At 40.8% G+C, this 70181-nt stretch overlaps 7 protein-coding genes and 1 long non-coding RNA gene across 12 annotated transcripts in view; 5 read left to right on the top strand and 3 right to left on the bottom strand.

Annotated features, from left to right (window-relative positions):
- mylk5 (myosin, light chain kinase 5) overlaps positions 1-17421 on the top strand; it is a 23233-nt gene extending 5812 nt beyond the window's left edge. For both annotated transcript variants that reach the window (XM_083779424.1, XM_083779423.1), the window contains exons 3-17: positions 1-31; positions 973-1122; positions 2641-2676; positions 6638-6765; positions 8095-8248; positions 8662-8976; positions 9116-9218; positions 10930-11133; positions 11478-11695; positions 12108-12231; positions 12614-12766; positions 13851-13980; positions 15400-15487; positions 15604-15741; positions 17081-17421. The exon at positions 1-31 is cut by the window's left edge and continues 122 nt beyond it. In XM_083779424.1, coding sequence (XP_083635550.1) covers positions 1-31; positions 973-1122; positions 2641-2676; positions 6638-6765; positions 8095-8248; positions 8662-8976; positions 9116-9218; positions 10930-11133; positions 11478-11695; positions 12108-12231; positions 12614-12766; positions 13851-13980; positions 15400-15487; positions 15604-15741; positions 17081-17286 — 2178 coding nt within the window. In that variant the 3' untranslated portion in view covers positions 17287-17421. The remainder of the gene's footprint in view (positions 32-972; positions 1123-2640; positions 2677-6637; positions 6766-8094; positions 8249-8661; positions 8977-9115; positions 9219-10929; positions 11134-11477; positions 11696-12107; positions 12232-12613; positions 12767-13850; positions 13981-15399; positions 15488-15603; positions 15742-17080) is intronic.
- Positions 17422-20447: 3026 nt separating this feature from the next.
- On the bottom strand, positions 20448-25039 carry LOC310869132 (coenzyme Q-binding protein COQ10 homolog, mitochondrial). Its single transcript, XM_083779731.1, has 5 exons — positions 24862-25039; positions 23888-24076; positions 22059-22251; positions 21235-21336; positions 20448-20950 (listed from the first exon to the last, which is right to left on the bottom strand). Exons 1-5 carry the CDS (start codon positions 24951-24953, stop codon positions 20813-20815), a joined length of 714 nt encoding a protein of 237 aa, XP_083635857.1. The 5' UTR covers positions 24954-25039; the 3' UTR covers positions 20448-20812.
- A 3697-nt stretch (positions 25040-28736) lies between these two features.
- hsd17b1 (hydroxysteroid (17-beta) dehydrogenase 1) lies at positions 28737-32077 on the top strand. Of its 2 annotated transcripts, XM_083779464.1 has the most exons (7): positions 28737-28884; positions 29088-29221; positions 29521-29682; positions 29813-29992; positions 30354-30447; positions 31287-31470; positions 31862-32077. In XM_083779464.1, the coding sequence occupies exons 2-7, from the start codon at positions 29125-29127 to the stop codon at positions 32024-32026; spliced, it is 882 nt and encodes a 293-aa protein (XP_083635590.1). In that variant the 5' UTR covers positions 28737-28884; positions 29088-29124; the 3' UTR covers positions 32027-32077. The 2 variants fall into 2 exon arrangements, with proteins under 2 accessions (XP_083635590.1, XP_083635589.1); XM_083779463.1 differs by having other exon boundaries at positions 28737-29221.
- Positions 32078-36340: 4263 nt separating this feature from the next.
- Positions 36341-46770, top strand: dnaja3a (DnaJ heat shock protein family (Hsp40) member A3a). Of its 2 annotated transcripts, XM_083780860.1 has the most exons (12): positions 36341-36638; positions 37598-37740; positions 38234-38317; positions 40722-40934; positions 41070-41222; positions 42190-42337; positions 42508-42572; positions 43331-43459; positions 43880-43995; positions 44126-44223; positions 44766-44892; positions 45567-46770. In XM_083780860.1, exons 1-11 carry the CDS (start codon positions 36419-36421, stop codon positions 44876-44878), a joined length of 1482 nt encoding a protein of 493 aa, XP_083636986.1. In that variant the 5' UTR covers positions 36341-36418; the 3' UTR covers positions 44879-44892; positions 45567-46770. The 2 variants fall into 2 exon arrangements, with proteins under 2 accessions (XP_083636986.1, XP_083636987.1); XM_083780861.1 differs by lacking the exon at positions 44766-44892.
- A 302-nt stretch (positions 46771-47072) lies between these two features.
- On the top strand, positions 47073-48354 carry LOC310869830. Its single transcript, XR_014570191.1, has 2 exons — positions 47073-47252; positions 47319-48354. It is a non-coding gene; the product is annotated as an uncharacterized lncRNA (long non-coding RNA).
- Positions 48355-48475: 121 nt separating this feature from the next.
- Positions 48476-57225, bottom strand: hmox2b (heme oxygenase 2b). The gene is made up of 6 exons (XM_083780775.1): positions 57179-57225; positions 54713-54831; positions 54472-54589; positions 53327-53818; positions 50697-50820; positions 48476-50414 (listed from the first exon to the last, which is right to left on the bottom strand). Exons 2-6 carry the CDS (start codon positions 54793-54795, stop codon positions 50287-50289), a joined length of 945 nt encoding a protein of 314 aa, XP_083636901.1. The 5' UTR covers positions 54796-54831; positions 57179-57225; the 3' UTR covers positions 48476-50286.
- A 1054-nt stretch (positions 57226-58279) lies between these two features.
- Positions 58280-61464, bottom strand: LOC310869070 (tubulin alpha chain-like). Of its 2 annotated transcripts, XM_083779654.1 has the most exons (4): positions 61401-61464; positions 59832-60054; positions 59484-59632; positions 58280-59384 (listed from the first exon to the last, which is right to left on the bottom strand). In XM_083779654.1, exons 1-4 carry the CDS (start codon positions 61401-61403, stop codon positions 58407-58409), a joined length of 1353 nt encoding a protein of 450 aa, XP_083635780.1. In that variant the 5' UTR covers positions 61404-61464; the 3' UTR covers positions 58280-58406. The 2 variants fall into 2 exon arrangements, with proteins under 2 accessions (XP_083635780.1, XP_083635779.1); XM_083779653.1 differs by having other exon boundaries at positions 58280-59632.
- A 4264-nt stretch (positions 61465-65728) lies between these two features.
- Positions 65729-66929, top strand: LOC310868521 (testisin-like; the record flags this gene model as incomplete). The annotated part of the gene is made up of 4 exons (XM_083778976.1): positions 65729-65864; positions 66109-66248; positions 66336-66588; positions 66889-66929. The coding sequence occupies 4 exons, from the start codon at positions 65729-65731 to the stop codon at positions 66927-66929; spliced, it is 570 nt and encodes a 189-aa protein (XP_083635102.1).
- Positions 66930-70181: the final 3252 nt, after the last annotated feature.

Below are 70181 nucleotides of genomic sequence, written 5' to 3'. Positions count from 1 at the left end.
ACCTCCTGCTGTGCAGCTGTGTTTGTCAGAGGTGAGATAACGCAGTGTGCAGAGAGAGAACCCATTCAAAAATAAATTTTCCATGCATTGTTGGTTTGTGGGATAAGGTGATCGTGGCTCTATTTCATATGCAATTAAAGGTGTTTTCAACAATCTCTTATCAGGAGGAAATGATGAAACACAATCGACAGCTACTGTCAACTGCCTGGTCTTGTTCTGCACAGTGGGATAGATCAGATATAATGTTGAGTTGGGTTTCTGCACAACTAAGGGGCAGAAAGCAGCACTCTACAGCCTAGTAGTGGTTCCCAAACTTTACAGGTCGAGACCCAAAAGAGAGATTAGACGTTTGTCCGGGACGCACAACACTACTTCTTAATTATTATTTAAGGAATTCTTTAGAATTTATTAAATTATTATTTCATTTTTTTTAAATGTAGGAAAAGAAAATGGGATTTTAACCTGAGTCGTTGACCAACAAATGGGTCCCGACTCCCGACCCACTGTCTGAGACATTCTTGCACTTCAGGTCATGTGATCACGCACTGCAGTTTGATGCTCGTTGCTCTAGCTGGCTCTAATCACACAGCTGATTAGAGACTAATCAGCTGTGTGCACACCCAGTATTGGAGGATTGTTTGTAAACAAGAAACCTGTGTATATGTCAACATACAACTGTTAGTGTTGTCAACATATTGTCTTTCTTTGCTCTTATGTTATTTATATGTTTAATCTATCTTGCCATCATTGTAAATGACAAAATGTTGAGGGTTCTTCCTCAATGATCTCTCCAAGAGTGTTAAATAAAGGATGGTTGAATGAATGAACTTACATGCTCCAGTGATGTCATTACGATCACTTCTCTAAGGACTAACCACTTTGCATGCAGCTAGCGTTTCCGTTCTGACAAACCCTGTAACCATGTTTGTTGTTTCTTCTCCTTTCTCCTTCCTGTTGATAAAACCAATTCAGACTTTGAAACTATCTGTGGGGTGCTGCACAGCACATCAAAGACCAACACCATCATGGAAAACGGAGGGTCACCGCTGTTCCCCAGCATTGGAGGATCGAGTTCCCCTTTATTTTCTAATAACCAGAGCGCCGGGGTGACGCCAAGAAGAGGTAACGGGATTGTTATCAATGACAAATTACATATAACAAGTCTAATACATTACTTATGAACAGAATAATAGAGGGTATGCGTGTGACATCATCATCATCATACCCGGAAGTTACGCGGGAATGCCTACTGAGTGGCAAAAAAATACTTTCTAGCCTTAAGTTGTCAGCACATACATCCGAACCATCCGATCTGATTGCATTAAACGACATTAAACAACGTTAAACTCACTTTTCCACTCAGTTTGCCACTCAGTTTATGCATGTGCATACCCTCTATTATATTAAAGTTTCAGTCCTTGCCAAAAACAGGTCTGAACCTAGGAAACAGTTTGAATTTGAAGTCATTTACCGTTGAGAAAAAGAAAATTCTTCTCATAAGCATCGCAATTGCTCGTCATCCAAACAATGTCTTTCATAGATCGTATACAGTATATATATCATATAAATAATTAAATATACCTGTATACTGCATAATGATACAATTTGTATCCCCATAATTATTATAGCATCATATCAGCTGGACAATATGTATCAATATGTAAGTGTATAACCAGAAGTCAGGAAGTACAGGGCTACAGGAAGTTCCAGTAGGCTTGAGAAGTGAGTAGTGACATAACATATATCCTTGCACTTCCTGTACTTTTGGCCCTGTAGTCCCTTTCCAGTATTTATCTCCTTTACTTGTGAGATGGAGAGAAAACTGGGAACAATGTTAACACAACTAGATCAGAGAGAGTAATCTTGGCTGATGTTACACATCATCAATCGTTCCTGTCTTTAAGGAATGTGTAGAAAATGTATTACCTTAATTTGCTGTGTATGCAGTGACAGTCGGTGCAAAACACTGATGCATTTTAAATGAGCTGAGCATGAAAGATAATAAAGATGTCTGTCTCCAACTCTCCATACGATAGCGTGAAGTAGAGTGCAGCATGGATTATGCCTCTGATCTTCTATCTTCAGTGTCACGAGATCCAAAGGTTAAGCTTCACAACACGTGACATCATGCCGCATGATGCGTTGTTATACTGCATATGGATATGCTAATATAATACATCCTTAAGAGTATAACTGCGGGTCGTTTTGATAGTTACAAAATAAATGTCACTTCCTAAGTTCAGTCCTGTAGCTGTACTGTACTTGTTCCAGACAGTACCTCTCTGCCCTTGACCATTGTTCCCCATGTTGTTGATAGTGATGTTATCCCTTTCTTATTGTCTTTCTAAAGGAAGTACATTATTTCCAGTCTTGTAATGATTGGCTCTTAGACTTTACTTCGGCAAATGAGGGATTGTACCAACATTGTTTTGCCTCTTCCAAAACAATGCAGCTTTGATGTGCTTATACTGAAAGCATTCATTCACAATGACTGCCATGTAAGGAAAGGAACGGCGCAGCACAGTGAGCCGCATGGGTAAAGCTAGACTATTTGCAAGCTGATAGCCCATAGAAAGAACACGGCTCCGCCTTAATCTACCTGCCGCTCAGTGCTCACCTGCGTTCCATCTCTCTCCATAGAAGCCATTCCAAAGAGGAGAGCAAACGCAGCGACAGGTAAGAAGAGGTCAACTCTCTGTTTTCTCCTGCGTCACTCTATTTTTCTGCCAACTACCAAACCCTTGTTGTTTCTTTCATTTTCGCTCTCTTTCTTATTGTTCTATTATTACATAGTTGCTGGTCTGCGTCTTATGTTTTGTCCATAACGGTCAGACATATCAAGTCAACATTAGGCACAGATAGCACCAGAGCAACACTTTCATTGTTCTTCTTCAGCCCTTGCTTTTTCTGTAAAAAGAGAAAGGAAAGAAAACCCTAGTGTGTTTAACTCTTAAGTGTAAACAGGACTTTACGGTTCACTTAATGGTCACTCTCAGAATAGTCTCTCGAGACAGACTGTTGACTCTGGTCAATAAAGAGGGCGCCATTTTTCCTTTGTTCTGCCAATGGGCTCCCAGATTGCTCTCAGAGTTAACCGTCTGGATTTTACTTTGCAAAAGTGTTGGCCTGTAAACTATTGTGCTCCCACAGTGAGGGACTTTGTTCTGGATATTCTAGACCACAAGAGTTGCTGAACTGGGTCAGTGAGGGTGTTACATGACAGCAATAACAATACATGGAGTCCACATAATTGCTTCGCTGTCTGTCTTTTATTTGCAGAAGTGCAATAGAAGCAGAAGTAGATGCTCTATACATCTCCTTACAACAGTGGTTTACCAGATTTTGCCGCTAAATAACGCCATAAAATCGCCATTAGCCTTTTCATGTCACGCACCCCCTAGAGGGCGTTCGTGCACCACAAGGGGTGCACGCACCACAGTTTGGGAACCACTGGAAGTCATCAAATGAAAGGCTATTTGAGAACAGACCAGGCCCTGTGCAGGTGATAAAGACATAATCGTCTGTTATCACTTTGCCTCCAGTCAAATAGCCCTTGTATTTGAATACTGGTCTGTCATTATGTTCATAAATGGACGTATTCTTTGTAATGCAATGAGATTATTTGACTTCAGCATGAAGTGTTTCTGTGTCTTATCTGCCAGTGCATGCTTGTGTGTGTACACGTGCTCTCTGTTTGTTTCCTCCTTCTAGACATTTTTAGTTTGTGCTGTGTTTGCATTCTTGCTCAAACTTATTTACTTTATGTACTTTAATGTACTTATAAACATAATTACATTTTTCATTATTTATCAGTAGGAATAAAGTTACTCTTCTTCTACGAGTTTTTGTTATCCTTTGAGACCGCTGGGTCAACCATGAACGGTCACTGTTCCCCTTCAGGGAATAGCACATTTACGAAGAGCATCCAGTACAGCCTGAAACCTCATAACACAAACATTACAAATATTACAGCTGAATAACCTGTCCAACCTATCCAAAGTGGTTAGACCTATATATCCAAGGCCAGTGAGTCGATGTGTTTCCTCCAACTGCACCTTGGTCTGCCCCGGGGACGTGCCTCGAGGACCTCCCTAGTGAGACGTCTGAAAAGCATCCTAACCAGATGCCTGAACCACCTAAGCTTTCCAAGCGAAGAAGCAGCGACTCTACTTCGAGTCTCTCTCGTGTGAATGAACTCACCCTATCTCTAAGGGAGATGCCAGCTACCCGTCGAAGAAAACTAATTTCGGCCACTTGTATTCGCGACCTTATTCTTTCAGTCATGACCCACACTTCATGACCATAAGTGAGAGTAGGAATGAAGATTGCTCGGTAAGCCTCAGCCTAATTAATTATAATTAATTACTACTCAAGTTCATAGTAGAGTTCATGGATTAATTAGTCCAAGGGCCCAGACCACAATTTTCACTAGTGAGGGACATTCAAGGTGGCAAATGCTATCATGTTTTTTTTAAAGGTCTATATCCCTAGATAATATTTCAACATGATAGCACTTCCCAAGTGGTAGTTTAGTTGCAGTTATCAGCCTTCAAAGACACTAACCATAGATTCACAGAATGAAAAATCCATTCATTCATCCAAAAAATGTCATACAGAGGGAAAAATTAAGAATTATCTGTCTTTCACTAACTTTAATCAATGAACATCAACATAAAAATCACTGTCATATCAATATCAATTCTTCAGTATTCATCATGTTCATCATTATCATCACATAATCAATCAGTTTCACTTCATCTTCCTCCTCTAGCTTGCACATTTCTGTACACTTTAATTTGTTGGCAAGGCAGGAGCAATCTGAAAGATTGCAGGTCTGTAAACACTTGCAGGCCAATGAGGCCATAAGTTCCAGCACGGCCATTTGTGCTGGTGGCCGGTGGCCCCTGCATCCAGTCTAAAATCAGCATACCTAAGAATAAGAGATTCGAGTCGTATCAGTTAGGAGCCCAAATGACTATGAATTTCAGATTGCTGGGCATGGGGGGTGAGATCAACATATGGAATACATTCTGTACTGGCCATATATGGAGCGTGTCTTGAGTGTACAGGGTTTGATGAGCTCAGATCAACATATGGAATGTCAGAACAAGTCAGCTCCATATGTGACAGAGATCTAATGGTGGCAGCGGGGGCAATGTCTTGAGTGTACAGTTTTCGCCGGCTGCTGGGCGCGGCTGCACTAATAACTTTGCGGCAGGCCTGTCTAGAGTTTGAATGGACATGTATCAGTCAAAAGGGAGACATCGAAGAGGAATGACGGGTGGGGAGGATAAACATATGGAATGTCAGAACAGGTCAGCTCCAGTTTTGAAGCTCCATATATGCAGATCTAGGTCATGATCCAGTCTTCTCCATATGGCTATCCAGGGTTTGATGAGGTCAGTGTCGTGATCTTCATATATGGTGACGGCCATATATGGATTATGTCACAAGGCATGATGGACTGATGGCCATATATGGTTGCGTGATGTGTCACGAGGTGTGAGGGACTGACGGCCATATATGATGGTGTGATGTGTCATGAGGCGTGAGGGACTGACGGCCATATATGATGGTGTGATGTCATGAGGCGTGATGGATCATATGGAGGCGTGGATATCTTGCCTTGCTGTTACCATAAACACCTGGGTTTCCCCCTGAAATGGTTGGAGGGTTTGCTGATAAACTTGTTTATGGTGTCCTGTCCTGTCTTCCACATGATAAGTGAGGAAGATGGATCATGGTGGTCAAAACACTACATTCCACTATAATCTTTGGCCTTTGTTGGCAGGCGAAAACATTCAGTGGTAGCATTCTGGTTGCTCAACATAACCAAAGTCATATAGTCTGGTTGGACAGCATTTTGAGTATGACCTTGCTCTCTCCTCCGAATAATGTCCACAAGGCCTCCAGTGACTGCTGTTTCCTCAGATCTTTCAGAGGTCATTTCAATAAGTAGTGACTGCTAAGCCCTCAGGGACATCTTGCTAGGACAGGTCATCTGTTTGTCATGGCAAGATACGAATTTCAGTGTATATACTCAGAGTCTAAGAGAGACTAAGATAATCCTTGACTAAATGTGAAAAATTTCCTTATTTTGACCTAATTTCTTTTACCACTTATGCAAATTAAAAAGGTGGAATGATTGCACCATGGTAACAGATGAATTTGTAAACATCACAAACATAGACTTACACTCTTAGATCACCTTTCTAAGTTAAGTAAAGCAAAGTTATAGTAATTTCTTGATTTGGGGAATAAGTAGATAATTATGCTCATTTATTACTATTATAGGCCTACATGTTTATATACTTTTATATCATACTTTTATATGTCATAGACTCATAGCATTTGTCTGTGTGTACTGTAATTAGTGTGGCAACCACACCCTATAAGTGTGATTGTAACATATACCATCTACAGTAAACTGAACAAAATCCTACTAATTTGAAAATGCTATCATGTCTCAAAGTACTTATATGGACCCAACAAACAAAATGGTAGCAAAGAGATTTTGCCACCAAAGATGTCCTTCAATTCTGGTCTTGCCCATGGACTAAATAAATCACGCAGAACCCCAGAACATTATCATGATATACCCCAGTTCAGTTAGTTTTGTATGTTGTGTGCTCCACAGGCCCAGCAGTACAGTTTAAGAACCCAGCTCAACATATTGAGGTGAGGGCAGGACAGACTGCTCGCCTGACGTGTTCGTTCACGGGAAGCGCCCCTGTAGTGTCCTGTTGGATCACAAACAAAGAGCAGGTAGGCTACAGTGCTGCTTGTATTTACACCAAATCATACCTGTTAGGAGCTGTCTCCCTGTTGTGTTCTTTTATTTTGTAGTGTCATTTTAATGTGTTTTCTGCCCAGTTTCGTTGCTGAAGTTATTTATTTTTCATTTTTTCATGTTTTCCTTTATTTTGTAGTGATGTATAGTGTTTCCTGTTTTCATAATACCTGTCTTGACTCTTGTAGCCAATCATGTGTTGATTTTCAAAATGTTTTCATGCTGTGTCCTGTATCTGTGTTCAGTTTGCCTCTGCCAGTTTGTAACTTTACTGTGTGTTTTGGCTTTTGCCTTGGGTGTTCTGAGCTTTCCTCATAATTCTACCCTGCCAATTTCATAATGTTAGTTCCTCTCTTTGGTACATTCTCTCCCCTTTTTGGACTGTTGCTGGTGTAATTTACCGTTTTGTTTTTGAACTACTTTGCCCTCAATCTGCTTGGCTCTTAGCCCCTTTCGGGACCCTACGTAAAACTTTTTTGATATTTTGTTGAGTTTTACGTTGGGTCCCTGCTCGCTACTGTATTTTCGTATGGAAATTCCTAAATGCGGATGTGGAGATTCTCTCTAAAATAGGCCCCGCGGCATGTGACGCCATTATTTTCCTTGAGTTATTCTGAATTCGGTAACTTTAAGTAGCTATACATCCCGGTGCGAATATCTCCTGTGGCGCGGAAGCCGTTAAGTATTTTTAATCTTTGTTTGACCGATTTGGTCGCTTTATTTCTTCTTGTTTGTTTACCGTTTATTGTACCGCCTCCCGGTGTGCGGTTGGCTTGTGAGGCTACGTCCCTGCCTCTGATCTGCTGTGTCATAGCTATAGCGCCACTAGCTAGCCAGATAGGCGGTACAATGAGGTGTCAATAAACAAGAAGAATCCAAGCTTCCAAATCGGGCAAACATATATTAAAAATACTTAACGGCTTCCGCGCCACAGGAGATATTCGCAAAGGTATGTATGTGTACTTATACTTTACATATTCAGAAAGCCTCATACTGAAGAATATCGTCAAAGAGCGCGGGGAGGCGTTTTAACATGTAAACATGAGCCAGTAAATGTTTTAATCAGGTGGCATGGACGACGAGGAACAGGACCCAATGCACTGGGTCGAACAAATGTCAGAAACTTCAGTAGCATTTGGGTTCTGCTTGGAGGGCTACTTGGCTCTAAACTTGGGTCCTACTCTCCACTCACAGTGACAATACTGTGTATAGTATACATAACTCTGTCCCACCGTATAACCACTTTCTGTGTTGAAAATGCAAACATAAAGCCACTCATTCTGTTTGTGTCTCTCACAATGCAGATAGTGGATTGTGCAGCTGTGTGGACAGAAAGCAGTGATCAAAGCAGTACGCTTGTCATATCGGAGGCCCAACCACGGCACACTGGGCGCTACACCGTCGTCGTGAAGGATCGCAAGAGCTCCGCACACCACACTGTCACGCTTTCTGTTATCGGTAAGACCATGCTTCTTCTACCACTGTTGTGGCCACTGACCACTTAACCAGTATAACAGAAAATACATTTTCAGGTAGGCGAGAGTAGACATTTATCAGCTTAATATTTTGTTCCAGTTCATTCTTTTCAGCATTTATCACCTTCATTATTTGTTCCAGTTCCAATTTAGTTTGCTCATTTATTTGTGTCATCACTTACAATATCACTTGTCTAATCTGTATCCTGACTGCGTTCTCTATCCTGATTGGATAAGTTTAATGATAAAAGGCTGGAGAGACATGGAGACTCCTGTTACTGAACAAACATTAACCAATATGTACATAACAAAATAGAGCTTATTAATACTTATTTTAACCAAAGACAATCACTTGCACTACGTTTGAAGTTTTACGATCGTCATCTTTCCCACCAGAACAGCCACAGCCTCCTGCCTCCTGCCCTGTAGTGTCCATCATCTCCGCCAGCAGCCTGGTCCTGTCTTGGTCCGGTCCCAGTTACGACGGGGGCAGCGTTGTCCTGGGCTACGTGGTCCAGGTGAAGAGCCAAGGCCCCACAGACTCTGAGGGGGACTGGAGGGAGCTGACAAGCCAGTGTAAAAGCACCTCGTACAGTGTTTCTTCAGGGCTGAGGCCTCGGGTGGACTACTGGTTCAGAGTAAGGGCCTACAACGCTGCGGGGGTGAGCGAACCCAGCCAAGTGTCACCGCTGGTTAGGATGGAGCACAAAGGTGAGATATGTGGGATTGATTTACAACTAGTTCCATATTCTGCTCGCTGAGTGGGATTTTCACTCCCAGGATTAGTTAGATATTGACTACAGTATTTTTTACTCCCTCTGATATCAGCTATGTCCATATTTTCTTTCAGAGAAACCACAAGGAGAGGAGTCCTTTCAAACGTATACAGAGGTCACGGTAGATTCTATCCACAAAGTCACAGACCACTACAATGTCCTGGAGAAACTGGGAGTGTGAGTATCTGTCATGGCTAATTGCATAATGCTGTAAAAACACACAGCTTACATCTGTCTTCTATGATAACATGATACTATTATCAAGCCAAACAAGCCAATTTCTGGTTAACAAACTAATTTCTTCCAGGAAGCACGAAATGGCTCATTCCTGAGATACAGTACCACATTTGGCACATATTATATATAGTATTGGGTTCATTTCTGAGGAAATAATTAGCTTGTTTTTGTCTGATGGGTCAGTACAAAGATGGAAACTGTAGTTTATTATATAATGTCAAAACATGCAGAATCCGCTACTTCCACAAGATTTGTTTCAAGAGTGTTTTAGGTGACTACAGTTTACTGTCCGTCTTGATGTTTAATAATGTTGACACATTTTGGTTTTTAATCAGATTTGCATTTACAGTTTAGACATTTAGCAGATGCTCTTTTCCATAGTGACTTGCAAAGTGCAATATCTAAGTAAGCAAGTGAAAACTTGTCACCAAATAACTTGGTGTATTGCCAAGGAAATAGAGCGCACAGAAAAAAAGATAAGTGCATACATTACCAGGATAAACATAAAACCTAGCATCTGTTTAAACATCATGCATTCTAATCTAAATAACAAGTGACCAACATCCATCTACACAAAAGGGAATCATGACTACTAGGGGGTGAGGTAGAGTCCACAGCTCTAATTGAAATATATGTATCGTTTGATGTTGTCTTTCAGAGTCATGTTTCAGAGTTATATGCCTACTGTAAGGCCTTTTCCAGTCGTACAGCGCATGTGTACTTGCCTGTAGAGCTAGAGCCTGACTAACCTCCTTATTTGTATTCATTCAATGTATAGATGGTAACGTTATAACCTAAACCTGTTGTGTTGGTTTTAGCACTGTACTGGTTTTAAATACAGCTGACAGTAATATGATGAATTTTCTAACATGTTCAAAAGTTCAAATCAGGGGGGCGGGAGCGCAACATTGGCTCACTCTGGCACTGTTGGACTTGGAGAAAAGTAGATGTCAGAGACATGAAGGGAAGTTAACTGAGGAGAAGCAGGCTTTATCTAGCGAACACCAGGTCCAAGAAAATGACCAGCTCTATGAGTAGGAGATAGGGGAGGTTGAATGAGGTACAGAAGAGAAGTAAAGCTGATGAGTGTCAGCCTGGTGGATGATGGATGAGGTGTGAAATTGAGACGGAAAATGAAAGTGAAAGATAAAACAAGATTATAGGAACACTTGGGAAAACCTGTACCACCACCACAACCTTGGCCTGAAAGCCTGGGAATGTGGCTTTTCCTTTTGATTTCTTCCTTTCTTTATTCAGGGAAGCCCATTGAGAGCAAGCTCTCTATTTCAAGGACCCCCTGATCACAGCATATAAAACACAATGCATATAATGAAAAACAATAACAAACAGGTGAACCACATTTCAACATCACAGATGCAAATAAATGTAGTGTTACATGAAACGGGTGCAGTTACTATGTAGTGCATCCTCAAGAAGCACCCTGAATGTCTCTATGGAGACCAATCGCTCTACTGAAAACGAGTGCTTCCAAACTCTGATGGCAACATGGCCGCGGTCTGCAAAAGGTCAATAAGGATGTAGTGATCAGGTTACGTCGTAGATGAATTTGACAAATGTGTGATCTCACTGATCTGTCTAAATTTTATTTTCTTGGACAAACTGAAAAAGTATTTTCTTTTCTTTTCCTTAGGGGAAAGTTTGGCCAGGTGTTCAAGCTGACCCACAAAGTGACAGGTCATGTGTGTGCCGGGAAGTTCTACAAAGGCCGCCGTGCCAAGGAGAGGGAAGCAGCTCGTAAGGAAATGGAGCTGATGAACCACCTCCACCACGACAAACTGGTTCAGTGTCTGGCAGCATATGACCACAAGCCTGAGATGGTCATGGTCATGGAGTTGTGAGTAGTAATATAATAATAATAATAATAATAATAATGTAGCAGTACTGTATGTCAAGCCAAATTCATACTTCATAGCACAAAGTGTCCTCACTGAAAATAACAGATTTTCAATTGACACATTTGATGTGATGTGTGACATTTTTTAATTATTAGACATTTGTCTAAACTATTCAATCAATTTATACTTGAGCAACGCAAGTATAAATTAGTCTTCCGTCATGAAGCAGTGAAATACAGTATAGCATTGTACTCGTTTCACAAGGTTGTTACAGTATATTATATTAGACTATCTTAAATATAATCCTATAGTCATTCTGTCACTCTGTGTGCTATCTCTTTAGCATTGCAGGGGGGGAGCTGTTTGAACGTATCGTGGATGATAACTTTGAGCACACAGAGCCGGCCTGTATGCATTACATGCAGCAGATGCTTGAAGGAATCGGGTACATGCATCAGAAGAACATTGTCCACCTGGACCTCAAACCCGAGAACGTTGTGTGTGTCGACCACACCGGCACCTCCATTAAGATCATTGACTTTGGATTTGCCAGCACACTGGGTGAGTAAAAGAAGAAGAACAAACACATAATGGATATCAAGTTGTCCAGTGCAACCGATCCAACCAATATACAGGGTATGGGCATGTACTAATGAGATCAGGGATTTCCATATATGGGCATAAAAGGGAATCAAGCAGACAGACAAATACAGAGATGTCCATATATGGGCATAAAAGACGGGTACAATGGGTACTCTGACAAAGCCTCGACACCACGGCTCAGACATATCGGTCGGATCAGGGGTTGTTACAAAATGAGAGAGACACAAACACAGAGACAGACAGCTTGACATAACGGTGTCAGTAATTATTACAGTCATGAGTGGAACTTTTTAGATTTAGGCTTGGATTGGCGAAATAGTTAAATGACCACAAATGCATTTGAATGTAATAATTATGAAATTGTTTGCAGACCCCAACACTCCTCTACAGGTGATGCATGGAACCCCAGAGTTTGTGGCCCCAGAAGTCATCAGCTATGATCCTGTGTGCTTGGCCACTGACATGTGGAGCATCGGAGTAATCTGCTACATATTGTGAGTAACTTACCCCAGTTTTAATTAGAAGCATGGATCATTTTCATTCAATCTGCTCTTTTTAACCTTCCATAATAAGTCTAGAATATGTCACTGGCATGTTAGTAAATCAGTGGTGTTGGTGAAAGTCTGAGTGGAAAATATGTCAGAAAGAATGCACACATGCACGCACGCATACACACACACACACACACACACACACACACACACACACACACACACACACACACACACACACACACACACACACACACATGTGCCTTGACCTGTTTGACTACACTACTTGTGTGTGTGTGTGTGTGTGTGTGTGTGTGTGTGTGTGTGTGTGTGTGTGTGTGTGTGTGTGTGTGTGTGTGTGTGTGTGTGTGTGTGTCCTCATCAGACTGAGTGGTGAGTCTCCATTCCAGGGTAACAGTGACGAGGAGACCCTGGCCAACGTGACGGCAGCCCAGTGGGAGTTTGATGAGGAGACCTTTGAGGACATCACCGAGCAGGCCCAGAACTTCATCAGCTCGCTGCTCAACAAGGACCCCAGGTGACACCGGGACACCAGTTCATCCACAGCTAGCATGTGTGTGTTCTCTGCTGCTCTAAGTTGACTGTGGTCTTCTGAGACTTCCCTCTTCTTGAGTCACCCAGACACAAACCTTGAGACAACCAGGGTTGTCTTGTGTCTGAACTAAAACTCCCGCTAGGGAGAAACGGGATGTAGTCTTATAGTATTTCTATTTAGCACACTAAAACGTTTTGAAATCAGGTGCTCGACTGGAGCAGCCTACCTAAAAATGTACACTCGTTTGTCTCACCAAATGACTGCTTAGCAGTTGTCAGTGCTTAGACAATGTTTATTTTATGGTCAGCGCCGCTCAGTGGTTCTTTCTCTTCCTTCTCTCCTCTCCCTCCTTTGTTTGTCTGTGCAGCCTTGCGTGTTTTGACCTTAGCCCTGGTCCAGTGCATTAGCGAGTTCTCTCTACACACCTACAAAATAATCCCCTGCCGTGCGAGGTGTCCGACTTTAGTCAAAATAAACTAAACTACTTTGCTACTCACACCTCTCAGGACCCTACCTCTGTATACTTTTTGGGCATAAAATAAAATATTATACAGATCTGGTAAATGGGTAATTTATATTGACCAGATCTGTAGAGGGCGCTCTAAATACGATATGTCTGGCAGTGGTAGACAACTAGACATATTTTAATTTCTGCCCAAAAAAGGTATATACAGAGAAGGTGGGGTCCTGTGAGGCTTCCCAGCCTAGAGAATAAACAACACAAAACAGCCTTTGTTTCAGTGAGTACTGAGTAGAAGGGTAGTTTTTCTTTTTTCTTTTTTACTAATGTCAGACCCCTCGCCAGGAAGCAGATAGCATTCAGATATCCTGTCTAGTCTATACAGTTCTCCATAACACTGTCAAAGCAATAAGGCAAGTTACAATTTCTTGATCTACTCGTAAACCTTTGTTCCCCCAACTGTCCTTTTTCTTCTCCTTTGTTGGGCTTTTGTTAGTTATCTCTGGGATAGAGTGGGGATGGGATCCAGGCCTTCCACTATTGCATCAGCGAAATGTAGCAAAACCAAAACAAGATTAATGTTTATACCTCTGTGTTCTGTTCCAGACGAAGGATGTCCTATAAGGAAGCCCTGGCTCACCCCTGGATGGTGACGTTTAACTCTGTAGACCCCGGCACGACCAAGAGCCTGTCCAAGCAGAAGATGAAGAGATTCCTCGCTAGGCAGAAGTGGAAGGTAGCCTGGCCTTTTTGCACTTTTTGGATTTGAGTTATTTTACCCTTTTATTCACTGATATATTGGAAACTGACCAGTATGACCACAGCCATCTGTTGTTGGCTCCGGCATCTAGACCAGTTGTTGCGGGAAGGGAAATCATATCTCATTCAATTTCACTCATACTTTTTCAGCTATAATCTCACATTCTCATTCCGATTCACTAAACTGTTTACACCCATATTTTGGGTGTAAAGGAATTTTCCAAACTTCCCACGTTAGTAGTCTGATTCGCTGTATGTCATTAGAATTCCTTATTCTAGACTACTAACGTGGGAAGTTTGGAAAGTTCCTTTACAGCCGAATAGGGTGACCAGATGTCCCGTGGGACAGTCCCTCATTGCCAGGACTTTTCAGGCGTCCCACAAATTGAGACCATGTCCCACATTGTCCCCTAATAGTTGTCTCTCTTGCCTCTTTCCTGCAAGATGTGTTATTATTATGTCTGTTAAAATAACATGAGAAATATCCCCTAGGGCCTAGCCCTAGGGCCTAGGCTATGGTACCAAGTCGGCCATACCACCCATGACCAAAATTTGCATTTAAAACAAAATGTGAGACATCAGTTTGGATCTGATTCTGGTCACTAAAAGGCCATCGAGGGCTTTCCTGTTGTTCTGTAGCTGCTGTCTATGAGGTCAGGGTGACGGGTTTGAACTGCATGGCCAAATTGTGTCTCTTTATAGACAGAACCTGTATTCTCAGTTGAGATTCTGGTTGGTTTACATTACTGGACAGGTCAGTGGTCAGGCTGCATTCAGGTGTTAAAATACCAACATAAGTCAGAAGTCCATGAGCCAGAGCTCCAAATGTGGGCTATGATGACCTAATCTGGATTCCCAAGAGTTTTCGAGACGAGATTACCAAATGAGTAGGCAAAGCCTAAAATGTCAACGTCAGGCCTAAATGGGTTAATATAGATGAAACTGTTTCAAGTAAAGTACCGTATGATGACCCTTCCACAGGAGTTTTTTGATATTTGCATGTTATTTTCACCTAGGTGAATTGGATGACACATTTTAAGAAATTGTTATCAACATGAAACTTCCCCAGTTTTCTGAAATTGTACATTTAACCCATTTAGGCCAAAGGCCGATTCTAAAAACGCCTCTAAATCCTGACCTAAGGTTTCTGAAAAACTTTTATATATAGGGTTATATTTATATAGCAGCATCAAAAAAATTACAATTTTTAATACTGTACATACTGTACAGAACCCAAATATGGGTTCCCGGCATGAGGGGGTAAGATACCAATAGGGGTTCCCGCCCAGCAAATTAGGCATTATATAGGAAAACATGCCAGATTTTGCACCCTACAGCCGAAATATGGGCAGCTTAGTGAATTGAGCCCAATCTCTTCTTTTTCTGCCTCATACAGAAAGCAGGCAAGGCTATACTGGCCCTCAAGAGAATGGCTCTGCTCTCTAAAGGAGACAACCATGGATCACCTACAAGCTCCCGGGAAGGTGAGAAAATCTGTAGCGGGACAGATCATCTCAGTGGCTCAAAACAAGGACTCATGTACTTTTCTGTGTAACATCTTCAAAGTTTAACGTTCTCCCATAATACTCTTCTGTCCCAGATTGCCCATTGTCACCAGAGCAGGATCAAGCACTCCAGTCTCTGCTTGAGAGGCAGGGGGCTCCCCACTTCTCCCAGAAACTACAGGACCAGACAGTGACACAGGGCTCCAGTGCCCGTCTCTCCTGTCACCTACAAGGTATACACAAACATTTGTGCCATTATCTCTTCCTGGGACACTGTTACATTTTAGTTTTATATTTTCAAGTTATAACAATTATGAAAGTTATTATAACAATATCAAACTGACCAAATCTTAACTGATATAATCAATTTAGTTTGAATACTTTTCAAAAAGTGGTTTAAAATGCATTAAAATGCAGAAACAACATTACTTTGACAAGCGATTGCTCTTAAATGTTGCGTGTGTGTGTGTGTGTGTGTGTGTGTGTGTGTGTGTGTGTGTGTGTGTGTGTGTGTGTGTGTGTGTGTGTGTGTGTGTGTGTGTGTGTGTGTGTGTGTGTGTGTGTGTGTGTGTGTGTGTGTGTGTGTGTGTGTGTGTGTGTGTGTGTGTGTGTGTGTGTGTGTGTGTGTGTGTGTGTGTGTGTGTGTGTGTGATTACTTATCTCGGTCTCTGCAATAAGATGCCATACTGAAATCAATGGTTTTTAGTGGTTTCCTCAAAAATTGAACACTCATGCTTTGGAAAATAGTTGGAAGTAATTATGCCATGAGTCGAACATGACTGACCACCATAGTCCTTGAAGTAAAGGCATCTTTTGTGATGAAATTGTCATCGTTTCAGCACTGTGTGAATTCTGTTTGTGTGCATAGGCATGGCTGAGGCATGGTAACGCCCGCCTGCCTGTGATTGGTCTACTGACACTGCCCGTCTTGACTGTCCTCCGAGACGAGAGGTCCGTGGTGAGATTGAGAAATAAATAATAGGCTACAAGAGAATGACGGCTTGGCACGGATTTGGGTGTGTTCTAAACAAAGTGCTAGTGTTGATTATCGTGTATTAATCTAATTATAGTAAACTAATACTAATACACTAAAATGGCGTGCATGTTCAATCAATTATTCTATCAAAGCAAACGGCATAAACAATATTAGTTTGCCTCTTCTACAAAAAATAAAACTAAAAAGTTAGCGTTCTCTTGTATCATAACATACATGATACATACCATACCACCACGGAGTAACCTCGCATCAGACTATCCAGCATATCCACCTCGGAGGACAGTCAAGAGCGGCAGTGTCGGTAGGCCAATCACAGGCAGGCGATGCGTTACCATGCCTATGCTCGGACACAAACGGAATTCACGCTTCAGCACTGAGTGGGTTAACTTTGTTCTCCATTTCAACAGTTGTTTTGTCACTTGCAACTAGGGATTGGGCGGTATGGATTTTTTGTTATCGCAGTAATAAATCTCTGTTTACCGACGGTATGGTGATATTGAGTGATACCTCATGTTTTGTATGAAATACAAAAAAAAAAAAAAAAAAGAACTCTGCCACCCCCTCTGTCTTGACAGGCTACCCGGACCCAGAGGTGATCTGGCTGTGTGGGGAGCAGCCTGTGGAGGAATCATCTACAGTGCAGATTGAGTACGAGGATGATGGCCACTGTACCTTGGTCCTGGCCCAGGTGGACCCTGGTGATGGCAATATTTACACCTGCAAAGCCACCAATGACCAGGGGGAGGCAGTCTGCTCTGCCAGACTCACTGTGAAAGAGTAACAATGTATTCATAAATGTGAATGGATATAGCAGTACATAATGCATACTTACACGCATAATGCACTCATAAACACGCTAGGGATTGTGGAATATATTGTGTTTTTCTGTTCTGCATGTACATTTCTTATATTTGACTTTATTGTCTCCACCAGGCCGAAGGCATGTGGGGAGAGTATGTTTTGCACTCCGTCCGTCCGTGTGTCCGTCCGTGTGTCCGTGTGTCCGTGAACAGCTAATCTCGGCCACCGTTAACCCGGTCGATGCCATATTTTGCACACACACTCCCTGGATGCCAACGATGAACCTCTGCCCCAAACTTTCCAGAACGGCCTGTTATAGCGCCACCAGGAGGCCGCTTTGTGCAAAACAAGTTTTTGCACAGTACACCTACAGATTTTGTCCAAACATCACGCAAATTGGTACACAGTCTCTCTAGAGCCATTCAACGAAACGGGTCTTTCACATTTATCAGACTCCATCCTGATTGGTTAAGATTGGCTTCCAAAGTTCACAGGAGTGCTCAGTTTCAAACAAAATGCTGCAAATCATGAACACATCGCGTGATTTCCGTGAAATTGTGCACCCACATTCCCACTAGGCCGAGGACGAAATGCCACATGAACAATTTCAACTCAGCCTCAAGGTGGCGCTATAACTGGCCGAAAAGTGTTTTTACCTCTAACTGCACGGATCTGTGGATAACCTGGTGGAGACCTGTGCCCAGAAGGGCACTTTTTCTAGTTACAAATGTGAACCGCAGGACTCTGATGTAGAGGTGTATATTGCAGGTACATCAGATATTCAGCCATTAAATTGTTATGCAATTTGTACTTTTTTCAAATGTATAGACATAAAGTACATTAATATTATGAATGAACTTTAACACCTACACAATTCGTGTATCCTACAATTATATTTCTAGGGTCACTGTGCTATTTCGATAGAAAAATGTCTAAGGTAATGACGTACAGCGCATTCCCTTACTTACAATTGTAGTAGGCCTATGAATAAACCATTCAGCTAAGATTTTGCATGTTGAAAGACCCATCCACAAAAACAAACGGGAATCATATAGCAAAGTGTTGTGCATCATAGGATGTTCATTTGCCTGGAGGCAGCTCCAAGTAAACATTGGACTGACATTTTGGTAATATCAGTCATGTAGTCATGCACATACACTAGCAATAGCATCCATAGAGTTGCTAGCATCTCACCATTATCTTTGAGAGACAACAGGATTGGGAGAGGTGCTGACGTTCATTGAGAAATGGAAGAAGTAAATCACTCAGTAGTTCTTATTAATGCACTGTATACTAGAGAGGGTTTCATATGCAGACCACCTCGGTGCTTACTGGTTAGGACTTTAAAAGGTGCAAAGGATCTCTGAGAAAGGAAAGCGCACACACACACACAGAGCCAACACCCCTGGATCCTGCAGGAATCTCCTGCAAGTCCCACAATTCACCAGAACACGGGAACTTACATCTACTACAATGTTAAAAGGTTTCTGGGGTGGACCCCAGACTGCATGCAATCATACAGAGAGATGGGGGCGGCGGTGGCTCAGGGGTAGAGTGCCTGGATGGCAACCGTAAGGTTGCCAGTTCGAACCTGGGCTCCCCCAGAGTTACTGTCGAAGTGACCTTGAGCAAGACACTGAACCCCTAATTGCTCCCGATGTGCTAGTTGGTGCCTTGCATGGTTTCCGCTGCCATCGGTGTATGAATGTGTGTGTGAATGTGTGAATGGGTGAATGTAATGCACAATCTCTGTAAAGCGCCTTGGATAAAGGCGCTATATAAATGCACCATTCACCGCAATTTCCGGACTATAAGGCGCACCTGAATATAAGCTGCACCAGCCAAATTTAGGGAAAATCCCAAATATGTATGTATACAAGCCGCACCAGACTATAAGCCGCAGGTGGCCCCCTAGTGGCCGTTTCATTATCTCAGAGCCTTAGATGGCTCTGCGTTAGCTGTAAAAATCCATAGATAAGCCGCACCGTTGTATAAGCCGCAGGGTTCAAATCATGGGTAAAAAGGTGCGGCTTATAGTCCGGAAATTACCGTACCATTTATGTTCACTATTTCCCAGAGTGAAATAGACCTACACTGCCCCCTACTGTCTGCAGTTATCCATGGTTAGGGCAAAAAATGAAAGAAACAAAAACGCATGACAAACCTTTTGTGTCAATCTGGGAACCTATTTGGTAAAAAAATGTAAATAGATCTTGAGAGATTATTGTACAAAACCATTTGCAGCTCAGTGTGAAGAAGAAAGGAGCTGGTTGTCGATTGGGTAGGGGATTAATAAAGTATTTATATTCTATTTCTCTCGCCATCTCCTGTGACAGACCATAGTCAAGAAGGTATTTGTTTTCAGTGACGTGCATGTCACTGAATTGTGGTAGGATTTAGAGTGCAGAAGTGTGGGAACTTTAGCTGATCTCTCTCTGAACAGACCGTAAAGGCACATTTAACAGTCCACCCATAAACATCAGCATAATTAATCATTTGCCATCACTAAACTCCATCTCATTGAGTCTGCATATGGGCTATCCTCATGTGGTTGATCAACTGAAAAGAACTGATGATTTTCGTTTTTTATTTCTTGCCACATATCATTATCCAAAAAAACATATACATTTAAGTAAACAAATTAACGTTTGTGGTTGCGAATGCAATGAGCACTAACTATGAGACCCTGCAGATCATGTCTGTCTGTGTGTGTGTGTGTGTCTGTGTCTGTGCCGCTGTGACACCACCCGCCCGCCACCAGAGGGTGCAGCTGTAGCACACAAAACACACACACGCATGCACTCACACACACACACACATAACTTAACTTAAAAAAAACTTAACTTAAAATGAAAAAGAAACTTAAAAAAACTTAAAAAACACTTCACTTCAAAAAACGTAACTTAAAAATAAAAACTTAAAAAAACACACAAAAACTTAACTTCAAAAAAAACTTTAAAAACACTTAACTTCAAAATAAAATCTTAAAAAAACACAAAAGAGAACTTTAAAAAGAAAACCTTAAAAAAGTATGTAATTTATTCTAATTGTTGTTATTGCCATTTACGAGCTGCGTTCGCTTCCCGCGTTTGCGCGTCTTACTTGTATATAAATAATTTAAATTCAAAGTGTGTTCTGTGTACACAACAAATCAACAAATAATAAGAACCACAAAAGAGAGTTAAATAACTAGATCCAGCCTTCTACATAAGGCAATATGTACAGTATGTTGGGATTGGGGTGGAAGGTATCCGTTCTAGAACAGGTTCTGTTCTAGATTCTTGGAACCTTGGTGCTTTCACAGAACCGGCGTCCATCTTTTGGTTCCAGTTTCGAATCAACTTTTAGGGTTCTGAATCAATTCATTTTCGGTGGAAACACACTGAACTGTTTCAATATTAGGCTGGAAAAAAGATCCGAACTGTTTTAACTCCAGTGGAAAAGGGGCCATAGAGGTATGCAGGTCAAAAGATGACTCCTCATGTTGACCGGCTCCTTGTCGGTTCTCAGTGGAGAGGGGCCAGGTGTGTTCCGTAAAGCTTGGCCGCTCGCGACTCAAAGGCACCAACCATCTTCTTAATCACGTCATCAAAGAACATGGTCGCCAGCTGAGAGTGCAAAGGGGACTTGAACTCAAACAACACCTACAGAGAACGGAGGGTAGACATGTGTCAGTGTCATCTTCACTGCTCCAAGGTTATGCATAATTGTTAGATCTTGTGTGCAGGTAGTAGGTATACAGTACGTAAGACTAAACCCTTTTTTTGTTCGGCTTCCTTAATGGTTATTAAATCCAATCCCACCAAATAACGAGGTAAGACGTCATGTGTCCGACAGTGGGCGCCCCTTTTTTTCCTACTATACAATCCCAATTTGATGCTGAACTGTTGTGAGTTGGAGGACATACAGTGTATTTATTTGCACTTACATAAAACTCCACCTTGCAGGAATTTGGTTGGTCCTTAGCTCCAGGGCCAAACCTCCATATTGTCTCAAGATGGTTGAAGAGGGATCCATCAGTACTCACAGCCTGTTTTAAAACAAATGTCCACTCATCATTGCTTGGCTGACAGACAAAGGACCCATCCTGGTCTAGACTGCTTCTTTGTGTGTAAAAAAGTGAGACGCACACACGATTGAACCAGAAACAAGACTGGTTTTCTTATCTCTTGTCTCAGTACAGAACAGACTTCCTTGTTATTTCCCATAATAACCAGACTCTTAAAGGCATCCCAACCATTATCTGCAAACCCCATATAACACAGTGTCCATATTATTAGAACATAACACTCTCACTCCTCTGGAGGAATACGATCGATTCATTCACTACAGCTAAATTACTACTGAGCCAAACAATGACAATAATCGAATGGTGCCGGTTCACTATCCATACTTAAAAAGAAGTAGAAAATACAAACTATGATTGTTACACAAAGACAAACTCCTGCATGCAGTTGAAAAGTTTATTAAGCGAACAGCAACATTTTGGTCTATTTGACCTTCATCAGGCTATCTAATGAAGGTTGTGTGCATCTTGAAGACAGTGTGCAGGAGTTTTTTCCTTTTTCAGTGCATCAGGCACTTGGTTGTCCTTCTTCTACGCACCTGTCACCTATAGGTGTGCAAAAGGCGCCTAGCTTTAATTTGTTTTACACCAAGACACTTTAAAATCCCAAACCACTAGAAAGCTAATTTATAGCATCAGTCTAGTCATTCCCCCCTTCCTTCATCATGACGACAATATGGACTTACCCTGACTTGATAGTTAGGTACAGTTGTGACGTCAGAGATGTAGCGCTCAACAACGGGTGAAAAGCCTATTTCCAGTCTTGCTCGCACTTTCCCGTTGTGTCCCTTCACGATTTGAGACTTCCTGCACCAGGGAACAAAGTGCTGGTATTGGTCCACATTAGCCACCACGTTGTACATCTGCTCTGGAGTATACCTGAACATACAGGAGGAAACAGACTTTAGCCACCCCATTGTACTATACATATGCACTGGAGTAATTCCATGGAATTACCCTGGTGGAGACAGTCGGTGACGAGACAGCAAAAATGAAACCAACAAGGGAAAGACAACGTCTGATTGTTGACTACAATGGAAGGAGAGGATGGGGTGAAAAGAGATGTGGTGGACCTGGGCACTTTGCAAGCACTGAAAATCTGACATTGTAGTGTGACTAGTGTCGACGAAAAATCCATGGGGTTTAGCTCACACTGGCTACACAAACACTAGCATCACTGATCTGGGGGGCATGGATATTCTGTGAAAATATGTGTTGAGAGCTTGTAGGTCAGTTATTTTCTGCTATGAGATTTGGGGTAGAGGGGAAAAAGGAGCGGGCCCAGTACAGACCCTGGAAGTCCTGTCAATTAAGTATTAAGTGGGTTAAATTCCCTGGTATTGAAGTATTTTAAGTGGATCTAAGGGTTTGGTGGTTAATCCCTGATAAGGAGTTGGGAGTGTTTTACAAATCTCAATCTGTATGAGGTGAGATCCAGTGAGCGAACTAGCAATCAAAAAGTAACAGTAGCCTACTTGACCTAAATATCAAGGTACAAGGTTGTACTTTATTGTTACATCTTGTGTACATAAGAGTAAAACGTATTTTTGTTTGGCTTCCTTCAGGCAATGCAGCAGCATAGATAATAATTACAAACAATATATAATAATAAAGCTGTTTATGTAAACAACTTCACAGCAGATTAGGTAGGAACAGTTCAAGTATATTGGTGCAAAGGTTAAAAGGACAGGAGAGTTAACTTGTGAGGGATGGGGGTAGCGTGATTTATATGGGGGTAACAGGGGTTGGTGTTTCCCTTGACACCTCCCTGCATATGCCGGCAATGTATGTTAATTCTGTTATTCTGGTATTGTAATGTAAACACACTTCAGTGTTCTGTAAACTGCCATTGTTTCCGCAGGAGGTGTGAAGATGTAAGGGAGCCCTTGTTTTCGTCTGTATAAGACAGCTGATCCCAACAGATGATTCAACACAAAAGGTGGGTAATTATGAAAAACAGACCCCCCCCCCCCTCAGGCTGGTCAGTTGAGTCAGCTGGCCAACGCCTGCAGGCCTGGGGCTATCTTTAGTTAGATCACATCAAACATTCTGTGCAATAGTGTTAAAATATAACGACACTATTAAAGTCTTATTAAATATAATACACATTAGCATTGTCATATTTCCCATCACAAATGAGATGACATTTTTATAACAAATCACATGTAAAAGTGTACTGGTCAAGTATAAATTGGCCAAACGTTTTCTTTGTGATGACAGCAACTGGACCCTGATGCCTCTGACCGGGTGACATTTGCATCTAAGCTACCGTGGGAAAGGGATTTTGAATGTTCTATATCAGATAGTGATTGCGTTAAAATCCACAGGAATGAGAAGGAAATGTCAAGAGAACTGCGCACGACGAGGCTGATTCCATTTAAAATCATAAATGGAATATACCGGACACCGTCAAGACTTTTCAGAGTGGGCCTGTCTGAAGGGCCTGGATGTTGGGGAGGTGTCAGGGACAGGGATAGTACATTGGTGCATATTATTAGTAATTGTTGGAACTTACCGTAGTGTCCTGCACTCAGAGAACTCCATTCTTCTGGCACGGATGGGAGAAACCAGGTTAAGGAAGCTGCGGTTTGGGATGGTGATGAAGGAGGAGGCAGGGGACGGGGGCACAGATGACATGGACACTTTGGATAGGGATAGCCGGGTAGACTGCCTTGCAGCACAGGCTGGACAGGAAGCCAGGTGTCTGGGAACAAGTTAATTATTATTATATTATTATTATTATATGGCATCATTATGAATGATATATTATATTATTAGTGTTAGTGTCTCATTTTCGGTGGCAATTACACAAAGAAATAAAAAATAAACCATATACTGCATATCCCCCTCCATATCCCTGCCATGATGTGCCATCTACATTTTTTTGACTTAATTAGTTCCGAAACTGCAGGCCCCCATAAAAAAGAAAAAATAAGAAGAAAAAGCATAGCACTGTATAGCCTATAGTGGCAAATCGAGTAGCAAAGTGAGTGGCAAGTGGGTTTAACGTAATTTAACATACCGGTAATTTAATGCAATCAGACAGGACTTGGTTGTATGGGCTGGCAAGGCCAGAAATTCGTTTTTTGCCACTCAGTAGGCGTCCCGCATAACTTCCAGATATATGATGATGATTCAGTCTATTGCAAATATTTGACCCCAATGTAAACAAGCCATTGTGCTTTTCTGGGTATTCAATCCTCTTTATAGCAGACCTTGTATTGAACTGTGCTTTCCTCGAACTGTGATTAGGCCTAGGCTACTAGTCTACAAACTGTTAATACAATTTGCAATCAATCAACCCAAACCAATCAATATATTGATTGATTGGTTCAGGTTGATTGATTGATTCCAAATAGTGCAACGTTACAATACTTTAACGTTATAACGTTGCACTATTTGGAATGATAACCCCCTTTCAGTTTAATATTTTCAGACAGTCTAGATAAATCACACAATGACTGTAGCCTATTATAAAAAAAATCTTACCTGGTAGGTCTAAAGTTTCCTCTGATAAGATTGGAGGAATGCATTTCAGTCATCTGCCCAAGCGCCCGCACGAATATGTTGGTCATACTCATTTCGATCGGAGAAGATTGAGAACCAACTAACCAAGAGAATATTTTTTTAATCTCAACGCGGTATTGGTAACACTGTCCCAGACTGTACTCTAGTAACTCTACTCTACTCTACACTGACTGTACTGTACTACTGCTACTGTAGCCTACTTGAGCCGGTTCATTTCGTTCTGAATGTTGATCTGTCGCGTTGCTCAACTAGTCAACTTGCCTACTAGCAGTGACGTAGGGGAAATGGGAGGCTACTCCGATTCAACGATGATTCCATCGACCAGGGAGGTAAACAAAACGTGAGTGCAGTGAGTGACTGTGTCATCATGGTTGATTTGGCTTGCCTTATGGCTACCGCTACCATATATGGTATGATGTGTGTCAGTGTGCATGTTCCTAAAGCAATACGGTTCTCAAACTTTTTAAGGACCCCCAAAAGACCCCGCAGACCCCCACCTGGAAATGTTTTGTAGCCTACCAGGGACCACCATGAAGAGAATACATTTGTGTTTAAAAAAGCAAATGTAATAGCTGTGGGCTTGTACATCTGCTATTTTTGAATAGCCAACATATACATGGTTAAGGTGGTTAAAATGATTGTGATTCCTATGTTAACAACTACTTTAGCTGGGGACCCCCTGTGAAGGGAACCTCCTGTGAACCCTCCCATTATAAGGATCCCTGAATGGGAGAACCACTAGCTGTCCCAGAGCCTACTGATGTGCATGTTCACATCATGTATACGTTAAATTATATTATTATTCTTATTATTATTATTATTATTATTATTATTATTATTATTATTTATTTATTTTACATTTTGGACAAAATGGCCATATTTACATCGAGGTGCCCACCTATCCTGTTATACCAGGTAGACCTGTTACTATGGCAACATCAGCCAGGTGTGTTTCAAATTAAGGGTGGGGTTTATTGGCAGACAGGTTTAAAAGGGCTGGGCTGCTTTCATTCAGGGGATCCCCTAGCTTGCTGTAAGGTTGGTGTATCTGAGGAGGACAAGAGTTTGAAGGCATGGCTTTTCCTAAATGTATCAGCATACTGGCTGCCTGGTGAATTAGTATGTAGAAATGCCCTTATTCCATGCTGCTGTGCTCCTCCTCCGGTACGCCAGCCAAGTGTATGGTATAGTATGTCTTGGTGGTTTATATGATGTTGACTTTTAATATGAGTATTTTAAAAGAATAACTATGTGTACAAAACGAAAAGAGAATAAAATGCCTTGTTTGAAATCCCAATATATCTTATTTCCATGCTCAACCTTGGTCACACGGACCTGTGCTTTCTATTGTTAAAGTGGACCTTCCCTCTAGAAAAAGGTGGTGTAGTTTAGTAGGCATTAAGTATATTTTATTATTCTCTCAAAAGTCCCCCCTGCTACATTTGGAAATATCAATGATACGTATCGTATCCGCTGTCCTAAAGCAACTGTCTGGTGAGCTGCATTAAAAAAAGAAAAAAAAAATACAAATTCTTCCTGCACAGTGCAGTGCATTAAGTCAGTCAGAATATATCTACAGGCCTATACAGATACATATCATGTACAGATGCCTATGGTAGGCCTATAGTTGTTAAACATTCACGGAAAGCCAACTTTCCGATGCTTTAGTTGGGTTTATGGAGCATAACCATAATGACTATATAAAATGCACTTCCAAACAAAACGTATTAATTTTCAGAACAATTCCATGCCCCTAAAAGCTAGCCTGGCTAATAACCGACTCAAATCACACTGTCTGTCAGGCAATTATCTTTTGCCAACGGCTGATTCGGTCTGGCTTATTAGCCAGGCTATACCTAAAAGCTGGAACAATACAGGAGTTATCTTTGGTCAACTGTCAACACACAATAAAATAGTTTTTTAGTTTAGGAAGTGTATAAAAAACACAAACTGTTGTTTGTGTTTTTTATTTTATTTCATATTCACCCGAAAGGGTGGAATACTGACCAAGAATAACTACTAGCCTTCAGATAGTTTAGTAATTACACAAGTATAGGCTATTAAGTTATTTTACTAAGTTGTTTTTTGTAAAGCCTAGTTTTTATTTGTATTTCAGTTAGCTGCCTAAAATGTCTAGCCTCAATTCTGGTTTAATTTCTTTCATTAGCTTTAGTTAACTTTACTATAGTAGGCTATAGGCTACTAATCACTTTAGTGCTGGGTCTAAATGAGGATCTTTAGACTAGATTTGATTTGATTTATTTAGAAAAGCAATCATAATACAACATTATAATCTGTCCCAGCCAGGGCTCTTGCATAAGATAGAAAACACAGGTTCAAGCATTATGTGACCTGTGAGAGACGTTTTCACACTCACGCACTCACTCACTCACTTTATTTTTTATTTATTTATTTACCTGAAACTGTTATAGAGGGATGTCACTGTATGTCATCAGTACTTCAAATGTCACATAACATATGTTTTCAGTTTTCTTACTCTTGGCTGATCTATGAAAGAAAGAGGCAGTGGTGGAAAAAGTACTCACATTTTGGAGTATCAGACAAGTATCAATACTGCAGTGTATAGAATAAAATAAGTCAACAAAACAAGTCAAAATCCTGAATTAAAATTGTGAGCTTGTACAGTAGATTCAAATGGCCAAAATGTATATAGGGCTGAAATGGTTAGTGTGTTTTGTAATAGTAATAATAATCCAAATTTACAAAATAATCTACTTTAAGTAAATGTACTTGAGCTTTAGTTACTTTCCACCACTGGTTCAAAGAGGACACACACTGTCAATGAACTGAAGGCTGGTGTGGACCGGCTGCTGGGAGGAAATAACCTTGATTGTTAAAGTAAACAAGTTCTACGTGAAACAGTCACTTTCATTAAGGAGAACCCCCCGAGACCTTTCATAAACACCCTGATAATTTGATCTATCAGTCACAACACAAATCATATCCAGAATAACAGATCATATCATATGCCCCTGAGCAAGAACAGGGTGAGAATGTGTGCGTGCGTGCCGTGCGTTCGCACTTCCCCTATTCTGGGTCAGAGGACCAGTTCCTCTGCTGGGTGGAGGTTGTGGAGAAATGTATTATACCAGAGTAAACTGACCTGAGAGGACTATTTATTTATTCCGTCTCCCAGCTAATATCCAATTTTTATTATTGTGTGTTTTCCATAACCTACAAAATGTCCATAATACAGTATATCTCATATGCCATTTCCCCAGGTCTCAAAATAAAAGTGTATTAATATGTGTATGGCACTGATGTACTGTACATTATGTCACATGAATTTTACTCAATCATCAATAATGTGAATTCACACGTCAAATTAAATCATATAATCATTTTTTACTTTTGAATAATTGTAAAATATTGCGGAAATGGCTGATCTACAGCTATTAGCTGATAGCTGATCTATCTATTTCAATATTACTAATTACTAATATAATATATTAGAAAATGTATGACATTGTTTTAACTTGGAAAAGATAATGGCAATTTTGGCAATTATGCAAAAGTAATTACGATAAAGTAATACGATTATGTAATAACTGTGACAGGCCTATAGTGATGTTGATTCTGATTCTGAATCAAAAAGGAGTGAATGATTCCATTCATTCCTTTTTTCTGTCTATCCTCTATCCCTTCCTTTTAGGTTCATGATGGGGGGTCTTCAGCATTTTAGATAATGTTGTCAGCACCACAAATGAGCTGTATATAGGGGAGTGCAGTAACTAGATATTTGCTCAACTAGAATGTAGTGTGTATCCTACTTATCTTTAAAAGTATGCTTTAAGAATTGTAGACAAAAATAATTTATTCTTAAAATGAACATTGCGGACATCGGGTGGGTAATTATAGATTCAGCTACATTTCAGCTCACCGAGGAAGATAATCAACTTTCAGCCAAAGTGGTTTCGAGCTAAGCTGTTTCGACGACTTAAACAGCCCAATAATCAGTGGAAGGTGAGGTGTTGTCCATGATACACACTGGGGGACAAATAAATGGCTGGGAAAGTGGAATGTTTAGATTCACGTGGCCTTGTGATAGTGAGAAGAATGAAAACACGAGACTGAGAGCTTCCCTCCCATTTCAGCGTTTTATCCTTTCACATACTGTATCAGAGCAGTCTGCAGGTCGTCTCCTTTTCAGTGCTCTTTCTCCGCAGCATATAGAATCAATTGGCAGGTGAGCCGGGCCCCATCATGGACCAGAAGGTGGTGCTGATCACAGGTTGTTCCTCAGGGATAGGCCTCAGTCTGGCTGTCAGGCTAGCTTCTGACCCAGACAAAGCATTCAAAGGTAAGCAGCGTTATCACAGCATCGCATGGCATTAGATGTAAGCTTAGCTAACACAATGCTGCTGAATGCTTGTAGGCCTACTTTATATTTTGCTTGTGTAAGTTAGTGTTGAATATAATCTTCTTGATTCTTTGTTCTATGAAACAAAAATTACATTTTCATTTTTTAGGTAAGTGTGATTTGAATTGGTAAATAAAATGTCTGTATAAAATGTTACTACTTTATGTCAATGTTTTGCTAAATTCCAGTAGAACACACGGCTTCTTAAGTCATGTTGCTAAACATTACTATCTGTATAGTCTACGCCACAATGAGGAACCTAGCCAAGAAGGAGCGACTTTTGGAGTGTGTGAAAGACTTGCACAGGGACACCTTGGACATTCTCCAAATGGATGTGACCAACCAAGAGTCCATTCTGGATGCCAGGGAGAAGATTGTGGAGAAGAAAGTGGACATCCTGGGTATTCACTGATAGCACTGACACACATATAAAAACCTCTTTCTATATTCCATCTCTCTGTGTTCTAAACTGTGTCTGTGTATTAATGTATCAGTAATAATGTGTGTGTGCGTGCATGTGTGTGTTTACAGTGTGCAATGCTGGTGTGGGGTTGGTGGGGCCACTAGAGATCCAGTCTTTGAACACAATGAGGCAGATTCTGGAGGTCAACCTTTTGGGAACCATTCAGACCATCCAGGCCTTCTTGTCAGGAATGAAGGCCCGCGGCCAGGGACACATTCTGGTCACAGGTAGCATGGGCGGACTTCACGGTTAGTCTCACAATCATAACATTTGAATTTGCGATTGTAATACAAATAATTCTGATTAAGGGACGATTCATAGGCTACTCCTATTTAGTGCCGGTTTGTCGGTTTGAGAATGGTCCCCGACCGGGTTTGAGAATGGTCCCAGATTCGTCTCTAAAATAGTTTTTTGGCATTGTACAAGGACTATAGCGCTGACAAAACAACCCCTTCAGCCAATCAGCGTAACCAAAATATCTGACATCATCTCCATTCTACCTATGTCATGTCAGCCATGTTTTCATTTTGGGCTTGGCCCTGTCTTATAGCTGCTTGCAGCTATATTTACAATTATTATTAATAATGGTGAATTTACATTGGGTTGCAGGTCTCCCCTTTAATGAGGTGTACTGTGCCAGTAAATTTGCAATAGAGGGAGCTTGTGAGAGTCTCGCTATCCTGCTACAGCATTTCAACATCCAGTGAGTCCAGACATAAGATGTGTAATAATGAATTGCTACTGTATAGGCCAGGGCATAGGCATAACAGTGGGTGTGTTTTATGGTTCCACTGAAAAATCGACCATTAATTTCCCCCCTAGCCTAAAGATTAAATAAATATATTTATATCAATTATTTTAAGCCTAAAATCAAGCCATTCATCCTGGTGAATCATGATCATAAAACCTTTGATTCTGTGGAATGAAGGATTTTATTCTAAAATAATTGATATAAATATTTTTCTAAATCTCTATGGGAAAAATGAATGGCTGATTTTTCAGTGGACCCAGAACACCACTCCCACTGCTATGCCCTATTGCATCTCTGTTAATGTGACTGAAACTAAAGCGCTGTATTGACTATGTTCCCAACCACGCAGAGTATTTTCAATTTCCAATACTTTTACTTCTACTCCACTACATTTCAGGTCCAAAATTTCTACTTCCACTCCACTACATTTATTTCAACACTTTAGTTACTATAGTTACTTTGTAGATTTTTATTAATATTACAAAACATACATTATCCACTTCAGCCCCATATACATTTCAGCCATTTGAAAATCGCAATGCATTGTGAGCTTGTAGATCGGCTATTTTCAAAAGATTTTGTACACATTTTGAACTAGTGAAATTGGACATTCTGCAATATGAGTACTTTTACTTTTAGTACTTTTAGTACATTTTGATGCCGATACTTTGTACTTGTACTTGAGTACATTTTGAATATGGGACTTCTACTCGGAGTACAGCTACATTGCAATATTTATACTTTTACTTGAGTAAAACATTTGAGCACTTTTCCCACCACTGCGCATGCAGCATGAGCCTGATCGAGTGCGGTCCGGTCAACACAGACTTCATGAACAACCTGCAGAAGGTGGAGCCAGGCGAGACGTCTCTCCAGCAGGTGGACGCCCAAACCCTCCGCCTCTATGAGAGATACCTGGAGCACTGTGCCACCGTGTTCCAGAACGCAGCGCAGGACACAGAGGACATCGTAAAGGTAGGCTGTGTGCAGCAAACACTCTTGAAATCATTGAGATGAGTTCTATCAGTGGTGGAAATAAGTAACTAAGTACATTTACTTAATTACTGTCCTTAAGTAGAATTTTGAGGTATTTGTACTTTACTCAAGTATTTCCAATTCCCAGTACTTACTTCTACTCCACTACATCGATTTCAGATGCAAATATTGTACTTTTACAAAGACCCAATATGCAAATATTGTACTTTTAAAAAGACCCAATCTACAAGCTCTATAATGCGTCCAGCCTACTTTATTACTTAATTAAAAATGTGAATACCTTTTCCACCACTGTACTGTATATCGAATCTGCCACATTATGTATTATAATTTTGTGCATTATTTTGTTTCCCATGTTTTTGTATGTAAGGTATTTCTGGAGGCCATCCAGTCTTCCAACCCTGCATTCAGATACTACACCAACAGTGGTTTGCTGCATGTCACCAACCTGAAGATTACAGCACCAGATGGCGCACGGTACATCAATGCAATGAGCAAACTAGCCTTTTCAGCCTACAGCGCAGAGAAACAATAAATGTCACGTACAATCTCTCACACTCTGTTTTCCCTCTGGGGCATATGATCTGTTACCGTATTCTAGATACAATTCTGTAAGATTTGTTTTGTGACTAATACATCAAATCATCAGGGTGTTGTTGCTATGAATTAACCTTTTAGATTATTTGAAAATTCTCTGTGCTGATTTTTTTCTCCTTAATTAAAGTGACTCTTTGTTGTAGAACTTTGCTTACGTTAACAATCAAGGTTGTTTACTCCCCACCAGGTCCAATCCAAATGGTGGCACACATTGACAGAACACTACATATATTATACAGACTCTACTGACCTCGGTGCACCTAGTATTTACCGTATACAGTAAACTAGAAAGGTGCAATTCTGAAATTGCAAGTGTGGTTGCCTCACTATTTGATGCTGTCTGATGATGATGATGATGTATGGACACACATGCAGTCACGGGGTGATATATATTCTGGTACCACTAGGCCTAATTAATATACCGGTATAGATCATAGGCCTATAACTATAGAGTGGAGATATGTGAATTATTTGGCCAGCGTATCTCCTTTTTTTTTTGTCAGACACCCCTCTCCCTCCCTCTCTCTGTTGTGTGCCTTAAAAAGAAAGGGGGGTTGATGATGGTAGCGTCTGTGCTGGACTGATATTAGCAACATGGGCAGCAATGCTGTGTTCATTCCACAATGTTTACTTGTAACTCCAGGCAAATACGCGGATATACGAGCATCCTACATGATCTAACACTTTAGTGATCTCCTTTGTTTGTTTGTTTTTTTCTTTTTATTACTTTTTTAGAGTGCTCTATATTTTGTTTGGATACCCATTCAGATTCAGGAAAAGGACTGAACTGCAAAACACTGCAAAACACACATTTAGAATTAGGTATTGCGTGTGGGTTGGGTTTCAGGGTATAGAACTAGAGTTTCCTGTTTGACATGATTGCACCACTCACTTCACACGGGTGTGATTTTTTAAACTAAGTGATCGTCGCTCGTACATCACAATCAGTCTACAACATGTTTTGATTATCATTCTTGGCCGCTAGATGGCGATAGAAGGCAGGGAATGTTCCTCACTGTGGTAATTTAATAAGTGAATATGGTGTATAAAAAGAGACAGAGAAACGAAAAGTACAACAGAACAGGACAAGACTATAAAAGCAAGGTGGAAAGATACAGAGAAACAAAAAGGACAACAGGACAAGACTAAAAGCAAGGTGGGAATAGTCTTTAAGATCAGAGCAGCATTTAGCTTGTAGAATATAATGGTGGATAAAATAGGCTGCTCCTTTTTTTTTACTTGAGTAAAAGTAAAATTACTGCATTGTATAAATTACTCAATACTTATTACTTGTAATTAAAAATGTATTATGTACTTATGTATTAAGTACAAAAGTATTGTTATCAAAATGTACTTAAAGCACCAAAGTTGTTCAAGTAGCTACTCATTATGCAGTGGAGTGGAGTAACTAAAAGTATTGTTTTCCTTTTTTTCATATTGGTGAGTACGTAAAACGTTCTTTAGATTTTCACTACAGAGGAGAGGCTGCATGTCTGCGAGCATGAGAGAGCTAGAAGCCATCGGTCCCATAGCCTTAATGCAAGGCAGAATTAAGCATTAGGGCTATGGCTATAGCATCCTTAAGAGTAAGACACTGGTACTTAAGCACCTTGGTCCAGACTGGTCAAATGTACATGCCACTTCCAAAATGGTCACTTCTCTACTGTCATCAACAACAACAATATCTGGTGTATTAGCTGTGCTAAAACACGTCTAAAAATAGACGTGTTTTAGACGTCTATTTTTAGACGTTTTTTATCCCATTTTTAGACGCACGTCTAATAGCCGGCTATTGCTCAGTGGGATGGTCAAAAATGATGAAAAACGAGGATTTAAAAAAATCTAAAAGCGATGGGCTATAACCCATCGTTTTATTTTTTCCGTACGGTATGGGTCAAAAATGATGAAAAACGAGGATTAAAAAAAAAAAAGTCATTCTTTTCAAATCCTCAAGAATGATGAAAAACGGTGTGCTACAGTATGCCGTACGATATGGGCTATTAGACGAGCGTCTAAAAATGGGATAAAAAACGTCTAAAAATAGACGTCTAAAACACGTAGAAAAATATAAAAATAGACGTGTTTTAGACGTCTATTTTTAGACATTTTTAGACGTCTATTTTTAGACGTTTTTTATCCCATTTTTAGACGCACGTCTAATAGCCGGCTATTGCTCAGTGGGATGGTCAAAAATGATGAAAAACGAGGATTCAAAAACAAATCAAAAAAATCTAAAAACGATGGGCTATAACCCATCGTTTTATTTTTTCAAATCCTCAAAAATGATGAAAAACGGTGTGCTATAGTATGCCGTACGGTATGGGCCATAGCCCATGGTCAAAAATGATGAAAAATGAGGATAATTTGTTTTTTCAAAAATTAAAAAAACGATGGGCTATAATCCATCGTTTTTTGTTTTTTTTTAATCCTCAAAAATGATGAAAAACGGCGTACTACAGTATGCCGTACGATATGGGCTATTAGACGAGCGTCTAAAAATGGGATAAAAAACGTCTAAAAATAGACGTCTAAAACACGTCTAAAAATAGACATGTTTTCGTCTATTTTTTCGTCTATTTTTAGACGTTTTTATCCCATTTTTAGACGCACGTCTAATAGCCGGCTATTGCTCATTGGGATGGTCAAAAATGATGAAAAACGAGGATTAAAAAAAAAATATATATATCTAAAAACGATGGGCTATAACCCATCGTTATATATATATTTTTTTCAAATCCTCAAAAATGATGAAAAACGGCGTGCTATAGTATGCCGTACGGTATGGGCTATAGCCCATGGTCAAAAATGAAAAACGAGGATTAAAAAGAAAATAAAAATAAAAAAAACGATGGGCTATAACCCATCGTTTTTTTGATTTTTTTTTTAATCCTAGTTTTTCATCATTTTGACCATCCCACTGAGCAATAGCCAGCTATTAGACGTGCGTCTAAAAATGGGATAAAAAACGTCTAAAAAACGTCAAAAAATAGACGTCTAAAACACGTATATTTTTAGACGTGTTTTAGACTCCATTTTTTGACGTTTTTTATCCCATTTTAGACGCTCGTCTAATAGCCCATACCGTACGGCATACTATAGCACGCCGTTTTTCCTCATTTTTGAGGATTTGAAGAAAAAAAAACGATGGGTTATAAATAGCCCATCGTTTTTTTTATTTTGTTTTAATCCTCGTTTTTCATCATTTTTGACCATCCCACTGAGCAATAGCCGGCTATTAGACGTGCGTCTAAAAATGGGATAAAAAACGTCTAAAAACCGTCAAAAAATAGACGTCTAAAACACATCTATTTTTAGACGTGTTTTAGTTCGTCTAATAGCTCGTCTAATAGACCATACCGTACAGCATACTATAGCACACCGTTTTTCATCATTTTTGAGGATTTGAAAAAAATGAAAAAAATGAAAAACGATGGGTTATAGCCCATCGTTTTTTAGATTTTTAGATTTTTTTTTTTTAATCCTCGTTTTTCATCATTTTTGACCATCCCGCTGAGCAATAGCCGGCTATTAGACGTGCGTCTAAAAATGGGATAAAAAACGTCTAAAAAAACGTCAATTTTTTTTTTGACGTTTTTAGACGCTCGTCTAATAGCCCATACCGTACACTGTATACGATGAATTGAACATGGTTGGCCCTATTGAACATGGTGTGCCACATGCCAGAATGTGAACCCGGACATTATAAGTACCCTGGCCTAAAGTTTTACGTTAGAAATGTTGAGCATGGGTTCCCAGCATTTAGAAACTGCTGGATGCTAACTTGCATATATTATAGGCTATGCAATGAGCACTTTTCATAATTAGCATAAGCTGGGGTACCATTAACAACCTATAAGGCAACATTTAAAAAAACATTTTGTGTCAAACTAAGGTTTTTTTCATGATACTGAATCAATTGCAAGCAATAGTTTTGCATGAAAAACACCCCTTAATTGGGCTAAATTCGGCCATAGCCACTTGCCCAAATGTGCTGACATCAGACCTCATCACATTTGCGATGACGTATATGGACGTTTTTAGCCAAAGGAGTATTTTTCGTGCAAAACTAATGAGCAACCCCTAGTTTGACACGTCACATCTGCCTTATATATATATATAGGTTGTTAACCAGAACACCATGCACGGGTCTTCTGCTGCTGTTCTGCAGCCTTTTCATGACAAGGTTGACAATCTTAACATCTTGAGATTCTTGACCGTCCACGTCTGTCTTTGTGAAGTTTGTGTTGGGCATGCGCAGTTGCAGAGGAGGCTCAGTGTGCTGTTGAAGGGAATGCTTGTGCTCAGTGTGCTGTGACTGGGATGAGGAGCAATGATGGCGTCCTCAGCCGTTCGTAGTTCCACACGTTGGATAACAGTCGCTGTGTTCTCCGGACAGCACCGCGCTGCTCGCGGCGGGCTTATCCGCGCCGCTCACGGGGGATCGCGGACTGTTTGCTCCGTGGGAGGCCTCCAGAAAGGATGGCAGGGACAGGGAGGCAGCGTGTGCCGCAGGGGGACAGCGAACGGCGTGACATTGAGAGGAGTGTCGGGTAAGTGCCGTGCCGTGTGAGCAGGAGCAGCATTCGGCCTGAATGTTGTGGAGTGTGGACCGTCTGGGATAGATTCACGGAGCCGCTTGCAGATCCGGTCTAGAGCGGATACGGAGACGGTCCGTGTAGCGTGCATTTATGTGTGCGTTAAAATGTCCGGATCCGGTAGGCGGGCTCTAGGCCAGATCTGAACACCGAGCAGTACATAGAAACCAGGCCGGCTGTGACACTAGGTTAGCACAGAGCACTCCGTACGACGGTGTCGCTCGCCAAAGCTAGGCTAGGCTAGAATGCTAGTTGTAACTTGTAAGTTCACGTTTCTCCATATAAACATGTCACAGTCACAAGGATTCCTATGTTGACTTACTGGACACCAGTTTACCTGTGTTAGATTGAACTCAGTGGCATATATTCCTACCTGCCTAATGTGCCTATTCAGGTTGAAATGTGGCGTGCAGTGCAGCTTGACAGCCACTGACTGACCTACCGTGCATGTATGGTGTGTTTTATGCAACGTTTGGTATGCGACAGTGCTTGCTTTTATAGATTGTAATTGTTTGTTTACTAATGTCACATGTTGACATGACAATGTTTAACTATTTAGGGTTTGGAAGAAACGCTCTGTTTAGATAGAACCTTCCATCAGATTCCGTTAATGTCAGCTGGCTCAGTGTTTTGAAAGGCTAGCAAGAACAAGGTAGCTGACAACGCTTGATGTTATGTCATCTGTGGCGGTGATTCTCAGTTTGGTCTGAGGACCCCCAGGGGTCATTGAGGTTACCCAGAAAATGTTAGCTGTAGGCCTATAAAATTAGCTATACATAGGCCCCTATGTATTTTTCAATTGGTCATGACTGATCTAGAGTAGACCATGGAGCAAGACAGAGATTGCAATTATGGTTAACATGTTATGTTTTAAGCTTATTTGGAATTTCTTACTAAACTCACCATTCCTTTAGTTCCAGGGTTTACATCGCCTCATGTGCTCTCCACACAGTCCTTCCACACAAGTGTGTCTTCCAACAACAAGAAGGATTTTTACCAGATTTTGGGGGTTCCTCAAACATCCACCCAGAAGGAGATCAAGAAAGCATACTATCAGGTCTGCTTCTTCCTGTTCGATCACTACACTGATTACTGGAGCCAGACCGAATGTATTGTTGTGGCCGATGATTTAGCCATTAGCATACTAGACCTGAAGAGTTGGAAAGACCACTGTTATTGAAAAAACACACTAGCAATGATTCCTGATCATGGAATATAGAGATGTTTAACATTTAATTTTAACAAAACGTATCATGGCACTTACACAACATCTTTAAAAACTATACAATGAACAAGCAAACAATTATTTTATGTATCCATGCAATTAAGCCCAATTCAAACATTTTCAAAAATAGCCGCCATACAGGCTCACAATGCATCGCATTGCAGCATATAGACTTGTAGATCTGTTACTTTTGAAAGATTCTGATAAGCACGCCAGGTTGAAAGAGATTAAAACACATTGGCTGTATAATTGCCTATACCGATTGTAGTAGAAAAAAAGTTTGAGCATAGATGACAGTATACTCTCATTTGTTGTCCTTCATCAGATGGCCAAGAAGTATCATCCTGACACAAACAAAGATGACCCTCAGGCTAAGGAGAAATTTGCTCAGCTGGCTGAAGCTTATGAGGTTTGGACACAGTCTTACTACAAAGCTTCCACCTAATTTCCCTTCTACTCAGTGCTAACATGGAGGATTTTACCGTGTACTGCTTTCACATGCTATAGAGGGTATGCGTGTGACATCATCGTACCTGGAAATTATGCGGGAATGCCCACTGAGTGGCAAAAACCTACTTTCTGGCCATTCATCCAAACAGAAAAGTCTGATTGCGTTAAACAATGTTAAACTCAACAACATTGCAGCTGTACAAAAAGTGAATTGCAAAGTTTTTGTTTAATAAAAATCCACCATAGAAACGTTATGAGCTACTTTCTGTCAAGAAATGCCCTGCATTTGATTGTTTTCAAGTGCTTATTTTCAATAACACAACATTTTGCTGCCTCCTGCATTATGTGACATTTAGAAACAAGATGCAGGACGGTTGAGTGATTTCCAACGAGCGCTTCCAAACTCCAACACTCCAATGCTGCTCAATGTTTTGCCACTCAGTCTAGATGAGGGGGGCGTGTCCTGATGGGAAAATCATGCATGTGCATACTCTCTATTGCTATAGACGAATCCAGGAACGGGTCTCATGGTCGCAGCTTACGTATTTCCTGTAGGCGGACTCAGCGTAGCTGCGGGGTTTAAACCCTCACCAGGCGCACCTCTTCTACTATAGTGAACAGCAGAGTGACTGATGTTAAGTCTGCCTCAAACGTTACTCTTTTACCTGCTTTTTACTAACATTACAAAGTTGCCCAGAACATCGGGATGAACCTGTGTAGTTTATGGCTGCTCCAACAGTAGTGGCAACATAAATAAAATCCACTGCGGTGGCTGAGACCAGAGCCATAGAGTAATGGTTGAGACAAAGCAGTGAAAGATACATAACGTCAGTCTTACCCAACACCCAATCTTTCTGTATTACACAAGGCTGCTGTACTTTATATACCTCATACTTTAAATGCTTAGTATGAGGTATAAAATACATCAGCCTTGTGTTCATAAAACAGAAAGATTGGGTAAGACTGACGTTATGTATCTTTCAGGACCTTTCACTGCTTCATCTCAACCATTACTCTATGGCTCTGCTCTCAGCCACCGCGGTGGATATTTTGACATTCCGTTTATTTTTATTTTTATGTTGCCACTACTGTTGGAGCAGCCATAAACTACACAGGTTCATCCCGATGTTCTGGGCATGTTTGTAATGTTAAGTGTTAGTAAAAAGCAGGTAAAAGAGTAACGTTTGAGGCAGACTAACATCAGTCAGTCTGCCGTTCACTATAGTAGAAGAGGTGCGCCTGGTGAGGGTTTAAACCCCGCAGCTACGTTGAGTCCCACTACAGGAAATACGTAAGCTGCAACCATGAGACCCGTTCCTGGATTCGTCTATATGCTCATTGCTAACTGCTCTCAGCCTCTCACCACACTATAGAGCGTCGCAGTCCCTCCCAACAACGAGTGGCCCAGGAAATGGTTCTCCATTCATTTTCACCCTTCCAAAAGTATTTATTTAAAGACTGTTACGCCGCGGACAAAGCCAACTCGGATCATGACAAATCATGACAATGAACACAATGTTTTGGGCCGATCAAATAATTTATAAGAAGAAAAACAAAACAAATAGTGTTGTCTCCTGCCTTTATTTTCTTCTTTATAATGATTTTATCGACCCAAAACATTGTGTTCATTGTCATGATTTGTCACGATCCGAGTTGGCTTTGTCCGCGGCATAACCGTCTTTAAATAAATACTTTTGGAATCGCCTATGGTGAAAATGAATGGAGAAGCATTTCCTGGGCCACTCGTTGTTCTGAAAGGGGGAGGGACTGCGACGCTCTATTGGATAGTCTGAGTAAAACTGTGCAGTGGTAAAACATCACACCAGTCTGAAGTGAGGGGCGCTGTTATCATCGTACATCATCATGACGAAAATTCTCCATTCATTTTCAATGGGAATTTAAGTGAAACATACCTTAGTTACGTCACCAATAATAGTGGTCCCTTATTGGCCAAGTGTTTGCACAGACAGCCGATTTGCTCAGACACATATGACGTAAATTCTCCATTCGTTGTCAATTGGCATTTAATGTTTGTGTTCAGACAGAATCTACTACACTATAGCTGTTTATAGGAGGGGCCCTCAAGAAATATTTCCAAATGTATTAGTTATCATGGCATTTACATATTCAATCGTTGTGGATCATTTAGTATTTACGATCCTCATTATTGTTAGATGACACGTTTTAGGATTTAGCATTTACAGATGCAAGAGTAAGAATATCTGACAGCTGTAGTTAGTGTGGGGCGATATAGACAAAATCCAATCACTTGTTTTTCTATCTTTCATTATTAAACAAAATAGCCAATCTAAAAGAAACAAAACGATGTGAGGTGTAACTGATACCATATCATATCCCTTCAGGTGTTGAGTGACGAGGTGAAGAGGAAGCAGTACGATACATATGGCTCAGCAGGCTTTGATGCCGGCCAGGCAGGAAGAGGTGGAGGCCAGCAGTACTGGAGCGGACAGACCACAAACGTGGACCCAGAGGAGCTTTTCCGCAAGATATTTGGCGAGTTTTCTGGAGCCCGGGGCTTCGGAGACTTCGGTGCCATATTTGATCAGCCACAAGAGGTCAGTGGTGCAGAATATTGCTGTGGAATCCTAATCTGGTTGGGGTTCATAACAGAGTGTAAATATTACAGGCAAATTATACAAATGTTATTGGATCCAAAATGGCATCTGAATTAAGTGTTTGTTTTGTTGCAGTACATCATGGAGCTGACATTCACTCAGGCGGCAAAGGGAGTGAACAAAGAGATGTCTGTCAATTTGGACGACACCTGTCAACGTTGTGACGGCAAGGGCCACGAGCCCGGGACCAAGGTCCAGCACTGCCACTACTGCAATGGTTCTGGCATGGTACGTGAGTCCTGTTATATAACCACTTTTTAGAGCCCAACAGATACCATATGTTTTTGTCCGATGTCAATCTTGATTATTATTCTACAATCTCTAAATGCTACACAGTCTGTAATTACGCCTCCTGAAATCTGATAACAGGAAGTTGTCATTTCCATTCTCAGTTTTTAAAATATCTTTCAAGTATAGTATATATTTTTAATTGTCATTTCTGCTAAGCAACAAGCTTAGTAAATACTATGGTTTGATTCATTGAATTTATATTGGGACAAATTTCTCCAGAATTAGAGGGTCAGCTGCTTTACTCCCGAACAATTTTCAGCATTTCCATTTCACAGACTGATGGAAGTGCAAAATATTTGATTCATTTATTAAAGTTTCTATAAATGGCTGATCTACAAGCTTTACAACTCATTTTTATGAGACTCATTGTGAGCTTGTAGATCAGCTATTTTGGAAATATGTTGAAACACATCGGTTGCATAATTGCTAGGGATGCACGATATCGATAACTTCATGCTTCTAAAGATTGATACTAATAACCGATTGATATAAATATATAGACACATAAAAAAGACATAGCTTTGACCTAAGCAAATACAATTATAATACAATCATACCTACACTGGGTGCTTTGTTAGCAGATACAATCAGCAAATGAAACAAATAATCATTTAGCACAAGTCAGAACTGCAAGCATATGAAATTATAAATAAAGAATATATATTGTACAATATATTATCGGAGCTATTAATTGTGTTATCAGGCTGATAATTATGAGTTAACTAATAATTCCTGATATCGGGCCGATAATTATTGTGCATCCCTAATAATTGCTGTTACCAATGTCCAAAAAGTCAAACGATGGCCAATATATGCGCCAAACCTTTTTTGCTAAGCTACCCAAAGGCGCAGCATGTTCTGTGTGCAGCTTTGCTAAAAAAAAGACTGCACGTGTCTTGTATAGGAGACCGTGAATACAGGGCCCTTTGTGATGCGCTCGACCTGTCGGCGGTGTGGTGGAAAAGGCACAGTAATCTCCCACCCTTGCAACTCCTGCCGCGGGAGCGGACAGACCAAACAGAGGAAGACGGTGGTTGTCCCCGTGCCTGCAGGTAAGAGCTACCCACCTACTGTTGGTTTTCACTCCGAATTCTTGCGCTAATTACCTAATGGGGAAAAAAAGGTTAGCTAAGTAATGACTATTGTGTACATCAATGTACATGGTCCCTAGCAGTGATTGTTGTTTTTTCTTATTTTTTTATTCCTTGTTTCTTTTTTTTAGGGGTGGAGGAAGGCCAGACGGTCAGGATGCCTGTCGGCAAGAAAGAAGTGTTCATCACGTTCCGGGTAAGAGCCTAACACAAATCATAGGAACCTCCACATACTGTGAGACATTGAGCTGTCTCACTTCTGCACTTGGATTGGTGCAATTTTCAGTTCTGAATTCTGATGCTTCCAATCCATAAATCGGGGGGAGGGAGTACAAGTTTTCCTTTGTGCTGTCACCGACCGAGTGCCTTGTTTACGTTGGCTTTGTGCCGACTCGAGCACTGCCCGACGATGCGTTCATGGACCGCTACAAAGGGTGGCAAGTTAACCCAAGATATCTACAGCACGTATAGCGCAGGCCTACCGTCATTCCATAGCAATATCTTTTGTTAGAATGGTGTTCCATAGATCGCTCCAGTTGCTTCAAGTCTGAAGTCTTTCTCGCTAGAGTCTCCACAATGGTTATTGCCTTGCCTTTCCAACAATATTGCTATTTCTAGAAATGTCACTGGCTACAAATTATATTCTGATTAGTAATACATGACGGTATACATTAAAATATACTATAGGAACCATACAGATGTGGTAACTTTAAAATACTATAATCATAATGGAGAATGTTGATTTGCTGAAGAAATCTAAGAAATAAAATCAACTGTAAATCAAGCATTATAGCTTGTGCTGTGTGTTGACTCCGTGGCTGTCAGGCACACAATGTGATGCTGACAAGGGAGGGTTCCTGTCATTTTCACGAAATTCTCTTGATTGTGTGCCCATCTCTGAAATGTACACAGATTTGTGACTGGCTGTGTGGTATGATGTGTTTTGGTGCCCAGGTTCAGAAGAGTCCGGTGTTCAGGAGGGACGGTGCAGATGTCCACTCTGACCTGCTCATTTCTGTGGCCCAAGCCATTCTGGGAGGCACAGCAAGATCACAGGGCCTCTATGAAACACTCAACTTATCGGTAAGAACAGACACAAACACACATTAAAATACACTATTTATGATTGTGAATTTGTTTAACTTCATCTTCATTTCTTGGATCAGAGATGAAAAAAACCCCAGCACTGATGGGAATTGGGCATGTCATTCTAGGTGAAACATAAAAAAATGTTCTAAAATAGCGAGCGCCCATACACGGACGAACCCCTTTTGGTTTTTTAACCCAAGGCTTCTGGACGGGAACCCCTTTTGGGGTTCTTGTTGCTATGTACTTGTACAGTATATAGCACTAGCGCAGCATAACATTTTTGGAATTAAATATTTGAAGTTTTTCTGAAGTTACTTAGGTCAGGATTTAGAAGGTGTTTTTAGAATGAACCTCAGTCCAAAATGGGGGTTTAAGTTGAACTGGACAGTAATATAGGATCGGTGTTGGTCCCAGATCCCTGCAGGTATCCAGACAGACCAGAGAATCCGTCTCTCTGGGAAGGGAATCGCACGTGTCAGTGGCTACGGCTTCGGAGACCACTACGTCCATGTCAAAATCAAAGTGCCCAAGTAAGACACCACACACACACACATACAAATTTAGAAATTATAAGATTTCACTTCAGAGACGCTGGTTTGCAGCAAGACTTTGTGTAGATGCTCTTCTTTGTGTCACTCCTCTTCACTTCCTGCTGTGCAGGACCCTGACAGACAGACAGAGAGCTCTACTGATGAGCTACGCAGAGGACGAGGCGGACGTGGAGGGGACGGTCACCGGCATCACCACCACCACCACAGGTAGGACGTCTCCGTTTAAGCTGCAGACATGCAATAAACACATTATTTGCCTTTTTTGTTTTGTCAGTTTCCTGCTATAGCGGTTTGCCTCTCACCAGGTAGGGGCTTAATTGCAGAGTTGATGTCACGTTAACGTATCGGTATGCAGACATACAGCATATGCAGACAAACTGTAGTGCAGTGGTTCCCCAACACTGGGTCCCGACCCATGGACAAATTGTTATGGTCCCTTTATTATCTTGTGTTTAATTATTATTTCAAAGAAATTTCGAAAAACAAAAATGATTTTCATGAATTGATTAAAGAAAAATCTAATAAATTCCTTAAATTAGAAAACAAATGTTTAAGAGCTGAACATAGCTGATCTACAAGCCCACAACGTGGCACACGAAGCGACAGGTTGTGAGCTTGTAGATCTGATATTTTCACTAGTTTGGCTCCCAGGCAAACATCTAATCTCTCTTTCGTCTATAAAAAGTTTGGGAACCACTGCTGTAGTGTACATGATCTGCCTCCTTGACGCAGTGCTGCTTTATGTCCAGGTGGGGGCAGCAGTGCTAAGCGGTCTGAAGCAGGGCAGAGCAGGCAGGAGGTGGAAGAAGGGAAGCAGGGAGGCTTCTTCTCCAAGTTAAAGAAATTGTTTAGCAACTCTTGACAGCCACAAACTAGGTAGGATTAGTGTTGATTTATTCTGAATGTCTCCCTCTTGTGCACAGTGAGTTTACCCTGTGGTACACTTAATGTGAAGTCTTATGCTGGTATTTCATTTAATGAATGGTTTGTGGCTGGTCTCATTTGTAAATATATATGGGAGGCAAGGCATGCACACTTGAATTCCTCTGTAGTGTTTTAGCCATGTATTTATTTCACACTTCTCCCGTGACCAGCAGGTTGTTGCTGTCGGGTGGAAACCATTCCAACTTCCAATGGATCCAATATAGTTATGTTTAGTCACAAGCTCTAGTTAATACTTTTCATCTGTTTAACACTTCACAGACATACTATAATCACTTTCACGACCACTTAAAGTATTAAAAAGAGCATTGTGCAACACATACTGTAATGTTCAATTGTTTGTCTTTTTACTTTCTGTATGTCCTTGTCTATTTCTGTTCATGAAAAATGAATAAAATTTAAGTTGAAAAAAAGAGCATTGTGAGCTTGTACATTGTACACAGCTATTTTTCCTGCTTCTGTAAAAAGTTGAAATATTGAAATACGAGGTTTCCGCCCGACGGCAACAATGTTATCCAGCTGTCGTGCATTGTCCTGACTGCAGCACGTCGGGACAATGTCCAGTTCTACAGGCATTCATCTCTTTTGTTTCTCCCTCAACCATACAGGTAAAAGGTCGACTGGGAGCTGAGCTGCCACTGCCAAGCGGGACAGAAGCATAGTGGAGATCAGCAGCTACAAGGCTATGGTCATACAAGGAGATGCAGCAGTGTGTTAAGGGGTGTTGGCTGAGACCTAAAAGGTCTCTGGACTGATCAACACACATTTACATACTGTACCTGTCCCAGTGAACCCTTCTTCACTAGCAGTGGATAATGGACTGAACGCTTCTTGCCCTGTGTTCTACTGGCCAAGTGAATCCACACACAAGGCATTGTCCTGCCCCATAGGTTCTTCTCTTGTCAAAGCCAAATTGGCAACAACAAAGTCCATTTAATTTATAAACGACGTGTGTTGTGTTGTCCTGCGGATATAAATTGCCAGAATGTGTACATCGTTCGCTGTGATAACACCATGTAGACAGAAATAAATTGTGATCGAAAAAGGCTTCAGACAGAATTAAATACTTAATCTTGGCTGAAACGGTGTTCCTCAGCATCGTTGTTGATTTGTTTTATCATGTTCATTTTTGACCGGTATGTTTTAGGCATGTAACGATATGAATCTATTTAATAAAATAAAAAATCAGCCAAAAATTCCATCATATTCATGTGCTTTTGGAGAGAAATGAGACTGAGTCACTTTCAGTAATGGAGCAATGTAGATGGGAGCTGTGTGTGTCTTTGACTGTGCCCAGGTGATGATGGTGGTTGATGCTCATTAATACATCAAGGAAGGCAATTATGTTTCTGCACTGTCAAAAGTAATGCTACTTCTTTTGCAATGTAGTTAAATAAAACAATGTGAAAAAAGCTTGAGGGGGGAGATAAATTATATAAAATATCGTGAAATCGTATCATGAGTTGAGTGAATTGTTACATGCCTAGTATGTTTTTATCCCTACTTACAAGCCTCTGTACTTGGGTTTACCTTTGAATTCTAGTGGCCGAGTGTATGGAACACCTGATCCTAATAACTGGTGTCAGAATTCAAAGGTCAACCCAATCTTTCCCTTTCGGAGAAGACATGGACCCCTGTTTTTCCCCTTTAAACCCCATGTCATTGTCAGAGAATTAACTCGGCTACATAGTTAACCCATTCATAGTTATGTAAATAGACAGCTGTTAATTATGCAGACAATCAATGTGTCACATGGATATATCACTGTATGTACTGTACATCTATAATAAAATGTATGGTCTGGGGGAAAGACTAGTGTCTTGTATAAATGACTTAAGGGAGCACTTCTCTTACAACTGACAAAGACAAACTGTTAATGGTCCACTATATTTAGAATGTTGGTAAAATAATGTTTTACTGATTCTTATCCTTTGGCCCTCATGAATAGAAATAATATATTTATACCCTTGATGCAAATGTTTCTGTTTTCTAAAGCGTCTGGAAATTGGTCCAAATTAACACATTAGATAAAACTTTGATAAAATGCTTGAGAGAGACTGCTAAACATTTATTCATACTGAGCGTTGCCACTGAAGAAGTCACAGACGAACAGGAAATGTACCTTTATTCAGTAATAGCCAGCACAATTAATTCCTGCAATTGTCAGCTAATATCTTACTCTCAAGGACATGTCAGTCACAGAAAAAGCTTAATAGGGTTGAAAAAATGGTTAAGAATGCAAAAAAAGTAGAATGGACATTTACGGGCCAACACCAATGCTCTACATTGTAGAGGTCATACACTAAATATTTGAAGCCTTGTAGAGTCTACAAGGCTTCAAATATTTAGTGTATGACCAGCGATTACATCCATTCCTCCTGAGATTCAAGTCACTACTTCTTTAACATGTCCAATATACTGGGACTTCATTATATCATACTGACATCTTAAAAGGGGGGAGACATTAATCTTTACACATTGTGTTAATGGTTTTTAAAGGTCATAAAACATTGCCATCTAACAGTGCTAAACGTACATATTCAATGCAGTTTTAATACCTTGCAAAAATATTATGAATATCCTTCCAATAATGTTCCAATTTTGGAAACTTCAAAATGTCACCTTTTTGTAATCTAGATGGTAGGTGCACAAAATAACCAGAATAAGCCACCTAACTAGTGAAGTGTCCCTTCCTCTGTGCAATGAGAGAAAATGTGCATCAGTGATCAGTCAACAATTTCTGAAGTTAAGGTAAAATCCCACATATCATTTGCAGTGAAAAAAAAAAAAAGATGTGGTTGGATCAAACAAAACTGTTTCATCTGACTCATCAAGATGCGTTTGCCAGATAACATCCCCAGTGAAGCATCTAATGTTATGAGATTGCGTCTCTGCATCAGGGATTGGAAAGCTTGCTATAATTTAAGGAGATTAATGGGAGCAAAGCAACCACATCAAAGTCAAAGCTCTCTGTCAACAGATTCACTTCAGAACTGAAAGACCTGAAATCACCTAGTAACTCGAGAGAGAGCATGACACTTTCTTTTTCCGATTACTTAGACATTTACATTACCATGCTTGATGCTTTCCTTGGAAATATTCAATTCCAGCTGTCAGGCTTGAAAAAAGACATTCAAACCAGAAGAAAACGGGTACAATAAAGTCAAGAAAAACCTTGATATGCAACATTTTGCTATTTCTGCAAATGAGAGATAATTAACATGAATACATTTGCCCTGCAAAGTGACAATGGGTAATACTCTGGCTTTCAAATCTGGGTCCAATAATATGATATATCATCAGCTTGTCTTTTAGTATAAATGCTAATAAAGGAAAGTTTCACATCTGGTTATGGAAACATGAAATGGACCAATGTATATGTATTACAAACAAAATCACAGGGAGTTGCTTGAACTGTATGTGGTCCTTCAGGTTAATGTCCTTTGGTAATCAGTCTCAATCAACATCTCCAAACATGAAATTAAACAAAAGTTATGGCAGTTTGTTGAAGAAAATCAATCAGTGATTCAATACAATTAAGCAAATAGTGGTTGGTCTCAAAAGAAGAAGAATACATGTAATGTAATGTCTTTGCTTTTTGACCAAAATAAAACTGAACTGAACTGAACATGATAAACCATGTGCTGTTGTGGAAAAATGCTATCATGTGCCATCATATGAGTAACACATTAATAGTCACATATTGCATCTCCATGTACAGTATATTGCTATATAAATCAGACATGGATACAAAAACAGAAGCAGGGCTGGTTATAGCCAGTAACCTGTAATCAGTGTTACCTGATGTGAACTGTTCTCTTCGGTTTCAATAAAACACTAAACTGAAGTGCTTGTAGCCTTTGTGTCAATTGAACTTTGCATTCGTCACTATGCAGACAAGCCTGTCAGCTTGGAGCCTTGTTTTGGTCACATTTTAGTAACAGACTCCATCGAACGATGAACTATAAATTAGGCATACATTTGCATTATTGAAGGACGGATGTCACAGTATAATGAGTTAAACAATTAGTTTTGTCAGAATTAGACTGTTAGAAGTTGTACAATGAAACCCAACATGAAGCAGCTTGGACAGATTTGTGTTGGCAAAAAAAACTATTATGTCATTTCAAGAAACACCAAGGTTATATTTGAGCACGCACTTGTCATAATAAATTGCATTATTACTTATTTGTCATTCTAAGCACAGATGTGCATTTACGGTACTTTTAAATGATAGAGGTTTATTCATCACATAGATGTTTAGATGTAGGGCTCAAACGCCTGCCTAAAGTCTAATACCAAATGTAGATGACTACTGGGTGTATTGATAAAGATTACACAGGATGGAATATCAACCAATTAAAATACAGTACTTATTTTGTAAAGCTGTGCATGTGCAAATACTTTGAACTACATTCTAGGTGTAGAGGAGAAAAACAACGTTGTGAGAACCGTTCATAAGTTTACTATTTGAGGTCAGGTCTGTGTTAATTAGTTGGTTCATTAACGCTCAGCTCCTCTACTTGTACCTTAACAACAGACCTGAAAAGTGTCATAGAAATCATAACTGTTAGAACACAGCCGTCTGCCCTGAATAAAAGTAACTGCTGTCTCACAAATTAAGAATATGCATAGTATTTTCTTTTTTGGAAGCTTGTCATTTACCAACTTTGACAGATGGATCCACCATTTTAACGCATGCACCATCTGTGCAGCCAAGTATAGAAGTTTATCAGGGCAGGGGTCTTATAGACGTTTATCAGGGCCGTCATGCTTGTCAAAGCATGGCCGTCAAGTCAAGCCTTGGGTGTTTGGATCTGGCGTTCATCAAAAATAAGCAGGCAAAGAAAGTCAGCACACCAACCAAAATTTCAAGTGAGGTTTCAAGGATTACTCAGCATCAACATCCCTCCAAACTATAAACACACCATGTGTGTGTTTTCATAGTGCCTCATCTACAAAATCATGTCTCTGGTTCAATCCTGGTTGGAGACCTGTGTTGCATGTCCTTTCCCCCTCTCTCCTGTCGGTTTCCTGTCTACATTCTGTAGGATACTAAAGAACCCCCCCCCCCCTCCTCAACCCTCAGAACAAAGTATAAACCTGGGACAATACAGCTACAAAAATAAGGGCTTGAGAGATGACTAACCATGCCGGAAAGCCAATGCAAGGGAGGTGGGGAACTTAAAAAGGAGAAGAGGTGGTTACAGGGTCTGGGGATGAATGGCTCACATCAACGGTCCGAGAGCTCTGTGGGACCACTTTCCTCCTTTGTGTTTTTCCTCCATGTTATACCCCCAGCCAGCAGCACAGCAACTGAGGGATGGATCACATGAAGTACCATGCAGCCAATCCAGCCAGAGCAGCGACCCACGCAGCAAACAAGACCTGTCCCGTAGGATGTCTGAGAGCGGCCATGGCTAGCTGACCAGCATATGCAGTTCCACCATTAGCCGCTGTGGGAAGAGATGGAGAACAGGAGGATCTTGTTTATTGGCATGTGTGTTTGCTTATACAATAAATCTGTCTCTGCAACAAATTACATCACAAACGCTTAATAGTCTGCACCAAGACACCATAGTTGTGGCAGCCATAATGTGTGTGGCAGCATTTCCATAACATTGTTATTATCTCATCAGAGCCGTATGACTGTCTCTGTCAATTCTATGTGCTCTACGTTACCTAATTACTAGTATTATGTCATACAATTATAGTAGAAAGCTGAGTGGAAGGCATACCCGTTTTGGCCTGGTAGAAGGGACATTTGTTGATGTCTCCATCCATAGCTCCATGGACAGGCATGCCAGCATCTAAAACCTCTTCCTGGATGGTCTTTCCCATCTCCTCTAACTCGTCAAACACCTGCCAATGCAAACACAAGGGGGACATTATGGTACAGACAAGAAGAATTCTACAGACCTAGCTGACAAGCCATGATGAGTGCATGAAGAGAACCAACATGCAGGCAAGTCACTAAGAGAAATGAGAAATGGCATTTCCAAATGTTACAGCTATGGCCTATATATAATCAAGAGACAGGAGTCATGTCACTGTGAAATTAATAGCATGAAATCAGCGTGAGAGTGAGAGTGTAGAAGAAAGCCACGATATTTACTTCTGGCAAGAAACCTACTCAAGAGACAGGGTAAAATAAAACAACAAAATGTGGTGCAGCAGATTTCACAATAGTGCAGATTTCACAATTGTTGAGTCAAAACTCAGGAATGGCCCAAAATCTGGTCAGCATGACAACTCAGACCTCAGAAACTACATCTCCCAGAATGCATTAGCAAGATGTCTGCTGTTACTTGATTAGGAGCACCTTAAAAGGAATGGAGGTTCAGTCATTCTCAAAAAGCAAACAGATGTAAACAGCAAAGACTATCTCTTGGGTTCTACCTCCAAAGATGCCAATGGTAGGTGATGTTTTGTTTTATTTACACTTATGTATGCACTGCAGTACTGTTAGTTGTGGTTAAAATCAGGCTAATTGTGAATATTACATTAAACTGTTTCCGTTTGAAGTGGGGAAGGAACACATTAACACTGCAGTATTGCCTTCATTTCTGTTTGACAAGTTTAAAAGTATAACTTTACAAAATAAAATGTTGAAATGATTTAAGAATTTGAAAGACTACTAAAAATGTGGACAATTCATGTTAAAGGTTTAAAATGCCTAGTTCAATTAGAGCTGATCTACAAGCTTAAAGTTCAGCTATTTTCTTCACTTATTCAATTTAAAATACTAAATGTTTACTTAACTTGAATCATTTATCCAAGCTTAAAGGGTAAAGTAATTTGAAATGTTTAATTTGTTTAAAATGTTGACTATAATAAGTTAATTTAAAATACGTTTAATTTAGCCATTCATTGTTTAAGAACACTAATTGTTAGACATGATTATTTAAGAATATTTAATGTTTAAAATCAAGTATGGTTAAAAAGAGAACCTGCTGTTTTGAAAAGATGATCATTTGTTGTTTGGCAATGTCGTTTAATCTTTGGTTCTTTGTGTTAGAAGGTTTTCAACCTAAATGAAACTAGAACTGCACTCTGTCGAGTGCATACTTGCTTGTTGCACACTAGTAGGCCATAAATGGCCAACTAGTGTGCAAGCAGAGCGTGCAAGTATTTTCGTCCGCTGTAAACTGTGGAATCTCTGTGAAGGAACGTTTGAAATGTCTAATTATTAGGTGTAACTATTTGCTACCTATCTACTTTATGCATGTAAACACCTAGTATTAAGTATGGTTCAAGTTTCTATCTATATAAGAAATACACTTTTATCAATTTAGAAATATTCTAGATCCCTTTTTAGTTTTTCAAAGAAAAATAAATCATTGATATGTGATGAAAAAAAGGTATATAAACTGAATTAAAATGTTATATAGTATAATTATTTTATTATTCATTGTAAATTGTCAATTGTTTTAAATGTATTTCATCTTGGACTATAGTAATATTAATACTAAATCATGATCAGAGTAATATGTGTCTCTAACTTCAATTTCTGTAATAATACTTGTAAGTTGATTAGCGGTATACTGTGGTTACTTTGCGCCAAAAACCTGACAGCCAACCCGCCATTTGATGCGTATGCAAATAAGCAGATTTGTGCCTGGTTTGCTGGGACCAGATTACATAAATGACCATATTTCTTACGTCATCATTGAGAGCTAGTCATACATATACACACCACGTACTCTGGTCCCAGCAGATCAGGCACAATTTGCTATTTTATTTTACTGATTATGTATATAGTATACGTATGACTAGCTCTAAATGATGACGTAAGACATACGTATACATATACATATACTATATAGAGTATGTAGTTGTAAGTTGATTAGCGGTATACTGTGGTTACTTTGCGCCAAAAACCGTGACAGCCAACCCGCCATTTGATGTGTATGCAAATAAAACAGCAGATTTGTGCCTGGTTTGCTGGGACCAGATTACATAAATGACCATATTTCTTACGTCATCATTGAGAGCTAGTCATACCACACCACGTACTCTGGTCCCAGCAGATCAGGCACAATTTGCTATTTTATTTTACTGATTATGTATATAGTATACGTATGACTAGCTCTCAATGATGACGTAAGACATACACGGTGAACGAAGACCGGGCGAAATTATTACTTGCGTGCTCTGCTTGCACAAGTAATGACCAGCCAATCAGCAATGAAGCCAACACTGAGCAAAACAGTTGGAAGATAAAAAATCATTGGATTGAGTTGGAAATTGGAATTACCGGTATGTCCTTTGGAGTGAAACAGAGTTGACTTTACAACAATAGTGCATCCAACCTTTGTCCTTCCTCGTCTAACTCTTTCTCTTACTAAACCTACCCTCCCTTTCTCACCTCCATGTTGAACTGGAAGGCTTTGACCGCCTCTGCCACCAGTCTCTGCTTGGTCTCTGTGTCCAGGTCCAGCTCATTCATCCGGCTGCGGTATAGCTGCTTGAAAGCCTTGGCGCTGTGGATGGCGTCAAACTGATAAAAATCCAAGCCTTCTCCAGTCACCGGGAGTTTCAAGGCCCGCTGGGCCACCTTCTTTAGCACCTGGCCCCCGGATAGGTCGCCCATGTATCGGGTATAAGCGTGGGCCACCAGCAGCACTGGGTCCTCCTCACCCACCTGGTGGATGCGATCCACGTATTGTTGGGTGGCGGGGGAGCAACTGACCTGACTCTGCCAGTCTGGACCGTAGAAGTATTCCAGGTCACGGCCCAAGGCCTCGTGTCGATGCAGCTCTGTAGGGAAATAGAGAGGGGCAAACTGGGGGTGCTCTTTGTTCTTTTCAATCTCCTCCTCCATGGCAGTGTACGTGTAGTAGAGCGCCACCGCACCAAGCTGCAGAGAGCCAGAAGAAACAGTTAGCAAATATGCCAATGTGAACCAGATGGATTCCTTTGAACACATTAAGCCTGGGGCTGGTTCTACAAATGCTTTCTAATCAATAGTTTTTGTTGACTAAGACTAAACAATTTCAGATGACTAAATAGGACTAAAACTAAATGGTGTGTTATTCATAAGACTAAATAAAGATTTGCTGTCGAAATGAACACTGGACACTTCCAAGATTTTACAAAAATGTTCAAAAGTAGCAGACGTTCAAGCGGCAGCACGAAGTGACGCGCTGTGAGCTTGTATGTCTGCTATTTTTAATCAGCCAACACTAAAATCTAAAATGACAGATGCTTTGGCTTCATTTTGCAGGCTTTCCACCTTCCAAGAATTCAAGCAATGCTCCACCATTCAGTGTGTGAATGTATATTAAATCAATATGTGACATTAACTGTGTTGATGAATGCAAAACCTTTTTACATGCAACAAAGGCACTTCTTTGAATTCCTGCTTCAGAGATACTTATAGGGGTATCAAACTTAGATATGGGGATATGGTAGCAAAACAGAGGAGTATTCCTTTTAACCTTCAAGAGCAATACTATTGTATAAGCTAAGGTCTCAGAAAGCAACACATTCTCTGTTCCTCTACAGACTGACCTTGAATAGCTCTTTGCGGATTCGTCCCCTGAGGAAGTCTTTGACAAACTGGGTGTTCTCAGCCTTCTCATGAACCTCTTTGGTCCCTGCTGCCAGCAGCTCAGACAGGTCATCTGGACTAGAGACAGAAACACAACAGGGTTTAATGTAGCAACAATATGCAAGTATTGTGTCTAAACGCTCTGTTGCCACCGAATGGTCTTTCAAGGACCACACCACACATGATTGGTGGAGGACATACCCAAGTGCGGCGTCCTTTTCTTCATACACTGGCCCTGCTCCGTTGGAGACTGTCACACTCTTCTCCATCCTCTCTGTCGACATCGTCTTCCGATCACTCAAGACTCTGCTTACTGAATTCTGTCAAAAACATCACACCTACACACTTAAACACTGACTCACTCTTGTTGTGTAGGTGGATTGGTGGACTCAAGCACAAGTGAAGGCAAAAGCACAGCTCAGGCTAGTAACAGACTATTATCTGTCTCTAAAGACAGTTTATCCTTGGCTTCCGCTGCAAACCTGACGATACAGAATGTCCAATATATTGGGGGAGATGACAAGTGAACATAGACGGTCCATTGAGTTGCTACAAGTTTATAGCTGTATTATTAACACTGTATTCTTGTCTACATCGATAATGTGCAAATAATGTGCAGAGTAAAGCCCAAGCCACACCAAAGGGTCGCCATGCAACTCCTTGGGTCCAAACGGTTGTGAGGAGTTGCATGGTGACCCTTTGGTGTGGTTTAGGCCATTGAATCACTTGGGACGACTTGGGACAACGTGGGTCAACGTGCAACAGGACATACCGCTGGGACAACGTTAAAACCGTTTCGACCCTTTGGTGTGGTTAGGGCTTTACAGTACACTACGCTTTTTTGGTGGGACCAGCATCATACTAACATAACATGGAGCTACAGTGTTCCATTATAGGCTTAGCAGCACCAATTATGTATGACAGAACCTCGCATCAAGCTAAAATGTCAAGTTTTAAACCAATTTTACCAACATTATAGCATTTATTTAATTACTGGAGATTCTGAACAATATAACTTGATTGCCGCTGCCAGTGATTCCTTTGTTCTCTAGAATCTCTTCTACTAAAAGTGGCTGTGTGAAAAGTGAGTTCTGCAAACCAGTTTTGCTGCTCAGTGGTTTCCTGTATGTTTATGCTGAAATATGTGGACAGTACAGGGAAGCAGGTGGGAAAATGTCTAATGTCATGTTCTATGTGGTGTGTTTTTTTTTTTTTGTCGCTGCCAGATTGCACAGTGACATACAGTCAAATAAAAAGAGAAAGATTATCAGGGTCAACACTAACCCAGAGGGCTAATGGTTGTTGTATAACCATTACTATAACAACAGAAAAGCAGGACAGATTATCATACTAAACATTACAACTAGAAGCCCAGCGATTTCAATCCGCACATCACATAACAGAAAAGTTGATGGGAAATCTCAACAAGCAAAACACTGACAATGATAGTATATTATCAACACAGTCAACATGCCCATCATAGTCAATTAAAGGGTAATAACTTAGTCTTTAAATAAATTACCGGTTTGACTCGACTGTTGAATACATACGAATACTAATACCAAGCAGTATAGTTATACTGCTAAGTTATACTGTTATTGTATTTGTATGTATTCAACAATGTTATACTGTATAAGCCTTACAAGATATACAATAATTTTTATTATTTATTTTAAAAAGGTCCTACTGTGGACACACATTATTTTTACATCCAGATAGGATGCCCCGGCCAGTACAGGCTTCCGAGTAGACGCGCCTCCTAAGGAGACTTGGATCAGATCTGAACCCATTTAATTTGGCGTTTAGGATAGGAACCTGTTGCGATCGCATGACCTTGACCAGAGGCAGGGTTCAAACCCACAACCTTCCACATGAAAAGCATATGCTAACGTCTAACCACTACACTAGGGCAGCCCTCATTTATTCTGAAGGAGATATAGATTTTGGGGGGAATGGGGCATTTGTGCCAGTCTGTGCTGAAATTACTGTGACCCTCAGCCACAACCACTGGCATGGTTTACATAGGACTGGCATGGTTTACATAGTAAACAATGAGCATCTCTGGAACTACATGGAACCAGCTCAGCTGAACAAAGCATTTCACACAACACACAACACAACCCATCTGGTGTTTGCTAGTAGGGCAGCAGCTGTTCCATGGAATGAATACAACTTAGCTGGATCATTTTTGCTTCTCAAATATAGATAATCAAAAAATAAAGACATAGCTTATTGGCTACATATGAGAATATTTAACTGATATCTGAGCTATAGATCAAATCGTAATAGTAGTATAATAACAGTTTTTAGACTAGTAAACATACTGACACAACAGAATCACAATCTGATTTATTGGCCAGACATGCTTTTACACATGGTTAAGGAGTTTGTCTCCGGTTAACAGTGACTCACATTACATTATGTAATACATTATATCTATGTATTTTATACCCTCCTCGGCTCACAGTAGCGGAGTAGCCTACACATTTACATCATTAAACTGAATCTGCTACCATAGTATCGTTAGCTATAGCTAGCTATAGCCGTTTTGATATCAAATCCTAATCTGTGATTCGATAGCTACCCTGGCATTACAATGTTGACAATTTCATTCATTTCACCACAGTTATGGACATTGTTGATTTAGCTTATTTAAACAAAGCTTACCTGACTGTGCGGCGCTCTCAGTTTAATACCCCCCACACAGGAAGTGCTGAGTGTCCAAACAAGAGGTCACGTGACCACGACAAGTAAAAGTCTGTATTTAATTACAATACTATTACACAATGTTTACCAGACACTACTCTACTACTACAAGGTCCAGATAAACTATTCACTAACTTTGAAGACATATCGTTTAGAAAGAATCTCTGGAAACTCAATCAATAAACTTTATAACGAATAAATATATTTTATATGCAGTCAACTGACAGTTAAAAATGAATGCAGTATTATTGCATTTTGCAGAATTGTGAAATCATATACCGGTAACTACTATTGAAATCATCCGTCAAGGGTTTCTGCCAGAACAGAACAGTCGGTCTCTGTTGCCTCCCTGTGGCAGTTATACACACTGCCACAATGAACCTAAAGCAGTAAAGTAAGGAAAGCAAACCTGGTCCATAACACCTCAACAGTGACAAAGGCTGATCACCATGCCACATCCCATTGATGATATAATTTGTTCAAAGGCCCAGACCAAGTATTGACTGCATACATTGATATACTTTTCAAATGGTCGACATTTGATTAAAAATGCACAATTGAACAGCTTCACTTTATATTGAAGAAAATTAACTTACAATATTCTAGTTTTAAGAAGGAGCTGTATGTTACCCTTACAGCGAAAATGCATTAGCCCAACCCCTGAGTCCACAGTATACACAAATTAAGCATACTTTCACAAATGCATTGCAAATCCAATTTCTTCTCAGAATTAAGGGTCCAGGGAATTCAGTGTGTCAGCCCATAATGACTTTGGGAGCTTGCATTTCAAGGTTCTAATCATTTTGCTTTTAGATAGTGTTAACACTAGCATTTCACCCATTACTGAAATAGAAAACTGAAGAATGATGTATTGTTTAAATGCACATATGGCATGCAAGGAGTAGCTGATAAAGAGCTTGCATGTATAGGGTAAACATTTGACAACTCAATCAATTTTTAGAATGTAGACATTCCAGGTGCTGTGACATTTTATGCTGTACTTGACCAACACAGGCTACCACAGTTGGTCAATCATTAAAAAAATTCAGACGCCAAACAGTGTCATTAGTTCATTACATTTGTTTAATACAACTTTGCCTTAAACCTTCTAAAATTCAGATTACACAAACGTACACGTGATCAAGTTAATCATGAGAAAGGAAAATGAACAAGTTCTCAGAGTGGCAGTCTAGTACTCTTCTCCTTCATCTTCCTCATCACCAACACTGTCAGTGCCCACCTCTTCATAATCCTTCTCCAGGGCAGCCATGTCCTCTCTGGCCTCAGAGAACTCTCCCTCCTCCATGCCCTCACCAACATACCAGTGCACAAAGGCCCTCTTGGCATACATCAGGTCAAACTTGTGGTCAAGACGAGCCCAGGCCTCAGCTATGGCCGTCGTGTTGCTCAGCATGCATACAGCCCTCTGGACCTTGGCCAGGTCTCCACCAGGAACCACCGTGGGAGGCTGGTAATTGATGCCCACCTTGAAGCCTGTGGGGCACCAGTCCACAAACTGGATGCTGCGCCTGGTCTTGATTGTTGCGATGGCAGAGTTGACATCTTTGGGCACCACATCTCCACGGTACAGCAGACAGCAGGCCATGTATTTACCATGACGAGGATCACACTTCACCAACTGACTGGCCGGCTCAAAGCAGGCATTGGTGATGTCTGCAACAGACAGCTGCTCGTGATAGGCCTTTTCGGCAGAAATGACTGGTGCATAGGTGGCCAGGGGGAAGTGGATACGAGGGTACGGCACCAAGTTGGTCTGGAACTCCGTCAGGTCAACATTCAGGGCACCGTCAAAGCGGAGAGAGGCAGTGATTGAAGAGACAATCTGACCAATTAGCCGGTTGAGGTTGGTGTAGCTTGGTCTCTCGATGTCCAGGTTCCTCCGGCAGATGTCATAAATGGCCTCATTGTCCACCATGAAGGCACAGTCGGAGTGCTCGAGAGTGGTGTGGGTTGTTAGGATAGAGTTGTAGGGCTCCACGACAGCAGTGGAGATCTGGGGAGCTGGGTAGATGGCAAACTCGAGTTTAGACTTCTTCCCATAATCAACAGAGAGCCTCTCCATCAACAAGGAAGTGAAGCCTGACCCAGTGCCTCCACCAAAGCTGTGGAAGATGAGAAACCCCTGGAGGCCAGTGCAGGCGTCAGCCTGAAAGGAGAAACAACGAAAAATCTTTAGTCTGTCAAAACTGAAGCCAACTACACAAGCAAAGCAGTTGGCCAAGAACAGCCAAGTTAGAGTTCTCACCAGCTTGCGAGTTCTGTCCAGGACCAGGTCAATGATTTCCTTGCCAATGGTGTAGTGGCCACGGGCATAGTTGTTGGCAGCATCCTCCTTTCCTGTGATCAACTGCTCAGGGTGGAACAGCTGGCGGTATGTTCCTGTACGCACCTCATCTGTAAATGGAAAGTTCTTAAGGTTAGTTGACTACTTTGTTCAAAGTTTTGAAGAAAATGGCTTCTTAGCTTCTTACAGTACATTTTGTTAATGAAATAAAAGTCTTACTATAATGAATTATTCAATTGACAGTAGCTGCCTACAAGTGGTAAATGGTTCATTAACATTTATCGTGGTGCTGCTGTGACACCTACTGACCAATGACAGTGGGTTCCAGGTCGACAAAGACGGCCCTGGGGACATGCTGTCCTCCTCCAGTCTCGCTGAAGAAGGTGTTGAAGGCGTCGTCTGCTACACCAACAGTCTTATCACTGGGCATCCGTCCGTCAGGCTGTATGCCATGCTCCAGACAGTACAGCTCCCAGCAGGCATTGCCCATCTGGACTCCGGCTTGGCCCACGTGCATAGAGATACACTCACGCTGTAGAGGAAGAAGTAAAAACCCCCAAAAAGAAATGAGAATTCTCAATTGATTGCGAGGAGGAAAAAAAAGATAATAAAACTGGAAATTGTAAATACAATGTCACCAAGACTAAAATAAAAGTAATGTCAGCCACTCCCTAGGCTAGCCCTCATTCCTAGGCACATTGGGCCTGATGGCTTCACTCTACCATTGTATGATGTGGAGTGAAGCTATGTACATCAAACAATGGTAGAGTTTTAATAATGCAATAGGAGATTTGAGACTTTATTTTACCCAACATAACAATGCTTTAGGGGCATGAAAGCCCCTAGGCCAAGTTGTACATTTATACAGAAGGGTAAAACAAAGTTGTTTTTTTGATTGATTGAAATATTTATTAACAGTTTGTAGAATTTACAGTACATTTTAAGCACAAACTCAATACAAAGACTGTCAACTGTGAGTGGACGACCCAATTAAGCATTACACTTGTTTACAACAGGGTCCACATTGTTCAATTCATCAAAACATTTAAAGACATACAAACATTTAGAGTCATACAAATAGACATTTCTATGTAGCTAAAGAACAGAACAGTAATTCATCATAATGTTGTAGCTAAATCATGGGTGGGTTAGGTGTGTGAATGACAATGTGACAGTCGGGCTTGACAGTCAGGCTTGGACAATAAATGCCAGCCATATTGACGTCAAGGGTATAAATGCTACATCCCATTACAGGCGTTACTGTTCCATTTAGTGTAGCAAAGCCCACAGTGAGCTAGCTCTGGTCCATAGCTCTAGTCTAATGCGTTGCATTTAGATCTAAATGCAACGCATTAGAGCTATGGAATAGAGCTAACAGATCTAATCTCCTTCAACTGATTAACAAACTTCTACATTGTGACATTAGTTTGTCATCTAGTTCAGGTCTCTACAGATGGGTATTAGGCTACTGCAGCCACAAAACAAAATATGCGTGGACAGAGGAGGCCCACCAAAAATCTAGCCGCATCTGTGACCTCACCCATAGCTACCTCAGCGGGAAGGGGAGGGGGGGGGGGGTTTAGATGGAGCTAAAGCTAATATGCTTTAACTAACCTCGCGTCAAATCATATGATATGACCATATACTCATTGTATTACCCCCACCTGCATTGCCCTCTCTCGTGTTTTTACCCTTGTGCATTTTGTTTTAACATGGAATCCTGGATACTGGGGAAAATAATCTACTAAATCAGGCCCTGGGGAAACAAGTCAGTCGCAGTCAATTTGAGACGAATTAAGATAAATTAAAGCGTTTCGGTTTCTCTTAATTTATCCCAAAACAAGACATTCCGAAAAAGATCGAATTGTTACTACTCACCATTTTGTCTGTTCGATGCTGAAACCTTAAAACCCACCACGTTGACTTGATTCACCAGCTCAGCTGTATCACTTCCTTCCTCCAGTCACTGTCTACACGTGATTTATACTTGGTTGGCTGCGGCCGTGTAATAGCCGATCTACAAGTTGTCAACGCGTCGTATCGCGAAGCGAATGACCTTGTAGATCGGCTATTAATCGCAGCATCATCAGAGCATCTGTAACGGGCACGCAACTAATCAAACGCGTTGATTTCATAGATACGCACTGATTGGTTCTGCTTGCTTTTCCGGTCTGTGCTCTAGAGCGGAAACGGAAACTGTGTGATTCTAGAGCGGATACGGTCGGAAACTCTGTGTGTGTGTGTGTGTGTGTGTGTGTGTGTGTGTGTGTGTGTGTGTGTGTGTGTGTGTGTGTGTGTGTGTGTGTGTGTGTGTGTGTGTGTGTGTGTGTGTGTGTGTGTGTGTGTGTGTGTGTGTGTGTGTGTGTGTGTGTGTGTGTGTGTGTGTGTGTGTGTGTGTGTTCGATTGAATTACAGTGCATTTCAAGCTGTTCAACTGTTGGACGACAACATAAAGCATTACACTTGTTTACAATAGGGTCCGCCATGTTCAATTCATCATACCATTTAGAGACGTACAAATATACACTAGGCCTACTATATAGCCAAAAACAGGAAATAATCATAGAGGACGTAAGAAGTGGAAAATAACATATAAGTGAGGGGGAAAAGGGGTGGGTGGGGGATTCAGATTTTACGGGGGCCAGTTTCAAATTGCAGCCGTCCGTAGGTGCCCTTTGAGAGCGGTTTTGAAGGAGTCAACGGATTCACATGTCTTAATGACTGTTGGTAGGGCGTTCCGTGCACATTTTGGTGGGATAGGAGCAAAATAAGTTATCCCCTTGTTTGTGCCGATTCTGTGTTGCACATGGTTTGTTGAACTCCCTCTGGTGTTATGGGTGTGGACTTCGTTGGCATGCAGGTTCATCGTTCATCGTTTGCATCAAGGTTCATCGTTGGCATCCAGGGAGTGTGTGCAAAGTTTGGCATTGACCGGGTTGGCGATGCCGGAGATTAGCTGTACACTGACGGATGAACACACGGACACACAGAGTGCAAAACGTACTGTCTCCCATGCCTTCGGCCTGGTGGAGACAAAAAGGGCAAACAAGTCAGTATAGGCATGATCTCACAATACTGAGACTTTCAGAACATTCCATTCATGTGTGGTGGTTACAATGTTAAAATAGGAGTTTCGCATAGATACAATAAAAAACAAAAAGCTTTTTCATTTTAAAATGCACATTGTGACCTTCAAGTTGGGTTTTTCCATTTCAATTAGGGAAATGGTGACTAAGGGTGATTTGTATGCATGCCTGTGCTACCAGACCAGTAGCCTACCATTCGCGCACACGCACACACGCACACACACACAGTCCACACACACACACTGAAACTGAGAAACTGAAACTGAAAGAGATGTATTTCGATATCAAATCCATTATTCTGTCATGCCTACTTATGTAGAGGCCCCTGTAACAATGGCAACCATTTAAGATGTGGGACATGGTTTCAGCTAAGTAAAAACAACAATGCACTCATCAATGGCAACATTTTTTAACACAGTGAGAGACAGAATGGTCCGCAACAGGAAGACATGCAGTCTTTCCTTGTAATCTCAACTCAGTCCAATGTTGTCGCTGTCTTTGTTGTTGTGCCCATAGGAGGCGACCTCAGGCATTAGTCAGTGGAAGTTTCAAAATCGGGGACCCCCAGACCACCCTCACCTTTACTGTGGAATATAATGTCACGTGTTGTGTGTGTGTGTTTAGGCCAGTCCATTGTCTCACTAACTGTACAGTTTTGTCAGTCAAATCACGTAGTGACTTCCGTGGAACATGTAGGCCTACATTGGAGAATAGGTGTACTTTGGCTAATGCCACTCTGACTGCCTCCAGCTTCATGAGTGGCAGGGGCGATGCATGGATTGAGTCAAGTCTGCTGGAGTACTCAGAAATCACACACACACACACACACACACACACACACACACACACACACACACACACACACACACACACACACACACACACACATACAGCTGGAGATGACTGAGTTCTGGATAAGGTTCTGGACCGACTTCTTGGAAAGGAAGGATTCCTGATGAAATTGGCAGCTCACCTGTTTATCAAACACATTATACCAATTACTATAAGAATAATAGAAAAAAGAAAACCTTGAAGTCAGATCATTAAAGTAAACATTAACGTTGATCTAAAAATTTCAAACAATGCACTGCATCTGTGTGCATTAAGGGGCCAAGGGCTATTTTGCTAATGAAATACGTCACCTGAGAATCAGAAGGTCCCTGGTTTGAGGCCAGGCTCTGCTTTGTGTGTCATAGTGTCCATGAGCAAGACAATTAACCGGCCTAACTGCTCCCTGGCAAACTGCTCCCAATAAATAGGATGGGTTAAATGCAGGACAAATAATATGTATATGCAAATGAACTGTGACAAAAGGCCTAATTTTCAAAAAGTGTGAAACATTTGGAATCTATTTTTTGTTTTTCCTTAAAACACAATTCCTGTGTAAATGTCACAAAACATTTTCAGATGGACATCCGTCCGGCCAAATACGTGACAAGGTTTGAGAGAACAGCTGCTGTAAACAGTACTTCATTGGCATAACTGAATTGCCACAATAGTCTTGGAAAAACATGTGATTTGTGATATCGGCAGTGACACATCATTTTGTGTCCCTATTTTGCGATGCAATGTAGCACTTGACAGAAGGCGTTTCTGATATGAACGTGCATAAATTGTTGTTTTCACCGTCTCGTTGTGACACGATCAGACAGACATCATGGCTGTCTGGAGCATGCAAGCTGGCTCTGAGCTTGAATTGACTGACAATATGACAGATGGTAAGAGATACTACAAAATAATGCTAATATTATATAATAGTAAATGTAACTACCTTTTAATAGGTTAAAATATTTTACACCTGACCTTGCTTTTCTAACTCTCTCTCTCTCTCTCTCTCTCTCTCTCTGTGTGTGTGTGTGTGTGTGTGTGTGTGTGTGTGTGTGTGTGTGTGTGTGTGTGTGTCCTCTCCAGTTCATCCAGCCCAGTTCAAATGGTGCAATCGTTACGTCTGTGCTGTTGGAAGTCTTCTGAGTCTTTCTGCCATCGTCGGCTTGATCGTTGGCCTAAGCTGTGAGAGTTTCATAACAATGTGTTTTATTGCAATGTTTTATATATCTACATATTGATGATCCAACATTTATTCCCAGTACAATAGCATATATAATAACCCGTAATATATTATTATTAGTATTACACGGTAGTGTTGTACATTTAGCACTGTGTAGAGCAGCTTGCTTATTTGTGTGTGTGTGTGTGTGTGTGTGTGTGTGTGCGTGCGTGCGTGCGAGGGTGAGTGTGCATGTGTGTGTGTTAAACGTTGCACCGTCTCGCACGTCACATTCCCTCCCTGCTTCCTTCCCTTGGTGTGAATATCTATGCCAGAAACACCCCTGTTTACAAGGCCAGGTGAATTAAGGACAGAACAAGCTTGGTATATTTCACTTTTTAACCCTTGATTGGTATATAGCAGGCCTAATGCTTTGTGACTGTAAATGTAATGGAGTCCAATACTCTATGTATACATTATGTTATATATCACTGATCTCTCCAGGTTCTGGTACAGCTGCTCCTGGATCTGGTCCATCCTTCAACACCTCTGACATTATAGTTGGAGGTGAGGATGCCAAGGAAGGAAGCTGGCCCTTCATGGTCAGTGTTCAGAGGTATAATGACCATCTGTGCGGTGGTTCCCTGATCAACAGTGAATGGGTCCTCTCTGCTGCTCACTGCTGGAGAACTTCATCACAGTAAGTTATTTATAGCTTAATCTTCGGCAGCAGGGCCCGATAGGACAAACGACTTCTAAGAGCAGCGGTTCCCCACATTTTTCAACAATTTATATTTTCAGTTCAGACGCAAATTAAAAAAAGAAGAAAAAACAAACGGTGAAAATAGTTTATACAAGCCCACAACGTGTCGCAATGTGACACGTTGTGAGCTTGTAAATAAGCTATTTCACCGTTTTTTTAACGTTTTCGAAACACACTAAAAAAAACTAAAAACATTGACACAGAAAGACAAGCATTGTACATTTTGACTAGGATGTTTCTTTTTTCCAGCCCAGAACATGTGAATGTTGTCTTGGGGAAGCGAGACCTGACTGGTCCAAATGTAGTGTCCAGAGCTGTTGCTGAAATTGTGCTTCATCCGGCATATGACCATTGGACTTCGACCTACGACATGGCTCTGCTCCGGCTGGCTTCTCCTGTCCCGTTCACTGACAAGATCAGACCTGTGTGTTTGGCAGCCAATGGCAGCGTGTTCAGCCATGGCACTCCCAGCTGGGTCCTTGGCTGGGGACACATCCGCGAGGGAGGTGAGCATGACATCACATGTCACTTGAAATGGTGAAAATGGCACCCTGGTGGCCAAGTCATTGAATTTGGCAAAGTACGGTATAATTCCATTGAATAATGTTTTGATTCGAGTTTTAATACATCATGCCAGCATGATTGAAAGTGATCAATACTATACCTAACTGTTTAAGGCAGTCACTAGTCACTACAGTGAAAGGCTGCAGACTGATACGATTGTTCTACTGTCTTGTCTCTATCCTACAGTCTCTCTGCCGCACCCTATTCTGCAGCAAGTCCAGGTTCCAGTTGTCGACAACAAAGTCTGCAACCATAGCTATCCAGGACGAATCACAGATGACATGATCTGTGCTGGTTTGCTGGAAGGAGGCAAGGACTCATGTCAGGTATAATGCCATTTAGATGCCATTTAACATTTAGCCATAACTGAGTATAACTGAAGAGTAAAACAATGTTAATTGATGTCTTATCAGGGCGATTCTGGAGGTCCAATGGTCAGCAAATACGGCTCCGACTGGGTCCAGTCTGGAGTTGTTAGCTGGGGTTGGGGCTGTGCTCGTCCCAGTCTGCCCGGCGTCTACGCCAGAGTGGACCACTGCGAGGAGTGGATCGAGTCCATTGTCAAAACTGGCCTCTGCTTCATCCGCTTCGAGTCCACAGTGCCAGACACTGAGAGCAGCTCTAACCGCCCCAGCCTGCCAGCTGCTGTTGGCTCAGTACCAGAAGGTGGGTTTGGAGTAGCCTAATAAATACACAGTCCATAGACCAGTGGTTCTCAAACCTTTTCATTTCAAGCACCCCCAGAGAACATACAAATGGAAGAGTACATTTCACACTCTCACAGTTAAAGACCTGAATGATATGGCTGATAAGGGTCAATGCGATTTCAGTCTTTAATGTACTCTGTTTGTAGTAATCTGACTTCCACCAACATAGTGCGGTTTGTCTGTTTATGGTTTCATGATCAGATACACGGTCTGTGAAGGCTGTAATTTGTGTGTTGTCTCCCGCTTGTCTCGTCCTCAGACCAGGCTGACCTTGATCTGGAGTTCAGTGTGGAGGAGTGAATGGTGGGAGGCGAGCGGAAGGTGCATGGGAGGCAAGGTAACGTTTTGCAATCTGCTAAAATGCTCCTGACAATGTTCATTCATGTTCAAAGAACGTAAAAGATTCATGACTGTAGATGCAAATTCAATCAGTTCACTCCATGTAACTCTAGATTAAATTAGATGAATAAATATATGCTCTTTGTCTTGTTTTTCTGTTTCCAGATCATGGACTAAGGAGAGAAGGCAGCCCGGCTTGACTATACTGCAACTCCAACATGTTCAGCACTTTACATGTGCATTCGCTCCAAAGACTACAACACAGAGCATGACCTTCACTGGCTTCCGCACAAGAAACCTACAAGGGCCCTCAATAACTTCCCCCCTAACTATCCGCCCTTCTCCACCAGCATGAGGCAGTGAGGCAAGAAGTACATTTTTAGAATAAGTCATGTAAAATGAACCACCATGTAGACATACTCTAGCTGTTACAAGTAAAAGTCCTAATTTCAAAACAGACAAAAAAGTATGTATTGACGCTCTTAGTGCATAATTCAACATGGTTCTTTTAAGGGGATTGGGCTGGGCTTTGGGGGGAAGATCGAGGTGTGTGTTGTTGTGTTGTCAGCGTGAGTGTTGAGTGTGAAATAAATGGACACGCCATTCTTTCAATTCCTGCTGCAATTCATTATTATAATCATTTATTCAGTGTCATTTTCAACATGCCATTAATTCATTAATGGTTTTTATGGCCTAACTATTAACTAATAGTAAGTAAAAGTATGACAAATAGCTCAGATTATTGTCTTGTAACTGAAATTGAGTACCCACAGTTTAATTTGTAACTACTATTTTTTTTTAAATAAAAATAAAAATTAAATTAAATTAAAAATTAAATAAAGCAATAAAAGCTTACAATGTTGTGAGCTTACAGATCTGCTGTTTTGGAAATGTCTTTATGTGTTTTAAAATTGTTCACCTGTAATGACACCAGGTTGAAAGTGGTTAATAAATCCAATAGGCATTCAAAATTATGGAATAGTTTATGGAAAGGTTTCAGGGCTGACATTTGATGAGAGACACTGCATGCAAAACCACAGCCTTCATACTTTGTGGCAGAATGTTGTTTATTCTGACAATAACCAATTTTCAAGTGAAAAATGTGATGCAATGAATCACAGATATCAAGTAAATGGTCAAATAAATCTGCAGCGTTCATTTATCCATGTGTAAGTCTTTAAACCTTACCCTTTGGTTACATTTTCCTCATACAAATAAACATTTCGACACAGGATCAGAGAGAGGAAAGGAATGTTTTAAATACACAAGGATATGACGAAAATAATTTGACCTGTTGGCTTGAGAGACGCAAGTTTGGTACGTCTCTGCAATAGCAAACAGCCTAACATGTCTGGAAAGCCAACATGTCTGGCTTTCCTTTTCTTTGCTTTTTTTCCCCTTTGCTGCTAAATCACTCATCCTAATCCTGTTATTTGTGGTTTTATAAAAAAAAACAAGTCGTCCTAAATCTGGTAAATAAAATAGCCAATACATGTATTGGCTATTTTATTTACTAGATTTAGGACGACTTGTTTTTTTTATAAAACTACAAACTTACTATATGGTATAAGTGAAGGGCTGACTATGAAAGCTGAAAGCTTCAAATAAGCTGCAATAATAATTCAAATTTGTTTTTGTTTTTCAAAATCGTACAAGATCTAGGTTCAGTACAAAGCAGCATCAACATTACAAACCTTACAAATAGCCAGTCCAAGAAACATAACAGTTAAAATGAAAATAAAAATAGAAAAGAAGAAAAATAACAGCAAGGAAATGAATGTTCATTTAAGGTTCATATACATCCAGAATTCATCCCATGTCTCTTTCATTTTGCTTTCTGCATTTACCCTGCCTAATATATTCATATGATGGTATTTTGATCATTTCTTCATTCCATTCTTTAAGCCCAGGTGTTCTGGGGACAGGAAAGGAACATTTAAAAAATACAGAAAGCCTTGAATTGCTTTCATAAGATGGGTTTTTCACTCCCTAATATTTTTTGCATTATCTGTGCATTTAGAGGCAGATGCAATATTATTTTTGTTTTGTTTTGAGGATAGGCTTTCTAAGGTTAGGTGAGAGACAATAGCAGCATATACAGCACATACATACAGCACATACTGTACAATATGTATTCTGTGTAGTGTAGTCTCAGCTACTAGAAAACCCCTCATACCGGTATAGGGTTCAACTAAATGTATATATTTTAATATTATAATGGAAACATGTAGCCAATTGTGACTTTGTGGAAAAAACAACAGTAGACAAATTGAGGAGTGACTAAAAACTAACAGCCTCTGTACTGTCCCTCACTGAGTGTGTGTGTGAGAGAGAGAGAGAGAGAGAGAGAGAGAGAGAGAGAGAGAGAGAGAGAGAGAGAGAGAGAGAGAGAGAGTGAGAGAGAGAGAGAGAGAGAGAGAGAGAGAGAGAGAGAGAGAGAGAGAGAGAGAGAGAGAGAGAGAGAGAGAGAAAACACTCAAAGCTGGCTGCATTTACGAAATATTATTTTAATACTTTTTATTTATTATTTAATAACTTTTAACTTTGAGACTATAAACCTAACAGTGTTATTAGATAGGCCACCCTGACCCCAAAGGGAACTCTCCTTCAGACAATGATTAATTTGTATATTAATACATAAAGCCTGATATTACAACGCTTGAATGGCTGAGTCAATCAGGCTAAGTAAAATGGGCAGTCATGCAGTACCAATATTATGGGAGATCCCATTTGGACAGTTAGGAAAACACCCTGGCTCCATATGTCCTGTTTACCCTGTGCTAGCTAGAGTATTCAGCCAGGGACAGTCTTACAAATGATCATTTAAAGTGGGTTTGTGCAGTTATACAAGTGACAACGTGCGTGCAGGTGCATGTGTGTGCGTGTGTGTGTGTGTGTGTGTGTGTGTGTGTGTGTGTGTGTGTGTGTGTGTGTGTGTGTGTGTGTGTGTGTGTGTGTGTCTGTGAAAGAGAGAAAGAGAGAGAGAGAGAGAGAGAGAGAGAGAGAGAGAGAGAGAGAGAGAGAGAGAGAGAACAAGTCACTGTGTGTACACTGTAGTGTACAGCCTGTTATTTGTCTGGCTTCCAGCTGCAATGTCACATGCTCACTTTGCTCAGTTGGTGGGGTGGCTGAGCATCCTGTGGAGCCACGGGGGTTGGTGGAGAGGCAGAAGAGCTAATGAGATGATTCACTGCCCTCTGATGGAGCCGGTAA

The sequence above is a fragment of the Protomyctophum parallelum genome (genome assembly GCF_964188405.1).
Source record: "Protomyctophum parallelum genome assembly, chromosome: 13".
Taxonomy (NCBI): Eukaryota; Metazoa; Chordata; class Actinopteri; order Myctophiformes; family Myctophidae; genus Protomyctophum; species Protomyctophum parallelum.
The sequence above is the reverse complement of the archived record's forward strand: the minus strand, read 5'-3'. Positions and strand labels throughout refer to the sequence as shown.

Excerpts from the sequence above, each read along its gene's own strand:
- dnaja3a (XM_083780860.1), top strand. The coding sequence starts at position 36,419 with ATGATGGCGTCCTCAGCCGTTCGTAGTTCCACACGTTGGATAACAGTC. Across the intron at positions 36,639-37,597 it reads GACATTGAGAGGAGTGTCGG|TTCCAGGGTTTACATCGCCT; the intron begins GTAAGTGCCGTG and ends CCATTCCTTTAG. Across the intron at positions 40,935-41,069 it reads TATTTGATCAGCCACAAGAG|TACATCATGGAGCTGACATT; the intron begins GTCAGTGGTGCA and ends GTTTTGTTGCAG.
- LOC310869070 (XM_083779653.1), bottom strand. Across the intron at positions 59,633-59,831 it reads CCTGGAACCCACTGTCATTG|ATGAGGTGCGTACAGGAACA; the intron begins GTCAGTAGGTGT and ends TTCCATTTACAG.
- hsd17b1 (XM_083779464.1), top strand. The coding sequence starts at position 29,125 with ATGGACCAGAAGGTGGTGCTGATCACAGGTTGTTCCTCAGGGATAGGC. Across the intron at positions 29,222-29,520 it reads CCCAGACAAAGCATTCAAAG|TCTACGCCACAATGAGGAAC; the intron begins GTAAGCAGCGTT and ends CTATCTGTATAG. Across the intron at positions 30,448-31,286 it reads CTACAGCATTTCAACATCCA|CATGAGCCTGATCGAGTGCG; the intron begins GTGAGTCCAGAC and ends CTGCGCATGCAG.
- LOC310869132 (XM_083779731.1), bottom strand. The coding sequence starts at position 24,953 with ATGAGTATGACCAACATATTCGTGCGGGCGCTTGGGCAGATGACTGAA. Across the intron at positions 24,077-24,861 it reads GGAAACTTTAGACCTACCAG|ACACCTGGCTTCCTGTCCAG; the intron begins GTAAGATTTTTT and ends ACTTGTTCCCAG. Across the intron at positions 21,337-22,058 it reads TACCTAACTATCAAGTCAGG|GCTGTGAGTACTGATGGATC; the intron begins GTAAGTCCATAT and ends GTTTTAAAACAG.
- hmox2b (XM_083780775.1), bottom strand. The coding sequence starts at position 54,795 with ATGTCGACAGAGAGGATGGAGAAGAGTGTGACAGTCTCCAACGGAGCA. Across the intron at positions 54,590-54,712 it reads GAAAAGGACGCCGCACTTGG|TCCAGATGACCTGTCTGAGC; the intron begins GTATGTCCTCCA and ends TTCTGTCTCTAG. Across the intron at positions 50,415-50,696 it reads CTTCTACCAGGCCAAAACGG|CGGCTAATGGTGGAACTGCA; the intron begins GTATGCCTTCCA and ends CTCTTCCCACAG.